At 47.7% G+C, this 71003-nt stretch overlaps 1 protein-coding gene across 4 annotated transcripts; it reads left to right on the plus strand.

Moving 5' to 3' along the window:
• The first annotated feature begins 22286 nt into the window (after nucleotides 1-22286).
• On the plus strand, nucleotides 22287-50390 carry ALOX5AP (arachidonate 5-lipoxygenase activating protein). 4 transcript variants are annotated; one of them, XM_047755842.1, is made up of 5 exons: nucleotides 22287-22435; nucleotides 29686-29785; nucleotides 37744-37814; nucleotides 41877-41958; nucleotides 49782-50363. In XM_047755842.1, the coding sequence occupies exons 1-5, from the start codon at nucleotides 22366-22368 to the stop codon at nucleotides 49957-49959; spliced, it is 501 nt and encodes a 166-aa protein (XP_047611798.1). In that variant the 5' UTR covers nucleotides 22287-22365; the 3' UTR covers nucleotides 49960-50363. The 4 variants fall into 4 exon arrangements, with proteins under 4 accessions (XP_047611798.1, XP_047611799.1, XP_047611801.1 ...); XM_047755843.1 differs by lacking the exon at nucleotides 49782-50363 and adding an exon at nucleotides 48645-49121; XM_047755845.1 differs by lacking the exon at nucleotides 49782-50363 and adding an exon at nucleotides 47593-48638.
• Nucleotides 50391-71003: the final 20613 nt, after the last annotated feature.

Below are 71003 nucleotides of genomic sequence, written 5' to 3' on the forward strand. Positions count from 1 at the left end.
CATTTCAGAGAAGAGCTTCCCTCTTCTGCTGGGCTTCTCCTCTCTGTGGACAGTCAGTGGCTTCTGTTTGTCCAGAGAGCCCGTCACAGGAGGATGCAGCTGAGCCCTGACACCGGCTGGGCCCCACCTCCTGATTGGACATCATTTTCCTGTGCGAAGGCTTCCTGCTGGTCCCAAGGTTCCCAAGACATTGCACATCTCCCTCCAAATCATTGTCATGGAGACCTTACGGGCTCATCGGCAAGCTTTCTGACCCTGCATGTTAGGAATCTCTGCTCTCATAACCTTTGCCAGGCTGCAGGGTGGCCTGGGCGTTAATTCTGAGGATGCTGTTGACTATTCCAGGAACTGAAGTGTTGGACCTTTTCCATGAAGGTGATTAGTGCAAGGAGGGGAATGGAGAGAACCAGGTTTCCTGAAATAAATCTTTATACTTAGTTATTGGAAGGGAACATCTTAAGGAAGAAATGTGGAGAAGCGTCTGGAACGCCTTGCTTAAATCTGGCATAGCTGCGCTGTATGGGAAGGGGTTTATTGACCTGCAGTGTGTTGTGTTCTGTGAGCCAATATCCAGAGGGGAGCGGGCCACGTTGCCAAAAGTCAGTTTCTCTTCCATTCACCCTGTGACTGTGGAAATCCTCTTGTTCTCTTGTCTTGGGGAAGGAAACATGATGCTCTCATCATTTGCAAAGAGGAAGGTGTTGGAACTGCTGTGGCAGAAGGGTGAAGTAATCAGAGAGCTTTGGCAATAATTTTCATGGGGTTTTCAAACTAGTAAACATTAATCTTACCTTTTTATGGGAAACAGGACATAATCACTAAGCAGTTGGACACGTCAATGGAGGGACCATGAAAGCAAAGGGAGAAAGTGTCACCGAGGTGTCTACCCTCCGCAAATCCCTCTCGGTCGGCCGCAGAGCCTGAAATGAGTGTTTCCTCTGTACACAGCCTCCTGCCCCTACTCCACTCCACCTCACTGATGAGGATTCAGCTGCTAATATATGTAAGGTGCTTACATAGTAAGTGCTCAGAAATATTAACTCTCATGATTACTAATAATCTGACATATATTTCTGGAGTGGAGTAGTGGGTGCATGGTGTTCATTTTATTAAACTTTAAACTGTGCAGCTATCTCATAAATCCTTTTTATGCGTACACTGCATTTCACATACATTAAAATGCATTGTTAAAAATAAATGAGCATTTATGAGATTTGCTTTAGCAAATCACATGTACGAGGTTCCAGTATGGCACGGAAGGAAAATATTCTACCTAATGGCTAGACACGCGTGCAAAACAGTGGGACTATCCAGGTGTTCTTATTCATGGATCCGAAAAATATGGGAATGATAAGAATAGTCCTGATTCCCTGGGAATTAAGATCTGAGCATGTTTTCATTTTTCCCTTCTTGGAAGATCAGCAGGTTCTAGAGGCCTTGGCGTTGCTCCTGTTGAATCACCAGTATGCCTGTATTCACCAGGCTGGCCACTGCCATCTAGAGGGATCGGCCAGCCCTGGGTGTTCTGATGTGGGGACTGGCCCGTTTCCCTTCCTGAGGGAAGGCGCATTGCCAAGGCAGTTTTTTACCTAGAGAACTTCAGTTCATCCCTGTTGCTTTTTCCTTTCTCGGCTCCCATTTCCCTGCATAGAAAGAGGGACAGTTTGGCAAGGATGTTTTGTTCTGAGGATTAGGGGATGGTGTCCAGATCTTGCTGAGCCAAAAAGACACAGGTTTTTATTTGTTTGTTTGTTTGTTTGTTTTTAATATCTGATGGAGTGTGCGGTGGTTCCTAGGTTCTCAGTGGCTTCTGTAGCAGAAGTCAGGGCCCAGCCCCTCACCCGCGGGCTGAGGACTGTCCCCTGAATCTCTGTTGGAATCTGCATCTGCCTTGCTACCAACTGCCTTACAGTCATTTGTGTGCTCTTTTGTCCCTGGATTACTCAGGGCTCCGAGGGAGAAACTATCTTGTTTATCTCTCAGTCCCCACAGTGATCTCCTCAATGTTTGTGGAGTACATGGAAGATGAGTGAGTGAAGGAGTGAATGAATGAATAGGAACCATCACAACAAAGCTGAGAAGAAAGTAGAAAGGCTGGCCCTTTTTTTTTTTTTTTTTTTTTTTTAGGGCTGCACTTGCAGCATATGGAGGTTCCCAGGCTAGGGGTAGAATAGCAGTGCAGGATCCGAGCTGCATCTATGACCTACACCACAGCTCACGGCAGTGCCGGATCCTTAACCCACTGAGCAAGGCCAGTGATCGAACCTGCGTCCTTATGGATGCTAATCAGATTCATTAACCGCTGAGCTACGATGGGAACTTCCTGGCTCATAAAACCTCTATAAAACCTTATTTTACAGTACTTTCAAGGATATTGTCATGTACTGAGTTGACAGAACAGAGATTTTTAAATGTAGTGTCACTTGTCTGGTCATTTGTGAGAATTTACCAGTGTTTTGCTAGGCTGAAAACTCTGTGGACGCAAGAACCATGTCTATCCCTGACAGCTAGCACATAGCAGGCACGTAGTGTGATGTTAAATGGAACATCCCAGTCTCGTCCCAGTCAGTAACCCCAACAGGAAGAAACCTTCCATTCAATTTAATACATTTTTTATAGACCATCTTCTCCAAGGACTTTGCCAAAGTCTGTGTGAACATTAAAGTCCTGGCTTCTCTCTTTTAGGAGTTTTCAGTCTTTTGGAGGGAGGTACATTTGCACCCAACTTTAAGATAAGACAGAGTGTAATAAGTAGCAGAAATAAAAGTGCTAAGCAAACCCAGAGTTTCTGAAAGCTTATGGGACGTGGGACACCTTCGTGGAAGAGTGAGCTCCAGCAGGATGGGAAGATTTGGGCAGTTGGGAGCGGGAGGAGGATCGGTTTGAGTGGCTCCCATGCAGGGCGCACAGGATGAGAGGGTGAGGGTCAGGATGGAAAGTGATGGCAGCCAGCACCCCAGATGGTGCCCAGGGATCCTCACCTCTGGGTATTCCTGCTCTTCCATAGCTCCCCCCCAACACGGTGTGAAGGTTGTTCTGTGTGACCAGTGGAACGTACTGGAAGTGGCGGTGTGTGGCTTCTAAGACTAGAAGATGCTGCCATTTCCTTTACTGGCTTTTGGATGGCCTTCTCTGGAGGCAGCCAGCCATCCTGTCATGGGATAGACCTGGTAGACATCCACAGCAGCCTAGGGAGAGACCCACTTGGGGAGGAACTAAGGTCTCCTGCCCACAGCCAGCACCAACTTCCTGTCTGCATGAGCAAGCCATCTTGGCCGTGGGTCTTCCAGCCCCAGGACAAGCTTTCAGATGACTTTAGCCCCTGGTGACATCTTGACTGAAACCCCATGGGAGACCCACAGCTAGAATTGCCCAGTTCGGACACACCTGAATTTCTCACCCACAAAGTGAAAGATAATAAATGTTTTCTTGTTGCTTTAAGCCACTAATTTGGGGGGTACTTTATTATGCAGCAATAGATTCAGAAATGAAGGCTGGTGAAACCATTTGGGAAAAGCCTTGATTTTCAGGAAGTTCCCACGGTATTGTAGCAATGGGGGCGATGTTTTGGTTTGGTTTTTTCAAACACAAAGAATGATAATTCTGGATTTCCCATTGTGGCTTAGCGGGTTAAGGATGTGACAGTCTCCGTGAGGATTCATGTTTGATCCCTGGCCTTGCCAGTGGGTTAAGGATCTGGCATTGTTGCAAGCTGTGGCGTAGGTTGCAGACACGGCTTGGATCCGGCGTCGCCATGGCTGTGGTGGAGGCCGGCAGCTGCAGCTCCGATTCCACCCCTAGCCTGGGAACTCCCATATGCCACAGGTGGAAAAAAATGATAATTCTGATGATGTGTGTGCTATCAGTTGTCAAAGGAGTGACTGGAGGCAGGAAGATAATTTCAGAGGCCGCTGCATTAGTCCAGACAAGAGTTAATGAGAAAATCTGAACGGAGACACTGTTGAGGGGACGGAAAGAGACACCTCAGGGGATGGTCCACAGGACACGCGATGTGGGGAGGGGTGAGAAGGAGCAGAGGAAGCTGACTCCTTAGCCAAGCTCTCATCTACCCCAAGAGGAAACAGAAGTGAGCACTGGTGTGGGGGCTGGCGGGGAGGAGTCAAGAAGTGTAGATGTCCAGCTTCCCTGGGGCGAGCTCACCAGGGTCATTCCCAGACCTGGCTGGTGGAGAAATCCTTCCTGGAAGTCCAGGGTGTTCCATGTCAGAGCACCCCTTCCTCACTGCCAGGTGTTCCCCGGTGACAGTGTCTGCTGTCAATGTTTTCGACATGTGACCTTTCCCAGCCTGAAGAGCAGCGTCCTCTTCCTGGTGCTTGTTCCCCAGCAGACAGCCAGTGACCCTCAGAGGAAGGGACTGCAGGGGCCTGACCAGTGAGATTCTGTTGCAGTGCAGGGTGTGGGGGCAGAGGAAGTCAGACCCCGAGTTCATCAGAAAGCCTCTGTCTCCCTCCCCTCAATGGTGCCAACTTCACTGCAGATCAGAGGCTAAAAAGTAGAAAGGCCTGTGCATAAATCCCAGATGGAAGGGATCTTCTGTAATTGCCTCCAATGACAGTGACATCAAGCCTGGAGATAATATCATTTTATTATAATAATATCATTTATTATAATGTCATTGGCCAGATAATGCTAGGAAACCACCAGGACATAAACATGGCTTTTATAGATCCTAGAACAGGTCTGAGCAAAAACCCTGTGGGATTCATAACATGCTTTCTTGCACCAAATAGAGTCTGAACTGGGACAAAACCAGAAAGCACTGAGGGAAACCTGAGAAAGAGTGAAGAGTGTGTAAACTGGGTCTCAGGCCCCTGGCCAAGGCTGAGAGTGGGAAAATACATATGGCCGTAGTCCCAGAGTCGTGAGAGTTCTCTGCAAGGGATCGTGTTTTAAAATCGTGTGTTTTCATGTTTATGATCATCTAAACAGATGGAGGGAAGCGTATTCTATGCTAGCTGATGATTCTTTCAGATAAAAGTCCTACTTTGCCTCTCTAGGACCCCTATCCATAAATGTGTTTATAAGAATTTTGATGCCAAGTGGCATTTTTAAAAGTGGTGGCAAATCAATGGAGAAGGTGAAAGATGGATTTCATATGAAACAAAGCATTTGTATCCAGTAAAGGATGAGAATTCTCAGTGCCCAGCATGAATGAAGGTGCGGCTGCAGCTCAAAACAAGGAGCCTGGGAAACTGCCCAACAGTCAGGGGTTTGACTCCAGGGTTTGATGGAATTAGGGTTCAGCAGAGCAGTGTCATCTGCCACCCTGAACTAACGTGATTCCTTGGAACTTTAGGATTTGGAGGCTTTTTGCATTTAATTTGCAGCTGGTCAAGTGGCAGAAAAAGTAAGTGAAATGCACTCAGAGGACAGTCCCCACAGGGCACTGAGCCCCAAAAGCCCAGTTCTTCTTCCCTGCTTTCCATTTGCTGAGTCAAGCCTTCTTCCAAAGGAAGAGTGCAGGAGAGAGCAGGAGAAAGAAGTCAGAAGTCTCCTTTGGGCATTTCTGCTGGAGAGTGGAGGTTTCTTTTGTCTGAAGGGAACCCAAGATAAGAATTATTCCTTAATCAGAGCTGTTGATTTCTGTCATAGAAGTATCATCACTGTTACTGCCGAGCTGGAGTCTGATGAGCACAATATCTTTTATTTTCTAAAGCAAAGTTTTCCTAGGAGATGCATGGCTCCGCTGAAGGAATAAGAAAGAACCACTGATGTGGGGGATATAATCATCAGAATCACCAACGTCACCACATCCCCATCATCACTGACAAAGCATTTTACTGGCGTCTGCCCTGGGAACTGCAGGAGGTATTAGCAACAGGATGTGTTGGTGCTGTTGTTCAGTGAGAACCGCATGGATGTTTGGGGATCAGAACACGAGGTTCTATTACTAATGCTCTGAAAGCCCCACAGAAGTCTCCCCTGGGTGGTGAGGGTGCAGATGCACCACTGCGGGATTCTCTTCCTGGAGTCTCAGCTGGGCTGGGCATACAAAGAGGAGTAGGGGAGGACATCTGTCCTGGAGCCAGAGGACAAGACTGTATGTGTTGGGTGGTAATAAATGGGCAAGGGAAGTGGGCTTCCCCCAGAGGATCCTAGACGGCTCAAAACTGCCTTGAGCTAAAATCACACCCTGGTGGTGCGTAACTGCTGGAAATGAGGACAAGGACAGAAACAGAACAGCACCTCAAATGGAGTCAAGGCACCAGGTATAACCTCCTCTGCTCCCCTTAACAGGTCCAAATCATATGTTAGTTTGGGCTCTTGGAGCTTCAAAGATTTAGATACATTTGTTTACACGCCCAGTTTCCTGGCTGAGCTTCTAAAGCTTGTCCCATGGTGCCTGGAATGCCTGAAAGTTTACCTTGTCTCTTGAATGTCTGTCAGGAGTAAGCACATGTGGTCTGTTTCTACCCCATACACAGAGCTCAAGTCTTCCCACCCACAAGCACAAGAAAATCCAATTAAACTATGGAATCAATGCAGTTAATTTTCTGTGCTTGTGAGGATTGAAGAACTTATGAAGGAAGGTCACACTGTTTACCACGCTGCCTTCTGTCCCTTCTTCATTTCACCTTTATTATTTTTCTCTTTTGCTCTAGTTCTTCCTTCCTGAATCCGTGAGGGATTGCATTTGGCAGCGTTAACAGAAACCTGACTATAGTGCTTAAGCAGAATAGGGTCATTTATTTTTTGGAGGTGTCATTTACATGATGTAAATTCCACACAATTTAAATGTACAGTTCAGTGACTTTTGAAAAGTGTTATGTAGCTACCTAAAACTGCCCCATCAAAATAGAAAACATTTATATCACTCTAGAAAACGACCTCATGTCCCTTTCTTGTCAATCCTGACCCCGCCCCCGCTCCAGGCAACCGCTGTTTGGATTTCTCTCACTGTAGTTAAGTTTTAGAACTTCATATGAATAGAGTAATACAGAATGTTTTCTTTCGTGCTGATTTCTTTTGTTCAAAATAATGTCCACGAGATTCGCCCATGTTGTTAAATGTATCAGTTTTTTCCTTTTTATTGCTGAGTAAAATTCTCTTCAGTAAATATACTAGTTTTTGTTTATCCACTTGCTTGACAAATATTTGGACTTTTTTTTCAAATTTTTGCTTATTACAGATAAGGTGGTTAAAAATATTCTTGTACAAGTCTTTTAGTTATATCTTTTTATTTTTCTGAAGTAAATAACCAGAAGTAAAATTGTTGGGTAACAAATACGTGTATATTTAATAAGAAACTGTCCACCAGTTTTTCTTTCTTTTTTTTTTTTTTTTTGCTATTTCTTTGGGCCGCTCCCACGGCATATGGAGGTTCCCAGGTTAGGAACTAATCGGAGCTGTACCCCCGGCCTACACCAGAGCCACAGCAACGCAGGATCCGAGCCGTGTCTGCAACCTACACCACAGCTCACGGCAACGCCGGATCCTTAACCCACTGAGGAAGGGCAGGGACCGAACCCGCAACCTCATGGTTCCTAGTCGGATTCGTTAACCACTGCACCATGACGGGAACTCCTCCACCAGTTTTTCAAAGTAGTCTCACTAATTTACACTCCCAGCGAATGTATCAGAGTTCCAGTTGCTCCATATACTCACTGACATTCAGTGTTTCCAGCGTAAAAAAAATGTTTAGTCATTCTGGTGGATGTGAAATCTCACTGGGGTTGTAATTATGCTTCTCTGATGAGTAAGGATGTTGAGCATCTTTTCATGTGCTTGTAGGCCATTTCTAGTGTGCATTAAAGTCATTTATTTGCCCATTCTTAAAAAATTGAGTTATCTTTTTCTTTATTTTCTTCCATTTTTTATTTATAGCACTGTGTATATTCTCTATACAAACCTTTTGTCAGATAAATGTGTTGTGAACATTTCATCTCCATTTGTGGTTTGCCTTTCCATGTTATTAATGGCTTTTGATGAGTGGAAATGTTAAATTTTGATGAAGTTCAGTAAATCAGATTTTAATTCTCTGGTCAGCGTGGATCTATTTCTGGGTTCTCTTCTTTGTTCTGTTGATCTATTTGTCCACTCTTATGCCAGTTTCTACCCTCTTGATTCAGACAGGGTTATTCTTTTGTTCCCAGAGATAGATGGACCAGAGCTGATGAGGCTGTTCAAGGGAGTCCGCTCTTCAGAGCAGCCTCCCTCCCACTTTCTGCTCTACCATTTGTAGCAAGTGGGTTTTATCTTCCAGGTAGCAAGATAGCTATTTCTTTGGCTTTACAGATTCTAGCTCCTGGTGGGAAGTAGGGGAGGGATAAACAGACTAAAGCCCAGCTGAATCTGTCTTTTTTTTTTTTTTTTTTAAATCAGAAAATGACAAAAAACCCAAACCATCCTAAAAACCCTTCCGGAGGGCCCATCTGTAATTCTGCTTGCATCTCAATGGCCAGAACTCATCATATGACCACTCCCTCGTGGGCCTCGGAGACTGGGGAGAGGCGTGTTTCCAGCTCAGTGCTGGGTGCGTTTGGGAACCAGGAGTGACGGGGGCAAGGGGGAGGAATTATATCTATTAGTTTGGGCAAATCAGAGCCAGCCTGGAGCTGGAGGTGAGTCGATCTCACATACAAGGTGAGGCTGCTACAGAGTGAAGAGGGCGAGACCGCCTTCATCACCCTTGCTGCTCACATTTGTCTTCTCGGGATACAACTGAGGAGTGAGGATGAAGAGAAATGTCCAGAACGTATATTTTGTTTTGTTTTACTTCTTCAATTAATTGTGTATCAGGGCTTCTCAACCTGGCAAGGAGTACAGAGAGGAGGACCTAAGACTCATGTGGGGAGGGGTTTTTTGGTTTGTTTTTTGTCTTTTGTCTTTTTAGGGCCGCACTCATGGCATATGGAAGTTCGCAGGCTAGGGGTCGAATCAGAGCTACAGCTGCTGGCTTACACCACAGCCACAGCAACCAGGATCCGAGCTGCGTCTGCGACCTACACCGCAGCTCAGCAATGCCACTGAGTGAGGCCAGGGGTTGAACCCGTGTCTTCATGGGTCCTATTCGGGTTCATTAACCACTGAGCCAGGAAGGGAACTCCATGAGGGGAGTTTTTTAAACACTATGACCTCCCATCCACAAAGCCACCCTTGTCTGCAATATAAACAGCCATCCTTTGTTCAGATCATTAATTGGATTAGGAAAATCTGAATCTTTGAATGATACCTGCCTCATTAACACCGTAAATCAATCAATGTCTTAGAAACTCAAAGCCAGGCCAATATTTGGGTCCCAGAGACGACCGTGAGCACAGCACACTTCTGTTCAGAACCTGTCCCGTGTTCACTTAGTGGCAGAGTGAGGGGCTTTTGCAGGGTGACTGTCTTACTCGGTCTGCTAGTGGATGTTGCTTACGTTTACAGTGTGGATATTACATGGTTTCTTGTCCGTAGTATCTGTAAATCCACACATACCCCCTGCCGTTGAGCCATTTCCTTAGTCTTTAGTTTTCCCATCCTGGTTCCTAGAATAGATTGAGTTGAGGGGCAGTAGCCAGGCAAGAGCAGAGTAAGCCTCAACCCAAACAGTTCTCCCCTCAGAGGGAGGAAACTGAGGCTGAGCCCCGCCTCTGTGATGGGAGATGGGGGATCTGGCAGAATCGGTTTTAGCGGGTCCCACCCACACTGACTGCTCTTTTAGTTAACTGGAGCTGCCACAACAAAGTACCATAAACTGGGAGGCTTTGCCCAGTAGAAATTTATGCTCTCACAGCTCCTAAGTCTCTAAGTCAGAAATCAAGGTGTCTGCAGAGCTGGGCTCTCTCTGAAGGCTCTGGCAGAGGGTCTGTTCATGTTTTTCTCTGAGATTCTGGTGTAGACATGTCACTCAAGTCTCTACCGCCATTATCACAGGGCTGTCTCCCCCCTTTTTCTGTCTCTGTGTCTCTTTTCCTCTCTCTCTAAGGACACCAGTCATGGAGGATAAAGGCTTACACTACTTCAGTACGACCTCGTCTTAACCTAAGGACCCTCTTTGGAATAAGATTACATTCTGAGCTGCCAGGGGTTAGGACACAGACCTAGCTTTTGGGGGGATACAATTTAACTGGTAACGGGAGCTCAGACAGGTCACCGAGTTTGTAAGGAGAACTAGGACCAAGAGGCCAGGATTGCTGTTTTGTAAGGACCAAAGCTGTGTTAACTGGAAGGATGTGTTTTCTTTATGTCAGACTGGACTGGGTTGCTTCCTAGATATGACGGAGGCATCTGTGGCAGCCCTCGCTGCTGGAGAGTCTGAACTGGAATAAAAGACTCCCCACCTCATTGCTCCTGCGCTAGAGCCCAGCTTCATTGGAGAGGAGGAAGCAGAGCCACAAAGACACAGAGTGAAGGCAGGGAGCATCCTGAGGATTTGGGCTCCTGGTCCTGGATGTGCCTAAGGCTGACCGGGGACCTGACCCCTCAGTCTTCATTTTGCTTTTCATCTTCACCAATCCTGCATCACAGTAGCTGGGCAGAGGAGAGGCTCCGTGTGTGCTTGATCAAAGCCTGCGGGGCTAGATTTCCAAAGACACAAAAAGCGACACGTTCGTTCTGGGGAAGGGGAATGGAGGATGTGGGTGCTAGTAGTGGAGGTAGGGTTCGCTTCCTACAGAGGGGAAAGGCCTGAGACACCAAGCTGCAGGGGTGTGGTGGAGACCCATGGAGTGACACAGAGGTTGGGAAAGAGGAAGTGTCCCCAGGGGACACTGTCCTTCTACAGACCTGAATCTCTGAGGCTTCCTCCCTGCAGGGTACACGGAAGTGAGTAAGTGAGGCCACATTGCAGCTTCTGGCCACCCGCACAGCACTGCCCCTGAGCCCCAGTTAGAAAAGCGTCCCTACCCCCATCCTTGTCTGGGGTGTGTTTGGTCTGGGGGAGGCCAGTGAGGCAAGAGACACACAGGAAAGGGACAGAAGTCACTTCCCATTATGAGGGAAAGTGGAGGTGATGGTGTCACAGCTCTGGCAGAGGTGGGGCTGCGGGACAGCTCTGTAGTTCCTGGACGTCCCACCGCTTCCCCTCCCTTGCCTTCCCCCCCAGCCCTGTGAAAACGGGGAGTTCTGACAGATGTGGACGATCCTGCCAGAACTAGGTAAAACTCACTTCAGAGCGAGCTGGCCATCGTACAGCTTTGGGAAATCAACAGAGACAAGAATGTTTGACTGGGTCACTTTGTTGTACAGCAGAAATTATCACAGCCTTGTAAATTAGCTATACTGCATTAGAAGTTAAAAAGAAATATTTTAAAAATGCTGGCACTTAACCACAGCTCTCAGGGTGTACAATGGAGAGTCTGAAAACTCCTGAATCTGGGAACTCTTTAGGTGCTGTGGGGAGCGTTGGAAATGTATAAAAAGTGTAAACCATTGGCTGTCTCTGAAGTGCCAGCATCCGCACGTCCCCTACCAGTCCGCCCCCCCACCAGCCAGTGGTTTTAAGAATTGACATGCCCAGAAGCAGTGCTGGGCAGCCAGAATGGTCCCCAGATCTCCCTCCAATCCAACCTACTTCGGAACCAAGCTCCTTCTTTTGTTCCATCAGTCTGGATCATGGAGTCACACTCCTGGCGCTCAGGGAGTCTGAGGGATTCTTACCTGCCTTGTTCTAAATAACTGTGATCCCCCTGAGAGGTAACTCCCAGCCCGGGCTCTTTATAAATGGATGCTGAGTAAGCATTAGGGTAAGGGATGGACTAACCTTAGAAGGAGAGACCTGAGCTGAGTGTTCAGAGATTCTCAGAGAGCTTACAACATCTCTCTGTTCCTCTGGAGGGAGAAACCAGGCAATCTTTTCTGCTGGAAATGAGGAAGGCATTTGAGTTCAGGGAGGAGCCAAATTCCCTCCTTGTGAGAAGTCTCTCCAGGTTCAAGGGCGAAGAGGGAGGGGCAAGGAGGGCGAGACTGGAGGACTAAGTGTGGGCCTCACCACGTGTGGAAACCAGGGGGATTGGCTCAGCATGAGTGGTCCATTTCCCAAGGCCTCATTCATTCTTTCCTGCCTGCCCTGCATCCCCTGGCTCTTGCTGAGAGAGGTGCTGGTGGGGGCGGGGGCGGGGGCTGTGGAAGGAGCCCTGCAGGCTGCCAGCTGCCCTGGGATGTTCTGCTGATAAGCTTGTGTGGGTTCTAACTTGTGAACATGATTCAGACACAGCCTGACGTGTGCACACTATTGTATATGGAATGGATGGTCAACGGGGACTTGCTGGATGGCGCAGGGACTTCTCAATATATGGGAAAAGAATCTGAAAAAGAATGGATGTGTGTATGTGTATATCTGAATCACTTTGCTGTACAGCAGAATTTAACACAACGCTGTAAATCAACTATACTTCAATAAAATTTAAAAAACAGTCTGAGAACAACAGGGAGTTAGGGTGTGTCTCAATGACACGAAATGCTTTGTGTCTCTTCTTTTCCAGGGTACTTAAAAGATATGTCTTTGCATTTGGAAAATTGATTGGCTTTTTTTCTAACATTTTAATGATATGGATTTTTTTCTAGCTTTATAACGTGACAGAGAAAGTCAGAAGCTGTGTGTTACTGAAACCCTCTGGCCACCTAAGATCTCTGAGTGGTTCTCAACACCCTTCATAGACAATGTAAATTGTAATATCTCTCAGGATATGTGAAAACATCTGTTTTTCTTCTAATGCAGTAAATATATAAGGGTCTCTTGGGATATCTTTTAAATAGACTTAATCCAACATTCAGGAATGATAAGCAAAATATAATCACAGTCATAAGGGAATAAGAGCATTTTGTATTAATAACATTGAAAGCTTATGTTTAATGCAGTGTTAAAAGTTGACAATTAAGCATGCAGGAGTCAGGAAATTCAATTAAAATTATCATAGTAATATGGATTTAGCCACATCCTGTATTAGTTATGAAATCCATTTAACACCACAAACAGCAATGTTTTCAGCAGTTTATTCAAAAGGAAAACAGGAACAAACCATGTTAATGTTCTATATCCTCTGTTACTGTGGTCGGGCTAATTTTGCCAGAGGAAGAAACTTTAACTTTGGAATCTTTGAATGCCCCGTCATTTAATCCGAGTTCTAGTTCCTTGCTTCTTGCGTAATTTCTGTCAGTAAAGACAGAACAGCAGAGGAGTTCTCTCTTCGGCCTGCTCCTCCCTAAGAGAGTGGGTGTCTGCACCCTGAGGGTGTCCTCCATTCTAATCTCCCTCCCCTCTTTGTCGGTGGACAGGCTCTATGGTTATAGGGGTTATACTTCAGTGTGGGTGCTGCACCTCTAATTCAGAGCTAGGAACCCCCTGTGGCCTTGCATCTACGGGTGAACAAAGCTTGTAATCCAGCTGTCCAGTCACCACACAGAATTCATGGCCCCTTGGTTGAGGCTATGGCACATGCCTTCCTTCTGCTAGTTCTCCCTCTGCTCTTTCTCCTCTCAGGGGACCATGGGAGATGGGCATTCTTTTTTTTTTTTTCCCAATAAATTTTATTGGAATATAGTTGACTTAGAAAGTTGTGTTAGTTTTAGGTGTACAGCAAAGTGATTCAGTTATACATATACATATATCCGTTCGTTTTCAGATTCTTTTCCCCCATAGGTTATTACACCGTATTGAGTAGATTACCCTATGCTATACAGTAGGTCCTTGCTACCTGTTTTATATGTAGCGGTGTAATTATGTTAATCCCAACCCCCTAATTTACCCCCCCAAAATTTATCATTTGGTGACCATGAATTTGGTTTCAAAATCTTTGAGTCTGTTTTTTTTTTTTTTTTTTGTAAGTACTTTAGTATAATTTTTTGAGTTAGACTCCACGTATTAGTGATCTCATATGATATTTGTCTTTGTCGGACTTACTTCACTTAGTATGATAATGTCTAGGTCCATCCATATTGCTGCAGATGGCATTATTTTGTTCTTTTTTTGTGGCTGAGTCATATTCCATTGTACTTATGTACCACATCTTCTTTATCCAATCCTCTGTCAGTGGACATTTAAGTTGCTTCCATGTCTTGGCTATTGTAAATAGAGCTGCAGTGAACATTGGGGTGCATGTATCTTTTGAGCTTACGGTTTTCTCTGGGTGTAGGGCATTCATTTTTAGTACATACACATCTGCATCAAGTGTAATTTTGCTACGTCTCAGCAGTACTGCCAAGTGGACGATTTGGGAACTATGGTGCTTATGAAAGTTCCCTCAAGAATGGCCAAAGTCCAGTAAGCACTGGGGACTTCAGCTGTGCACCCAAATGATTCCTGGCGGGGAACTGTAAGAGTGCTGGTGGCGACAGGGTCTCAAGAGGACTTTCCCAAGGAATCGCACCAACACTTATGCAGAACGTCAGAAATCCAAGAATCATTCTTGTCTTCTCTTCCTTATTCCCCATCCCCCACTAAACCTTGTAGTTACTAGTTAACAAATAGCCCTAAAATCTACCAACTTCTGCCCCATGTCTTCCTTTAATTTCAAGGTGCCTTTTTATTTCTGTTCACCTTCCTTCTTCTGAGATTGAGCAGGTAATCCAATTTCATATTAAGTGGCTTCTGGCTGAAGATAGAAGATGATCCAAGATCAGTAGCAATTTACAACTATTTCGTTGGTTATTATCTATAGAAGTAAAATCTTTGTTTAATGTTTAGGGCAGTCCAGGACGTCTGGTCACCTTATCTTCGAATCTCAGACAGGTGATCCTACCACCTAACTGCTTCATATAGAGGCCAAAATAAATAGTGGGCCAAAGGATATATAATAAGATATTAGTGTACCTGGCTTGGCCCTTCAGGCAGCATTGCCTTTGTGTAGGAAGAGTGGGTGATGGAGCTTTCTGCTCCCTGTGTTTCTAAACTATTTGAAATACAAAGCCAGGAGATCCTCTAATCCATACATTTCATAGCTTTAGTTAATATAAATTCTTTTGTTGAAACTTCATCAACAGAATGATTTCTATTTTAATGTAATTTACTTTAACCTCTAAGTTAAAATACTACTGAGCTATTAGAAATCAAAAATATTTTTAATGTTTTTTTGGTATAAATTTATTGTGGTATATTTATAGAGAATAAAATTTTCCCATTTTAAGTGTATAGTTTGACAAGTTTTGGCAAATGTGTGTATCCTTGTAGCCATCACCAAAAGCAAGATACAGAACATTTACACCAGCCCCAAAAGCTATCCCTCACACTCCTTGCCTGTCAACATCCAGGCCAGCCTCAGATCCAGGCAGCACTGATGTGCCTTCTGTCACTGTAGCTCCTGTTGATCTCTTCTGGAGTTTCCTATGGTGGAATCACACACTCTTTGTCTTCTTTTGCTCAGCATGATGGCTTTGAGATTCATTTCTTTATGTGTATTAGTAGTTTGTTCCTTTTTATTATGGAATCATTCCATCATAAGAATGTACCAAAATTTGTTTAATCCATTCACCTGCTGATGGACATTTGGGTCATTTCCAGTTTTTTTTTTTTTTTTTTGCTCTCTCTCTTCTTTTGTCTTTTTACCTTGTCTAGGGCTGCTCCTGTGGCATATGGACGTTCCCAGGCTAGGGGTCTAATCGGAGCTCTAGCCATCAGCCTATGCCAGAGCCACAACAACATGGGATCCGAGCCATGTCTGCGACTTACACCACAGCTCATGTCAACATCTGATCCTTAACCCACTGAGCAAGGCCAGGGATTGAACCTGCAACCTCATGGCTCCTAGTCGGATTTGTTAACCACTGCGCCACAACAGGAACTCCATTTTTTGGCTCTTTTGAATAAAGCTGCTACAAATATTATAAGATAGGTCTTTGTGTGCACACGCAGTTGATTTATATTCCACACAAATTCTGGGCCTGCCCCTGCTGTGAAATTTCTCAGGAGTCCAGCAGTCTGAGCCTGATGGATTAGTCCATGGAAAATCATCCTTTCCAAGGATACAAGTTCTTATATCTGGCCCCTCCTCCCATTAAAAGAGTCATGATGCTGGGTAGACCTATTTGGACATTTGGGTCATTTCCAGTTTTTTTGGATCTTGCAGGATCTCATTAGGGCATATTTAGTCCAACCCATTTACTGAATAACCTAGAAAGCTGTCGCTTTTGAATGAGACCCAGAGTGAGAGAAGGCCCTGCATGCAAATTCAGGCTGCTCTGAAAGCTTGTCTGTCACTTTAGCTTTAAGATTCTGCTGATACAATGGTGCCTTAAGGACCAGTGGTAGGTGGCTTGTCAAGACTGGTAGGGAGATGCTGTTTGGAGCTTTTGGCCAGCCTCTAAGGTGAATCCCAGCAAAGCTCCTTAGGATGTTGGAACAAAGCTGTGTTATGCTCAGAAGATAACTATTCTCCCTTAACAAACACCTGACTTACTATTGGTAATAAATACTGACTCCATCATGGGCCATCATAGTATCTTGTGAACTGAGCATCATCTGACCCAAGCCGGAAAGTTGGGTTCATGAAGCCACATTCCATCATCAAATGGAAGGAGAATAGATGTAAGAGACTGGGCTCCAGCGGGGCCTGAAGGCACAGGTAATTGGCATGAACAACAAGGTTTCAGAGGCAGCATGGCCCTGCCAACATCTTGATTTGGGACTTACACTCTCTAAAACTGTGAGACAATAAAATTCTGTTGTTTTAAGGCACCGAGTTGTGGTATTTTGCTACAGCAATTCTAGAAACAAATACATACATGCACATAGACTGTTTGATGGCATCAACAGTGTTAGGTCAAACCCTATCCAGATAGATATTGTCTTCTAGTGGTTCTGCTTCTCTGATTGAACCCTGACTGATAAAGGACATATGTTTTTAACTTCTTTTGGAAACATACCTAAGGATTTCTAGGTAAGAGCAAGTGTGTATCTAGCTTTTTTTTTAAATCTTTTTAGGGCCTCACCAGAGGCATATGGAGGTTCCCAGGCTAGGGGTCTAATTGGAACTGTAGCTGCTGGCCTACACCACAGCCACAGCAATGCAGGATCCGAGCCACCTCTTTGACCTACACTGCAGCTCATGGCAACGCCAGATCCTTAACCCACTGAGCGACGCCAGGGATCAGACCCACAATCTCATGGTTCCTAGTCGGATTTGTTTCCGCCACTCCATGACGGGAACTCTGTATTTAGCTTTTTAAGAAACTGCCAAACTTTTTGCAACTTTTAAAATTTTTATCTTGCCATTTTTACGTTTGTCATTTTGTACACTCATTGTCCACAGATTAGAATTCTGTTTGCTCCCCATCCTTGCTAACCATTCTAAGAGTTTATAGTGGGATCTCATTGTGGTTTTAATTTGCATTTCTCTGATGACTACTGTTGTTGAGCATCTTTTCATGCACTTATTAGCCATTTGTCTATCTTCTTTTGTGAAATAGCTGCTCACGTCTTTCATCCATTTTTGAGATAAGTTGTTTATGTTCTTATCAGTGACTGAAAATGAGTTCTTTGTATATTCTGGATCTAAGTCCTTCATCGGATTTAAGTATTACAAATATTTTCTTCCTGTCTGTGGCTTGCCTTTTTCTTTTCCTTTTTTTTTTTTTTTTTTTTTGTCTTCTGCCTTTTCTAGGGCTGCTTCTGCAGCATATGGAGGTTCCCAGGCTAGGGGTCTAATCAGAGATTAGCCACTGGCCTACGCCCGAGCCACAGCAACACGGGATCCGAGCCGTGTCTGCAATCTACACCACAGCTCACGGCAACGCTGGATCTTTAACCCACTGAGCGAGGCCAGGGATTGAACCTGCAACCTCATGGTTCCTAGTCAGATTCGTTAGCCATTGAGCCACAACAGGAAGTCTAACCTTTTTATTTTCTTGATGGTATCTTTTGAAGTACAGAAGTTTTCAATTTTGATGCAGTGTAATTTATTGATTTTTTTCCCCTTACATAGTTATTTTTTTGTATCTTATCTAAAAAATTCTTTGCCTTCTTCATAGTCACAGAGACTTTCTCCTGTGTTTTCTTCTAGGAGGTTTATAGCTCTAGTTTTTGTTTGTGTTTTTTTTTGCTTATTTGTTTTTTGTTTTTCTTTTTTTGGGCACCCCACAGCATATGGAGTTCCCGAGCCAGGAATCAGACCCAAGCTGCAGTTGAGACCTACACTGAGACAACACCAGATCCTTTAACCCACTGCAGGGCCAGGGATCAAACCTGCATCCTGGCCCTGCAAAGATATGCCACAACAGGAACTCCTATAGTTCTAGTTTTTATGTTTTGGTTTAAGAGTCATTTCTACTTATACTTGTGTGATTTGGGGGGTAGGGTCAAGGTTCATTTTTTTCCCCAATATGAATATCCAGTTGTTCTGGTACCTTTCCATTCCTCATTGAATTACTTCGTTAAAAGTCAGCTGAGCATACATCAGCATTATAATTTTTAATCCTATTATAACTGAGTTTTCTCAAGTCAGGTCATGGCCATTTTTGATCCTTTTCCTTAGGACAGATGAAGCTGATATTTGGGTGAAGGAACCTGTGTCTAGCCTGTTTCTGTGCACAGAAAACAACATGATGTTTTCTGCACCTATGGGTTACTTGCTTAATTTTCCTACAAACTCCTAACAAGGCACTGTAGTGTATGTTTGTGACAGGAGAGGGAAGAGGCTTTTCACATATACTTTCTCAGTTTCTTGCAGTCTGTGAAAGTCTGTGGACTTCTGCTTCTGTTGGTTTCCTTTCACTGATATGATCAGCCTATAACTTGAAGTTCTAGAGAACAGAACATCTGTACATGTCATTTTGGTTTGTGAAGCATCTGGCTCAGGCCCTGAGCCTGTGTGGACTTTCATTCGTAGCAGTGGGGTTGCAGCAGATTCACCATCCCTTGGTTTCCTCATCTGTCTAAGACCTGAGGGCTCCTTTCTGTCTAGCTCACTTCAATTCAGAACTATGGGCTGTTCACGAAAAGAAAGGCCATCTGACTGTAGCCAGGGGAAGGAGACCTGATACTTTAACCAGGCTGATTGTTTCTCTTGGCAACTCTTGAGGTTTGACATCTGGAACAGACTATGGCCTGATCTTTGTTCCTGTCACTTATTGTTCAGATCACTGTTGGTCTGAATATTCTTTAGAGTAACTGAAATAAAAAGGGACTGCTTTGTCACCACCTTCAGTATGTGCCTGCCCACCTGAGATACATCTCTATGCCCCATCTGGAGCTGGCCCCCAGCCCAGCAGAATTCTGTGCCCTCCCTCACTTCCAGCATTTATGTCAAAGAAATCCTCGTCCCACTGAATGCTGAGGGCAACCTTGGCCAGAAAGTGAAGAGAAGAGACTTCACGAAACGGCAACACACGACGGAGGTGAGATGAAGGATGCCTGAATGTGTTGCCATGGTGACGGAGGCGCATCGCCTCTAAGTGGATGAGCAGCTCCCATGGATTTTAATAGCAGCTGGTCAGTGCCACTGCCTCCCCTGAATTGCTGTCCCCCTGAGTCGCTCCTTGGCCCCAGCTGTCCTGATCGCTGTTGACAAATGGTTGTCCTTCACAGTCAAAGTACTAACAGTACTCTAATTAATGAACGTGCTAATTATTCTTCCTTACTCCCAGCACATTTGTCTAAGTAACCTGTCACACATGGAGAAGTGCAGCGTCTGCATAAGCGCTGAGGGCACTGGGAGCAGGAGCCAGGGAGGAGAGGGGGTGGGCTTACCGCCTGGGAGCTGTGGGCTAGTTCTTGTTAAATTACCTTTACTAACAGTCAGGTGTCTGGGGAATATGTCATTTCCTGCAAAATGTATATGTTTTCCTTTCTTTTTATGAAGAAAAATCTCTTTAGGGGCTGAGTGCCCATGGTCACTTTGTAGCCTGAAGGAAATGCCAACTAGGAGTGCAGAAGGACTGGAAGCCCCAAGCTCTGAAAATGATTCCAGAAGCAGCATTCAGGCTGGTTAAAAACCCAGACCCTGGAGCTAGACAGGCCTGGGTTTGAACCCTAGGTCTGCTCCTTACTTCCTGTGTGTCCTTGGACATGTGGTTTAACCCCTCTGAACCTCAGTCTCATCTTCTGGGCAATAAGAGGGATAACTTGCCCCCAGAGGGGTATGTTGAGGAGCAAATGCACAAGCTAGGTCCCCAGGACACAGCCACTCAGTGCCTTCAGTCCTGGGCTCAGTCTGGCCTGCTTTGGGCCAGTCCACGACCAGCTGCAGGCCTGGGGACTAGCGGGTCAGGAATCCATAATCCAGCACGGCTGCTGCGCGCCCCTCCCCAGCGCCCTTGGCGTCCCTCTCTTTTTGTTCTGTCTCAGCAGCTCTCTATTGAGATGAATGGCATTTCCAGAGGCTTCACCTCTGATAAGTGTTCGTCTGCAGCCGCAGCCAGAATCTTAATGTACCCAGTGTAATTTAATGGCCATCTCAGCTGACTATTAAAAGGCTCTCTTCCCCGAGTGAAGTGGACTTGCTCCACAGCACATGCGCCCTGCCCTGGGACGGGGCTCCTGAGCTTGGGAAAGTAGGAGATACTGCTCCTTACTGGTTTCCTGTTCCTGGGAGCCGTCAGGATTTCCAGAGGCGTCCTGGGCTGTGTAGGATTCTCTTGATGCTGTTTGCTGTGTGCCTGCAGATCCTGGCACACACTCATACCACAAACATAAACATGCAAGCAGGGAGGAGGTTCAGATGAGCCTTAGAGACATCAGCCTGTTGGCTAGAGAAACTTCTTTAAATCTGGGCACTTGTAATCTGTCAGTGTCAGTGATGGACAGTCACAGCAGGGCTGTGGACACACCCGGCACTCCCCACCCCACCCCAGTCTTTTAGGGAACAGTCTCCCTCAGCCACATGACAGCTGTTGAAACCAACAGGTTCCCTGCCATCGAGTTGTGCTCAGAATGGATCCCTGACCAGCCTGGGCCAGTGAGACTCTCCTAGTAATTCGTTGAGAAATGTCAGTGCTTTATAGGGGACAGAGCTGGAGGTGGACCTTTTCCCCATGGTGTGGAGAAAACTGGTCTGCAGAGCGAACAAGGCTGGGGAGCTGTGAGAAAGTCGAGAGAGAAGAGAGAGGCTAAGACAAAAAAGTCCATCTGAGAGACCCAACCTCATCTCTTCAGTGTTCGGGTTGTTCACTTCCTGGGAGTCTTTGAATCAGTAAATTGCCCTTTTTGCCCAAGCTTGTTTGAGCTTAGTTTCTACTGTTTGTAACGAGAGTACTTTTCAAGGGGACTGGCCTTCACTTCTGATGCACTGTCGCTAAGACTTGAGGAACATGAGAAGGAGTAACTCTTTATGGGGACCAGACCCCTTGTCTCCTGGGACCCAGTGGTCCCTGAACTGACAAATGAGATCTCGTCGCGGTGAATACGTACGTCTTTCTACTGCTGAGCTCTCAACCAATCTTGTCCTGGCTCCACACTTTGCAAAGTGCCCTGGGCGCTCAGTTCTCCAGAGCATGGTGACCAGCCAGAGCCGCCCTTGCAAGTGGCCTCTGTGTATCCAAGCTCCGCAAGCCATCTCCATGGACCTGCATGGACCTCTTTCACTCTGGCTGGTTGCAGCTGCCAGGGGTGCCATCTCTTCCCCAGGCTGGCCTCTCCCATGCTGAGAGGCACCTCCCACTGCCCTGAGTACAGTGGCCAACGTTCTCTTTCAAAGTGAGATTTAGATAAAAGCTCTTCTTCACCCCAGCAAATGGTCGTTGAATCTGCAAGGCTGCAGGAACCTTGCGTTTTCTGTGTAACTTCCGAGGGATTGCCATTTACACAGAGAAAACTCTCCTGTAAATGCCACCACCTGCCTCAGCCAGCATGGCCACGCTCACGCCTTCTCTCCACATTTATTATTATGTTGGGAAGATTCCAGGGAAGTGTCTCAGTAATTACCTCAGAGAAGCCAGGTGTGGTGTTTCGCCATCCTTCCTGGGTGGAAGCTTTTCCTTAGGGGTCACCTGTGACCTCTTTCTGCTCCTTATCTAAGTTCCTTGGTTTCGTTTTAAGTCTCTTGTTGCTTGTTTCCTGTAGAAACAAGACTACAGCCCTCCGTCTCATCATCATTCATTCGTTTGCTCATTCATCCAGACCTTATTATTTGGCTGGTACTCTGGACCCTGCCATGTGTTAAGTATTTATATTTGTCCTAGGAATTCAAGGAAAGAAAGACAGACAGGTCTCTGGACACAGATCTTTTTGGTGCCCTATAAATAAAAAACAAGTTTCTCTTTTTCTTCCCTTCCTGCTCCTCTCCAGAGCCTGGCTTCTTCTGGCAGGACGCTCAGAGCCAGGGCACCCTGGTGGCTATAGTTAAAGAGGAAGAAGAAGGCCTGTCATCTGCTGGGCCCTTTGGAAATGCTAATGATGACAGGCAGAGTTGAGCCCTCACTTCCCTTTCCTGCACAGTGCGGACCTGGGGTGCCACGGAGCTGAGCAGTCCTTGCTGGGAGCCTGAATCAAACATGGATCAGGAAGCCATGGGCAACATTGTCCTGCTGGCCATCGTCACCCTCATCAGCGTGGTCCAGAACGGTAGGGAAGCCCCTCCCTCGGGGGAGATTGTGTTTCTAGTTGTTTGAAAGGCAGGCTTACACAACTGTGTGTGTGTGTGTGAGTGTACACTTCTGTCTCATCTATATTTGTATCTTTCCTGGAATGTAGAGGGGGAGTGCACATTTCTGCCTGAATTTGGGGTTTTCCTTCTCCTGGTCTTTCCTTCCCTTTATGGGGATGATTAGTCTGTAGAGCCAGGTCGAGAGGCTGGAGGCTGATCAGAAACCTTCACTGAAGTGCCTGCAATCAGCATTTTAACTACTGTGGCCAGAGAGGGGTTGGAGGGAAGGCAGCCTAGAAGGGGGAAGTTAGATATATGTTCACCCTGGGTTTTACTAAGTGCAGCTCAGCTGACTGCAGTGCAACAGGAGTTACCTGTAGGCTAAAAAAAAAAAAAAAAAAAAAAAAGAGGATTTGCAGGGCATGGAGGGATTTCACCTTCTCATTATTTTACCTCTGTATTGCCTTTTTCTTTTGAAGAAACATGTTCCTTGTCATACTTTGTTTGGAAGCAATTTTTGTAGGCATTATGTACTTACATAAAAGGAGAGAGAGAGTAGGAGGATTTTTTGGTTTGGGGTTCGCATTCCCATTACCCCTACTATCCCTCAAACCAAGCCAGTTACCCAGAGCTGGAAAAGCAACACTGGGTAGAACTTTCTCCTTCAAGTTCTGAGTCAGGGCTGCCTCAGACCCCGTCCTGTCAGTTATCGCCTGTCTTTGGGATTTGCAGGAGAGGCATTACCAGGGGCAGCTCTCTAACTTAATGACAGTCACTGAACGCTCGTACACTTTGGAAATTTGGGAATTGGATCACTTTGGGATATTCTGATATTTTCCTCCACTTGGGTGTGGACAGAGGATGGTGATGAGCTTTCTGGGCACATGCCCCCCACAACACACACACACACCCCCAGAGAGCCCCAACTTTGCATACTGCCAGTGTGTTTCCTACATGGAGCACCCTTGGCAGCTTTCTGATCCAAACATTTTTCATAGTAAATCTCACACAATAGAGTTGTAGCTCAGCTGGGAACAAGTGGACGGTTGAGGCTGCCATTTCCTTAGGCCATTGCTGTTTCCTGCCTGGGGCTCCCTGGCTCTTACAAATCACCAAGGGATTCACTCATTCATCTATGCGCCACAGGGACCCTGCTCTGTCCAGGAAGGGTCCACCATCCATGGAGACAAACAAGACATGGCAGCAAACAAGACAGGGCGGTTCCTGCCTCCCAGGAAAGGCAAGGGTAGCAGGAAAAGGTGGGCAGACAAGTAGGCAGGAAGCCCACATTGCTGCCCAGTCCCCATGGGGGGCGGGCGCCACTGCTTGCTGGGCTCCGTAGGCTCTGCCCCCTGCCCCTGCCCTCCTCCTGCCATCAGTCTCGCTGACCAGTGTCAGCGGTCGGGAGCCAGTGTCCCCTCAGCTGCCTGTGCAGATGGGGCCAAGAAGAGGTTCGAGTTCACCCTGAGGTGAGTGGGGGAAGGTGCAGTGTCTCCCCCTGTGGGAACAGAGTCTCTTCAGCCTTCCTGAGATGTTCCAGGTCCTGGCCTTGGTCTGTCCAGTGGGTCCTGGGCTTTTCTACAGAAGCACAACAAACTCAGAGCAGACTTGGGCAGACGATGATATTTGTAACTATTTTTGGCAGAAGGGAGATTATAGAGGTTCACACATCTGAGTTTTAACCGCAGCCTTTCGGAGGCCATTTCAGATAACGACAGAACACGATGGCATCAGTAACAGTCCCATGAACTGATGAGGCTTCCTGTGGGGGAGAGACCAGTGCAGACCAGCCTCTGCTTTGGGCTGGAGGCTTTTCACTCCGGGCAGGCAGTTGATTGGGGTGTGTGTGTGGTGGTGTCGAGAGCACGGCCCCCGTGTCATGGCCTCTCTCCCTCTCCCGCCCCCTGTGAGCAGCCGGGGCAACATGAGGGCAAAGTGACTTTCAACAGAGAAGTCTCCTTTCATGCTGTCCATTTGAAGGCACCAAAGGAGCCCTTGTCTCCCCCTCGGAGACTCAGGATGAGCCCCGCTCACCTCTGAGGCTGAGAGCAGGGCTCCCATGTGCTACTGAGGTTGCCCTGTGAGGCCTTTCTGTCTCTAACTGTTGAATGTGCCCATGAAGGGGAACAAGAAAAATTCAAATGACTTGGGAGATAACACCTCTGCCTGTTTTAACTGTGACTTTTTAGGCAAACATAAAGGTCCAAATGTAGTTCCAGGACCTCTCTTTGCAATTCTAATTAACCTCAATGTTGCAAAAGGTAGATCTACATTTTGAGTTCAGAAAATATGCAAAAACTGTGCTTTTTCTTCCCCTGCAACTCCTCCACCTCAATTCCATTACAAACCCATCCTGTTAGTTCTAAGAACTATCTATGCGTTGTTGCCAGACGCGGCACACTCTGTGTTGTCCCCAGGCAAGGAGGCCCAGTGACTGTGCTGCTGTGGGGGCTGTGCCCTCTCAGTGCCTGGTGTGAGCCGGATTCCCCAGGAGAGGTGGCGCCCACCCGCCTGGTAACTTCCTCCTCTGCCTCCCAAATACTCTTTAGTCATCAAAATCTTTCAACTCCTGGCCCTGTGCCAACTTGATCCAGCAGAGTGCCGATCTGGAAATGCAGAACAAGTCTGAAGTAGATCCAAGAGCCCTGGACCAGAACTCCCAAAGCCTGGTTTCTGAGAGAGTGTAAGATGAGTTTCCTATGAGGAGCATAAGGAGAGCATCCAGCTGCCCCAGCCAAGGTGCCAGCAGCTTCGATGTGGAGCAAACTCGAGAAACACAGATTCGGAGAAAGTGATTTCCACAGGGAGCCAAGCTAATTAGGTTGGGGACGGTGAGCTGTGGGGTGGGACCCTGAGCCCAGCCCCCAGAAAGCAGGATGGTGATAGAAATCTTCTTGATGCCACCATCATCATCCCCTACCCAAACACTCCCGTGATGAAGCACTCCCAGCCCACTGGGCTGGCCCTTCCCGTTGTGAAGTGTTTTGAGAGTTTTCTTTGTGTCGAGTATTGTGCTTTGCGCTGGACATAGCATTATCGCATTTAATCCTTGCAGCCTATGAAATAGATACTTTTATTCTTATTTCACAGAGAAGCAAAGTGGGGTTTAGAGAGGTCAGACTATTGGTTGGAGGTTCCGGACCCAATAGTGCTGAAACTGGGATTCAGACCTAATCCAAAGACTAGATGTTTCCCCTCCATATATTGTCTTCTGTTCATTCATCTGAGCACGCAGTCTTTGGGAAGTTCTCTCTCTTTTGTTTTTCACTTTTTTAAAAAATTGAAGTTTAGCTGATTTATAATGTTTTGTTAATTTCTGCTATATAGCAGTTATTCAGAGGTATATATACATATATGTATATATGTTTATATTCTTTTCCATTATGGTTTATCACAGGCTACTGAATAAATTTCCCTGTGTTATACAACGGGACCTTGTTGTTTATCTGTTCTCTGAATAATGGTTTGCATCTGCTAACCCCAAATGCCCAGTCCATCCATCCCCCACGCCCGAGGAAGTCCTCTCTTATGCTGAACTGAAATGTGTTGTCCTGTATTTTCTATCCACGTGTCTGTGTCTGTTCTTTGGAAAAGCTTAGACTGTGTCTGCTGCCTCTGTGTTTACAAAATCAGCTGTAACACTCGTCCTTCCACATGTCATCTCTCGTATGACTTGGTTTCCAGAGTTCCTTGTCACTGGGTTCCCCCCCTCCGACCAGCTTGCCATGTTCTTTCTAAGATGCAGATCGGCGTTTCCATGCAGGAAATTTCCTGGGATCCAGACACCAATTCTGTCAAAGTACTCAATGTGCGAGCTATTTTTTTCTATCACACCGCTGGCTCATACTAATTTTGTGGTTAAGGAAAATCTCAAGACCTTTATATGTGGTCTTGAGAAAGTTATTTATCTTCTCTGACCCTCAGTTTCCTCAGTGGACAAGTGGAGTTTCTAATACCTTCCACAAGTGGTGGTTGCAGGTCTTGCCTGAGATAATAACATAGAGCAGCGAGCAGAGCCCAGCGTGTGGCAGGTTCTTGGTAAGGATTCAGAGCCTTCTCTCTCTGTGTGTCTGTCTCTCTGGTTTGGCCTGATGGTAGCCGCCAGCCATGAGAAGTGTGTGGATGGTCTTTGCATGAAGTGTCTGTAACATGGTTGAGGCTAATAGGAGTTGGTGTCAGTCTTTGGAGACAAAGGTGACCCAACTCTTCCAAGTTTAGCTTAGAAGGAAGAAGAGGTAGATGCTTATGGGATAGTGGACTGAGGCATGCTTGTTTTTGTTTTGTTTTGTTTTTTGCTTTTTTAATATTTTTTTATTTTTAAAAATTTTTATTGGGAGTTCTCATCATGGCTCAGCGGAAATGAACCCAACTCGTAACCATGAGGACGTGGGTTTGATCCTTGGACCCACTCATGGGTTAAGGATCCATTGTTGCCATGAGCTGTGGTATAGATCAAAGAGTTGGCTTGGGATCTGGTGTTCTTGTGGCTGTGGCATAGGTGGGCAGCTGTAGCTCCAATTCGACCCCTAGCCTGGGAACTTCCATATACTGCACCTATGGTCCTAAAATAAATAAATAAATAAATTTTGGAGTATAGCTGACATACAAAGTTCTATAAATTTCAAGCTTACAGCAAAGGCAATCAGCTATGCATATCCATATATGCTTCCCTTTTCAGATGCTTTTCCCTTATAGGTCATTGCAGACTATCAGGTAGATTTGCCTGTGCTGCAGAGTAGGTCCTGTTACTTACCCATTTCATAGAAACTTGTGTATACATGTTCACCCAAACCTCTTAACTCATCCTTGCCCCCAGCGTTTCCCCTTGGGTAACCATAAGTTTGGTTCTGATAGGGAGAAGAGGATGGGGTGCCTTTGATCTTTTTCAGCTCCCCGAAGTCCTCTTCTCCGAATAGAGTCAGCCTGTGTAGGGCTCACCCATGGGACTTCGGTGAACTGTAAATATGCCTTTCAAGGCTCTAACCCCAAAGACAGTCCCTTGGGCTGTTTGGGCTCCAACAGATGAATGTTTGTTTTGTTTTGAGGGTAGGAAATAGCTGAGTGTGTTTCTAGGGTAAAGAGAAGGACAAAAACAGGGACAGAGGTTCAGGAAACCCAACAAACACTGATGTACACAGATCCGAGAGAGTGGCGGAAAGGGGGTCAAGGTTGTAGGTGAGGCTAAGGCTTGGAGAAGAGGAAGGGGTTTGTTCTCTGGGCAAGGGGAGGAAGAAGAGGCAGATTTGGAGAAGCACAGTCACACTGTGCAGCTGGTTGCGGAAATAACCTTGGACTTTCTTCATACCGGCTCTGTTGACATGCTCAGAGGCTGGGGGTGTCACCTGGTGTTCCAGAAAGACGATGACCAGAATGTCCACTGTTTTCCATGGTAAGAAGTGGCCCATTGGGCTCTCAGATCCTGTGTAGCTAGTGGAGCCCCTGTGTGAGCTTCGGGGCCACAGGAGAGGATAAACATGGCCTGGGATACCCAGCTGGGTTTGAATCCCAGCTTTCCCGCTCCCCCATGGAGTGGTTCTCAGAAAGTTCTTTAACCTCCCTGAGCTCTTGTCTACAAAGTGGGGACAGTGCTCCTCCATTCCCAGAGCAGGTGCCAAGCCCAGCAAAGGATGTGTATCAAGCGCCTGACAGGGGGCCTTCATGCACGCCAGCCCTGCAGCTCTGCCTCCTTACGGGCACAGAGCTAGGGCAGGAATGTATTTTTGCCAAAAAGGAAAAGGGCTTTTATTCATGGACACAATTGATGAGGCATCCTTTTCACGTCTTTGTGAGACAGCCAATATGAAGGTGATGAAAAAGAATCCTGTGAGCGGATGCTGACAATCACACTTTTCCCTTTTTCACTCTTGAAATGGGAGAAGGGAATAAAAGAGGAGGGGTACGGGGAGAGAGATCTTCATCCCCCACCCCCATCACCCTGTCTATAGACGGAGTCTGTCTCTTTGGCATCCTTTGTTTGTTTGCTTTGCTGCACCCATGGCGTGCAGAAGTTTCTGGGCCAGGGATCGAACCTGACTCACAGCAGTGACAACACTGAATCCTTAACTGCTAGGCCACCAGGGAACTCCTTGGCATCTGTTAATGCCTCCAGCATCATCCTCACCAGCTTCTTGCTGTCTTTTCCCCTGCCCTGGGTCTCACCCTCTAAACACTCACCCCGATGGAAACAGTGGCTTTCTGACGATACCATTCCTAGGATTACACCTGCCTGTAACCCCCTGTTGCTCTGGAAATGGTAGTAAATTCAGGTTCTTAACGTGGCTCTCATCAAGGTCATGATCATGCTGCTCAGTCCCCTGGGCACTTCCCAACCATCACCTTCATCCTTGTCTCACTCACTGCTTTCTCCTTCACTCTCCCTCGCAACTCCCCCAGCCACCCTGTCCAGCGTTCCCACTGGCCCCTGCCCTGCTCTGCCTTCTCTTTTGAGCATAGCTCGACACACTGTATCATTTAATTTTTGCCTTTTGTTTACTGTTTGTGGTCTGTCTCCTCTTCCTGTATACCCTCCAGAACACAAGCTCCTCAGGCCAAGGCTCTTGGTGTGTTTTGTTCTCAGATGCAAGCTGAGTATATGGCACATGGCAGGTGAGAAATGTCATGGAAAGGCCGATTCACCACCTACCTTTTCGGCCTCGTTTGTAATTCTCCCAGGGCCCACTCCCCACCCCCGCCCCGTCTCCCTGTAATCTGGATGTACTGAAGGTCAGGTTCTTGCCTCTGGACCTTGGCATGTTCCATTCCATAGGATGGGGCAACCTCCTCTCTGTCCCCTACCCCCTCCAGCTGTGTGCCTACTTCTTACTTGTTCTTCAGATTTTACCTATGTGCCACTTCCTCTGCGAACCCTTCTCAGATCCCAACCCTGAATTAAGTTGTCCCCTTTTACCCTTGACTCCTTGTCCTTACTCAAGTTCATCTTAACATGAGTCACTCTGTAGTGTAAGTTCTTCACTTGGTTGCTTACTTCTTCCAACTGTGGGATCCTTGAAAGTGGGGACTGTGTCCTGCTCAGCATTGCATCAGCCACACCACACACAGTGATGAGTAGCTGCTGAATAAAACTTTGCCCAGTGACATTTGATGGAGGATGTTTGGGGCTGTTTAGAGATCAAGTTAAGGAACCATTTAACATTCTAGTAAAATCATGGGATATCAGGCTGGTGAATGTGTCAATTATAACCCAAATCCAAACCTTTTCCTCTGGCAGCGTTCTTTGCCCACAAGGTGGAGCACGAAAGCAAGACCCATAATGGGCGGAGCTTCCAGAGGACGGGGACACCTGCCTTTGAGCGGGTCTACACTGCCAAGTGAGTCCAAACCCTGGGCCGCCTGTGTTTCTGGGCCAGCCAACCTTCCGAAGACCGGGGAGGGGGAGCTCACGGGGAAGGTTGAACTTCACCTTGGGGGCTTTGTGGACGCTCTTCATCAGCATAGCAAGTGCTGGTGTTTAAAGGGAGAAAGTGGGAATGTTGGAATGGGGAGTGGATCTTCGCAGCTCCCCTGCTCAGGATACCTGTCAGCCAGTCATTCAGTCTCAGTCTTGACCAATTTCCTGGAGGGGTCAGTCCAGAACTAGTTTTGCCATTACCCACTGGCAGGCATCAGAAACAACAAGCAGGACCACCTGCAGGTCACCGTTCCTTGGGTCCTCTGGCGGAGGGTGGTGGGGTTCCTGATGCTGGAACAACCAGAACAAGGGCAGAAAAACCAGGGGGATTATACAACGGCTTCCTCACCTCCCATTCTTTATTTCTGAATACAAAGACTGTTTGAAAACACCTGAACAACTCAGTGAAGGAGGTGGGTGCCTATTTGGGATGCAAATCCGAAGGATGCTATTCAAACACTCATTTTCCTCTCTGCTGAATGTGTTTAAACAGAAGGTTCAGTCAGTGGCATGTCACCTGCCACTCATGCTTGTGGCTGGAGGCTGGTCAGAAAGGAAGGCTGCAGCTCAGAGTTGGCCGAGGAGCTGGCCTCAGTCTCAGCTTGGAGGTGACTTTCATGTCCCCAGAGCTCCTTCCAAAGGAGGAGTCATGGCCACACAAGGAAAGTTCTAGAATGGCTAGAATAGCGGGAGCAAATGCAGCCCCTCAGGGCCCCCCGTCTCCTGCCTGCCCCACCCCACACCCCAGCGCTCCTGTGGAGTCTGATCTCAGGAAATCCTTTCCCCACTACTTTAGGGAGATTTCTATCTTAAGATTTGGGCCTTCCGTGTATTAATCCTCAGAATCAATTGAAGAAGTTTCAAGATGTGGTTTAACCCATCTTAGATATTCATGTTTACAGGAGGCAGGGAAAGTGTGTAGGGTGCCTTCAGCCCCTCTGCTGTTTGCAAAGATGGGAGAGGTTCCCTCGGACACATCTGGTGAAGAGGGGCAGAGACAATGTTCTCGATGGGGGGCGACGCCAAAACCTCCCTGAAAACAGAATCCAAGGAAACGCTGATACTATTCTGTCCGTTTGGAAAGAGACGCATCTTTCCTCCCACATCACTACCCTCTCAGCAGCTCCATCGTGTTCTTCGGAGCAGCGCTGGTCCAGTTGGGAGAAGTGGGGCAGGGCTGCAGCAGTGGAACTCCTCTGTACTCCATGAGAAGCTCGGTTTCCATTTTGCCAGTAAAGTAGGAGCAGGCCAGGCCGCCTGGTTCTGCCATTTCCCCCAGGAGTGCCCAGCTCTGCTTCAAAGAAGCTGTGGTACTAACACCTGGTCCCACTGGGGCCTCCAGATTGCAGAAGTGCCTTCGGGAGGCAGAGGAGAAAACCTGGGAGACAGAAAGGTTTAAAAAAGGGAGGTGGGCAGTGTCTGAGAATTTCTCCTGCTACTCTGGCTTCTCTCAGGCAGGCTAAGCTTCTGGGACTTACAAGAACCTTTGATAAACACAGCGCTGTCATTTGGAAGGGTTTTTCGGAAGTCCTGCCATGGTTTGGGGTTCTTGGGGTCAGAAGGCACTAGAGAAAGGTGGTGGGAGATTGGTGCTCCCCACAGTGTGGGTGCATCCCCACCGTGTGGGTACTGCAGCCCAGCTCCCCAGACTCTCATGCCTTTCCCACTTACCCTCCAGCAGAGGGGAGGGAGACGGAGGGGAGGAGGGAGACAGAGGAGAGGTGGGAACTAAGGGGATAAGGGGAGAATTTTCTGTAAGATAAAGGTTGCCCAGACACTGCTGTAGTTCGGTTACAAAGACCACTTGTTCTCTGACCCAGTCCTGGCTGTGTCTGCAGTGGGCCATGAAGGGGGCAGTGCAGGGGCTGCTGCCCTCTGGCAAAGCCAGGGGCCCCCAGTCTGCTTGCCTCTGGCCAGGAAGCTACTGGGAAGGCCTTGCGTGTTAGCCCAGTAGAAAGTCACCCCCCAGTGATGGCTTCTGCAGGGGCCTCTGGAGGCACCAAAGGGGCGCGTGATGAGCCATGGGGGCGCAGGAAGAAAAGAACACATATTTAATATTGCTATTTTTTTTTCTTTGTCTTTTTTTTTGCCTTTTCTAGGGCCACTCCCGTGGCACATGGAGGTTCCCAGGCTAGGGGTTTAACCGGAGCTGTAGCCACTGGCCTACGCCAGAGCCACGCAACACAGAATCTGAGCCGCATCTGCGACCTACACCACAGCCACGGCAACGCTGGATCCTTAATCCACTGAGCAAGGCCAGGGATTGAACCCACAACCTCATGGTTCCTAGTCGGATTCATTAACCACTGTGCCATGATGGGAACTCCTAATCTTGCTATTTAAAAAATAGGAAACTAAACTTTACTCAGTTTTAATATGCCGATTGAGAGTAGTGTGTGTGTATAGTTTGTACATAAATCTACCTGTCCTAGGGTTGCACCATCAAAACTCTTGGCTGAGGGTGTGGGATCATAAATGTGTAGAGACTGTATAAAGAAAAGGTGGCATAAAGAATAAATGCTGTTGGGTTGGAAAGCCTGATGCATATTTTCTAGCATAAAATATGACTGCTGACTGATACAGATAGTTCAGGGTGTGGGGGCAGTTCCCCAGCCAGGTGGGACCCCCAGCCCAGACTTGGTCTTGGCTAATGGGCTGCTCCACCACCCACCTCCCACGAGGGCAGAGCTGAGTCAGGGTTTGAGAGATGAAAGGATCTTGAACTTGACTCTCTCTTCCTGTGCCTAAAACCTAGATCAAAGCCCTTTGCCACCTGATGAGTACAGCCAGAGCAGTTGGTTTGATTTTGTGAGAACGATTTCAGAACCGACCTCAGATCCTTCCCCGTGGATGCAGGGGAGGACAGGTGGCAGAGAGAAGATGGGTCTCTGGAGATATGTCATTTTCTAAAATGGGTCCCATAGATTACAAATCCGTGAGCTGTTGATAGGGAAGGAGAGGTTCTATACGCAAGACTTTCAAGAACCTTTGTAAGAAATTATGAGACACTGTAATTCTTAGTCCTCCAAGAAAGGGAGGGCTTATTTAACTACAGACCCCTCCTCTTTTTTTTTTTTTTTTTCCTAGAGGGAATCAGAGGTTTAGTATTTCACAAAATGTGCTTTGGTGGGTGCCATCCTAAGGTTCCTCCTCCCCTGCACCTCTCAGAATCTGCTCTAGACTCACTTCCAAGTAGTGTGGACTTGCTGAATTATGTGAAGGTGATACATCTCCATCTCTGTCTCCCAGGCCAGGGATTGAATCCCAGCTGCAGCTGGGACCGATACCACAGCTGCTGCAATGCCAGATCCTTAACCCACTGCGCCAGGTCGGGGATCAAACCCGAGCTGCTTCAGAGACAATGCCGCATCTTTAACCTATTGCACCACGGCGGAAGCTCCTACATTGATTCTTTTGATTAGTATTGATACTATTATTAGTGCTATTTACTTTTAGTGCTTTTACTTTTAGTGCTATTTTAATTTTTATTGAAATATGGTTGATTTACAACGTTGTGTTAGTTTCAGGTGTACAGTAAAGTGATTCAGTTATACATATACATATCTATCTATCCATTTGTACTATTTTTCAGATTCTTTTCCCATATAGGTTATTAAAAGATATTGAGTAGAGTTCCCTGTGCCATACAGAAGGTCCTTGTTGGTTATTTGTTTTTATATATAGCGTATATTTTTTCTTTTTTTGGCTGCACCCATGGCATATGTAAGTTCCCAGGCCAGGGATCAAATCCAAGCTGCAGCTGTGACCTACACCACACGTGCTGGAACCTTAACCCACTGTGCTACAGTAGAAACTCCTATAGTAGTGTGTATATTTTAATCCAAAACTCCTAATTTATCCCTCCTATATTTACTTATTTTAAATGAACCCCAATTAACTAGCAAAACATGAAGTGTTTCTATATCTCATTCCCAAAGGTGGAGAAAAGTGAATGGGAAAACCCTGAATGAGTCCTTTTCTCCATAAAAGCACGGACTGTGCAGTGCATCCAACTTAACACAGCACAGTGAATTGTTGGGGGATCTGCTGAGTAGCTCATAGTTAGGCCTCAAGAAATGATGGACAAAATGGGTTTGTCAGTTTTGTCTTGCAGAAAAAAATGGCAAGAAGAATATTTGGGATAATAATGATTTGTTAGTAGGAAAGGTATTTCCATTGGGGATTCTGAGAAGGAAGAGGTTAGAGGAATAATAGCCACTGTTTATTGAATGGTTACTACAAGCCAGGCACTGCTTGGCTTGTTTTATTCTCACAACAGCCCAGGGCGTAATTACCACGTCTCCATTCACCTCTACTAGATGAAGAAATTGAGACTCTAAGGCCAGGAAGTGTACCCACAACCACACAGTCGGAAAGTGGCAGACGCCACGTTGGACCCAGGCTCTTTGACCACATGAGCATCCTCTAGGCCCCAAGAGGCAGCTGCATCACCGGCCACAGCTCCTGGAGTTCAGCCCAGCAGCAGCCCTCTGTCAAGGAGGGGCATGTGTGCATGGAGCTTTGGGTGGAGGCCCTGGCTAAGGAGAGGGGCTAGCTTGAGCCAGAGTGAGGGTTAGGACTCTGGGCATATTCTGGAAATGGAGAGATGAGCCTATTTTCTTAGAGTCAGGGGAGTTTCACTCAATTCCAGGCAAACCATCTTTTACCGGGGACCGTGGTGACTTGAGATAATAAGCAGGAATTATTGACTGACCGATCCAGTGTCAAATCACCAGACAGTTCTCTCTCTGAGCACAACCCTGGGACCATAAAGAATTTTTAAAAATTTTGCATAGCCCAGACAAAATCACTACATCAAAACAAACAAAAGCAGAAGTGTGGGAATGAGAGGAAGCAGGGGAGAGCTTTGGTATTAATAGATTTTCAAACTGTTACAGCATCAGGCGTTAGGGCCATCAGATATGGAACATTATTCAACTTAATAAAAAGGAATTTTTCTCTCTGCTTTTCTTGAACTGGGAAATGGATCGTGTTCTCAAAGTCCTGAGGCTGTAGTTTTGAGTCTCTAATGATTTATAAGAATAGGTGTGATGCTCCTGCTTAGTGGCTACAACAGTTTTCGTTTTGGAACCTGTTTATTCACTGAGTGCTCCAGCCCAGATGGTGGACTGGTTCGAAGCTCCTGTCCTTTGGAGTTCTTACTGTGCCCATAGACGTGGAGCTCCTGGGCCCCCAGAGCACCGAGCCAGGCCAGCAGCTCTGCTGTCTCTCCTGTGTCTACCCAGGACAGGATATGCTGGGTTCTTACCTTTTACATTCATTGACTCTCTGATAAAAGGACCAAGGGCTGATCATCCCAGGGTTCTCAGTGGTACCAGCTGAATTGTGAGACCCTCTCTGCTTGAACCAGATCAAGAAGGATCCAAGCAAGGAATTTGGATAAAAGGCCAAATATGTTTCAAAATTTGCGTCTTTGTTTTTCCCTCTATAGTTTGAATTGCCTTAGACCAGAGCAGGCTAATTGCCAAAACTTGAGCAGGCATCAGAATCAGCTGGAGGGCTTATTAAAACACTGGTTTCCCCTACCCCCAGTTTTACATCCTGTAGGTCCCCATTGTTAACAAGTTTCCAGGGACCACACCTTGAGAACCAGTACATTAGACCATCTACTCTCAGAGCTTAAGTGAATCTCAGAGTTATGAATTTTTAGTCTCTTAGTGTTACAGGTAAGGAAACTAGTCCAGAGAGGTTGCGTTGCCAGTGACAAACTGCTGGTTAATGTCCGGCGGGGGCCAGATCCTTGTTACGTGCCCTGTCCACTCTTTTGCCTTGCCCCTCCCCCTTATATCTCATTGTGTGGTGTTTCCATGGATGTGGATGTTGATTCACCCAATCCAGGCTGTAAACGTCTCAAGAGGACTCTCACAGGCAGTTTGAGTATAGGCAAACCTTGTTTTATTATGCTTTGCAGATACTGAGTTTTTTACAAATCAAAGGTTTCTGGCCGCTCTGCACTGTCAGATGATGGTTAGCATTTTTTAGCCATATAATATTTTAAAATTAAGATGTGTACTTTGTTTTTTAGACACAATAACCTCACCCACTTATTGGATTATGGTATACCATAAACATCCACTTCTTTTTTTTCTTTTTTGGCTGTCCCACGGCATGTGGAAGTTCCCCCGCCAGGCGTCAGGTCCAAGCCACAGTTGCGACCTACACTGCAGCTGCAGCAATGCTGGATCCTTTAACTCGCCCTTCCAGGCCAGGGATTGAACCTGCATCCTGGTTCTGCAGAGATGCTGTCGATCCTGCTGCACCACAGGGGGATCTCTATCAACATCCACTTTTATACGCACTAGGAAAGCAAGACGTTCATGTGACTTGCCTTACTGTGGTATTTGTTTTATGGCAGTGGTCTGGAATTGAACCCACGATATTTCTGAGTCATGTGGAATCAAAGAGATTACAGACCTGTTTTTGGAGTTGAACTGACCAGGGTGTGAATCTTGACTTGGCTACTTTGTAGCCAGGTGACCCTGGGCAGGTGATTCAACTTCTTGAAGATTCAGTTTCTCATCTGCAACATGAGACTAATTGTCTAGGCAGAATAACACCCCCAAAGATGTTCATTCTAATCCTGGGAACAGGTGGATAGGCTTGGTTACATTGTGGGGGAGGGTGGTGCTCGAGGTTCTAACTAGTCAACCTAAAGATAAAGACTATCCTGGTCTATCTGGCTGCAATCACAAGGGTCATTCAGATGTGGAAGAAGGAAGCAGAAGAGCTGGTGTCCCAAAGACGTGATCGGCCCCTGCTGGCTCTGAGGTTGGAGGGGGCCACTGTCCAGGGTGATCTCTGGAAGCTGGAGCAGGCAAGGAAACAGAAGCAGTGCATCTCCAGAAGGAATGCAGCCAGGCTGACACCTTCGTGTCTTCCTTCATTTCTTCCTTTTGGCCCAAGGAGAGTGATCTTGGACTTCTGACCTCCAAATAATAAATTTTTCTTGGGTTATGGCTCCTTCCCCGCCCCCGAAGCCATGGGAAACTCGTGCAGTTTAAAGGAGATGGAGGGTGTGAGACCCCAGCATGGTGCCTGGTGGAGAGTGGAAGACCTCCACGGGGGTGGAGACTGGGCCCTGCACAAGGCCATCGCTCCAGCAGCAAGATTTCTGAGCACCAGCTTTTCTGAATCAACCCAGGTGCCTGAATGCTTGAAACTCTCCCTTCCTTCCTCAGCCTGGCCCGATGATCTGAGCTGACTTGTGTGTCTGACTTGAAGGTTTCCCGAGTCAGGTCCCTCTTCCCTGACACCCCCACCCTGACCACCATTCCGCCCTGCCAGCTACATTGCTCACTTTTCAATTCCAAGAAGTGCATTGGCATAGCCTGGAGCAATAACCCTGCCATGGTGAATCCATCAGGAAACCGTGTCTCTGATCTACTTCACTGAGGAAGGGAGTAAACAGGTGTTCACTTTATACCACTCTCTGTTTCTGACGTGCTCGCTGCCCCATCTTTTCAGTAGATGCCAGTGGAATTATAAATAGGGTTTGAGCCCATGCGCAATGGTGATTATTATCATTATTATTATTTTTAGGGCCGCTGGCATATGGAAGTTCCCAGGCTAAGCGAATCTGAGCTGCACCTGCCGGCCTACGCCACAGCCACAGCAACGCCAGATCTGAGCCGCATCTACTACCTGTACTGCAGCTCATGGCAATGCCAGATCCCTGACCCACCGAGCAAGGCCAGGGATTGAACCCTAATCCTCATGGATACTAGTCGGGTTCGTTATCGCTGAGCCACAATATGAACTCCACGACTGTGATTTTTAATTAAGGGTTTCAGGTAATTTTCAGATTGCACTGCAGTAGCACATCTCCTGATTTCTCCCGTTGTTTATTTATTTCCACAGCCAGAACTGTGTCGATGCATACCCCACCTTCCTCGTGGTGCTCTGGAGTGCAGGTCTCTTCTGTAGCCAAGGTAACCCAGGCTCCTCCTTTGTGTGTTTTTTCTCTGAAACGTGCCTTGCGAGGAAGTTCAAGTACAGGTTCTTGTTGAAAAGACTTTGCCTGATCTCCAGCTCCAATCCGTGAAGCCCTGGAGGGGCGAGATCCCTCCGGAGATTGTGTTTCTACCTGCGCTGCTCCCTCGCAGAGCGGGCGGTAATGCGTCGCTAATGCCGACTCCCCGGTGACTGGTGGAGAGTGGCGGCGCTGACAAGGGTGGTTTAAGGCTGAATGTGACTCAGAATCCTTAAGCAGTGTTAGCTCAGATGCAAGGGCATTATAAATGAGAGCGCCCAAGGGGTCTGTTCGGGGACGGCTGTCATTGGCTGTCCTGCTAATAGGCTTCAGCGTGGCGGTCCTCTGTGGGCCTGGATTATCAGTAACCCACAGTCTTGACTGCAGCAAGTTGATTCCCAGAGTTAATTTAAAACCAGGAGTTGGCATTGTGGTTCAGCGGGTTAAGAACCAAACATATTGTCCATGAGGATTTGGGTTCTATCCCTGGCCTTCCTCAGTGGGTTAAGGATCTGGCCTTACCAAAAGCTACAGTGTAGGTCGAAGATGCAGCTTGGATCCAGCATTGTAGCTGTGGTATAGACCGGCAGCTGCAGCTCCAATTTGACTCCTAGCCTGGGAACTTCCATGTGCTGCAGCTGCAGCCTTTAAAAAAAAAAATTAAATGGAACCCCAAGACATAATTTTGGTCCCCTTTGGAGATTGGCACTGTCTCCGGTGAAGGTTTGGCATGACCTGGCCAGCTCCCAGGCCCATCAGTGCATGAGAAAGGCCCACTGGTGTTCTCTGATAAATGATTTCATCTTCATTGTCTTCATCCATTTTATAAAGTAGATAAAGTGGATATTATTTCACTCTGTTACCTTTTTTTTAGCCATGCGAGGCACACAGATGTTCCCTAAGCCAGGGATCAAACCCACTCCACAGCAGTGACAACCCCAAATCATTCACCACTAGGCCACCAGGACACTTTGATTCAGGGAGATAAAGTAACCTGCTCAGGGTTGCTCACCTGGTGAATAATAGAGCCAGGATGGGAGCCCAGGTCTTTCAGGCTAAATCCTGGGTTTTTCACAAGTATCCTCTTACTTTTTTCATTTCCACAAAAATATACATTGAACACCTACTGCGTACCCTGTCCTGGGATCCACAGTGATGAGTAAAACAGAGATGGTGGTTGAAGCACACAGCACTTGGCGAGATGGATCATAGGAAATAAGTGAATGGACCAATTATTGCTAAGGGTGAGACGAGCCTCGAAGGAAGAGGGTAAGGTGCAGTGATGGAGAAGAGGAGGGGGTGGTAGCAAAAACCAGTTCAAAGCACAGGGAACCGCTGTCAGTAAGCTCACCGTTTTCCACTTTCTGTCCTCAGCTGAATAAGAAACATGTCTGACATCGCTTGAAAAATCAAGTCGAAGTACACGTATAGTTGGAGTTGTGATTCCTTTTTTTGTCTTAGACAATACTTGCTATGGATGAATCTGGAGTTGTTTTAGTTAGATAACTACAAAGGGGAGGTTGAGAGGTTTTAGGGCCTGGAGATAGGCATTTCCCACCAAAACAAATGTTGGCTTTGTCAGGAGACAAACGTGTCGATTTGATAGTCAGCATTTCTTATGAATATGGTAGATTGTAGAGTTTTTTCAGTGAAAGGAACCCCAGAGATCATTCCTGCCCAAACCCATCATTTAACAGAGCAGGAGCACAGACTCCAAGGGAACTTGCTCAAAACCTGAGAATTTTAGAGCCTGGGTTTGAACCCACGGCACCTCTCCTGGAGGTCCAGGCAGCCCAGGGCACACAGAGGCAGCCACCAATTCCGCAGAAGGGCAGTGAGTTCAGCCACTTTGCACTGTGATTTTTACTAGCCCATGTTCGATTCCGCTCCCATGAAAGAAGATGGGCCGGTAAGTTAGAGCAGAGCCACCGGGAAGGGACCAACCACAAACATCTTGGTCCAAGGCAAATCGTGAATTGTGACCATTTTGTGATTTTCACAGAGGAAGACAAACCTTACAAGCAGTTTCTTTGTGTTTCTGTTTTCTTCTCAGCCTTGGAACAATAGCCTTTGGGAGGCAAGGAGCTGTGAGATGAACATGGTCTTGGTGCTCACAGGCTGGAGGATTCTTGCAAGGACACTCACGCTGGGGCTGTGACCCTGGGATGCCACTCAGCTTTCCTAAGCCTGTGTCCACATTTGTTAAACAGGAATTATCGTGTTCCCAGGATGTTCAAGTGACATAATGATAAGGCCTAACATAGCGCTTGACCTGTACAAAACTGCCTGTATCTAACAGTGCTGGGCCCACAAAATGCCATGTTCATACAGTTTAATCTAGTAATATTTTATTATTATTATTTTTTATCTTTTTAGGGCTGCACCCATGGCATGTAGAGGTTCCCAGGCTAGGAGTCAAATAGGAGCTGCAGCTGCCGGCCTATACCACAGCCACAGCAACACAGGATCCCCGCCGTGTCTGCAACCTACATCACAGCTCCTGGCAATACTGGATCCTTAACCCACTGAGTGGGGCCAAGGATTGAACCTGCGTCCTCATGGATACCACTGAGCCACCACAGGAACTCCTAACCTAATAATAGAAACTCAATAAATGCTACTACAGATGGTGCTGATAAAGTTCTGAAATCAGACAGACCTAGAATCCTTTTTTTTTTAATTATTCAATGAATTTATCACATCTGTAGTTGTATAATGATCATCACAATGAGACCTAGAATCCTTGTATCTCTTCTTCTTGGCCCACGCAACTGACCTTCATTCATTCATTTGACACATAGGTTTGTTTTCTCAGGCAACAGACAGATACCTTTTCTGTTTCTTTCTTTCTTTTTTTTTGGTTGTGGGGGCTGCATCTATAGCATGTGGAAGTTCCTGGGCCAGGGATCCAACCCTTGCCACAGCAGCAGCCTGAGCCGATGCAGTGACAAAACTGGATCCTTAACCCACTGCACCACGGGGAATTACTTGACACGTATGTTTTGAAAGCCAGTACTCTACAGTCACCATGCCAGGCACAGAGACCATGGCCAGCAAAAGATGTCTTTTGATCTGGGGAATGACTCTGGGGGAAACAGACATCCTTGAGCCCAGATTTCCTTGTCTGTCAAATGACAGTGACGTCCTCTTTACCAGGCATCTGGGAGGGTGGGAGACCCAAGTTCCCAGTGTCCCTGGAGCAGAGCCTGACACATAAAAAGAGCTTGGTTGGTGCACTTAATTTGGTATTTGAATAACACTCGGGGGTTTTCAAAGAGCTTTTACACCCATACTTCTTGTTCACCCTCATAATAATTGCTGCTAGTTAGGACAGTGCAGTCAGCCCTTTGTCCAGATGTAGAATGAGATAAGCTTTAGCTCCAGACCCTCACGTCCTGGTGGGGCTGGTTTCCTAACTCTCAGTTGCAAGCATTCAGGACTCTAGAGGGTTGTTTGGCTCCTGGATATTCCTCCCAGGGCTGGAAGGCAAAGGGTGTTTCTTTCCCTAGAGATCTTTCCTGAACTGTAGCAATTGTGAAAAGGTTGAGCATTGCAGTTCCTGGTGGCTGACAGGTGCAGGGTGTACTTTGAAGAGAACCAGCCTCAGCCTCAGAGTGGGGCTTAGGGTTCAAGTCCAGCTCCTCCCCCCAACACACACACTTTCCAGCTGACAGTCTTACACAAGCCCCTTGGCCCCTGGAGCCCAGGTTTCCACATCTGGAAATAGAAAAGATGATACTGGTTATGTGAAAGGGATTCAAATTAGGTAATGGGTATGAAAATACTTTGTAAACTATACCAAGATGCCAACACAAGGTAACATATGACTAAAAGATCTCAGCTGTCTTCTAGCCCCGGCCTCTTTGCTGAATTTCACATCAGCTCCGACTCTCGGCTCCTGAGGCCTTTGCTAGGTTTTGTGACCAACATTAGTTGCATAGTGACTGTATCAATATTGGGTTAATTTAGTGTGTTTTGGCATTGATGACACTAACACAGGGGCGTTCCTTTCTCCTTTTAGTTCCTGCCGCCTTTGCTGGACTGATGTACCTGTTTGTGAGACAGAAGTACTTTGTCGGCTATCTGGGAGAGAGGACCCAGAGGTAGGCCCCTGGATTGTTTAAGAGCCACAGAGGAGGAATTCCTGCTGTGGCGCAGTGGGTTAAGTATCTGGCATTGTCTCTGTGGTGATGAGGGTTCGATCCCTGGCCTGGTGCAGTGGGTTGAGGAGCCAGCGTTGCCGCATTGGTGGCATAAGTTGAAGCTGAGGCTCAGATTCGATCCCTGGCTCAGGAACTTCCATATACCATGGGTGTAGCCATTAAAAACAAAACAAAACAAAACAAAAAACACCTTGGAGGGAGTCACGCTTTTCAAGCAGGAAAAGTGATCATTCGTGATAGTCTGCCTACCGCTTAAGACCCTGCCGGACCACTTGGGGTGCGAGGGCAGAGGCCGGGTGGCTCCCTCATCCTTCCTTCCTACTTGAACTTTGCTGGTTCCGAAATATAGCTGGGGCTTGTGACTAGTTTTCCCATTAAAAAATTCCTTCCTCATAGTGGTGGGATCACAAAGGATGCTTTAAGGCATTGCTTGCAACCCCATACCCTCCCTCCCACCCTGCAGTGTCCATGGCTTGAATGACATTCTATGTCTGGCTTCTCAAGGCCCCAGTGAGTGAAACATTTCATTGTTTGCCTGGAGAAGTGAGAACTAAGGCTTGCACCTTGTGATAGGTTGTCTTGAGCAACAGATCATCCGGGGGCCGGCAGAAAGAGTTGAAAAAGTAAGATGCAGTAGTAGGCCATGAACACAGAAAGCAGGTGGAGTCATACTGCATCGCTTACAGATGTCGTCCAAAGCGATGATTGTACTTTCGCCGGACCTGGGTTGGGAAGTCTGGATTCTAGTAAGATAAATGCTAGCACTTTACAGAAGAAATGTTCACCTCATCGTCTGCCACCCATTCCCTAGCAATCAGGATTCCTGATGTCCCAGCTGGGCTTTGGGGGCAGGAAGATATTCTGGGAGGTAGTTGCCCATCCACTGACCCCAGCCTCCCCCTCCATTTCTCTCCCACGTCTGGCTTCACCTCCATCTCCGTCTCTCACAATAGTGCTTTCTCTGGTAGATAATGGGCTCTCTGTTTAGAGAGCATCCTTCAGAGGTGACAAAGATAGTGACGTCCCGGGAGGGTGGCAGGTGAAAGCGCTATGTCAGCGGAACCCGGGAGCCTGCAATGCTGAGTGCTTTGGGGTGGTGGGCTTCGGGCAGAGGAGAGTGACTGTCCCCCAGCACTCCCCCAGACTCTTCTCCCCCTCCCCGATTCCTCTCTAGTGGTGTTTTAATTGATCCTCTAAATCTACAATGCTGTGACCTCTTATCTTTATAATGCTGTCCTTAATGATATTCTTTATTCTCTGTTACCTGGAAACCCTCTATTCGGCCTTCCCCCCAAGGGTTACTGTTGTTAAGTGTTGAAGGGGGCAGAGTGTCCTTCAAGGAAATGAGGGCTCTGCTCTCCCGGGCTGGCTTCCGCCCCCAAAGTTCCAGGAATTCTGCCCCGTCACTGGTTTCCTTCTGATCTGTCACCATTTGCATGAGATATTTATGTTGCTTTAATCGCAAGACAACTTGCGGGGCATGACGAATACAGCTGTTACCCATAGGCTCTTCTCATTTCAAAGGTCCCCAGTACCAGGGAACGAACAAGGGGTGTCAAAAATAAGCAACAGGATAGAGACGGTGAACTGCTACGTGTCCCTGGACCTCAATGACGTGTAAATGGCCCAAGCTCTTAAGTCCTCCCCACCTGTCTCCTCCCTTAGGTGGTGGGAAGAAAATCCCACTGCCCCTGAGCCCACTGTCCGTGGGCTGGACCCTTCTCACCACTCCTGCATTCATTACTAATCTATCCTGGGCTCTTGCCTGCTGAGACCAAGCATGGCCTCACAGTATTTCGGGACAGTTGTCATCAATAGAAACGATGTATCCTAGGTGAAGTGTCTGATCCTAATCTAGACCAAAATATAGCCTGAGGGCCTCTTTGGTCAGTCCAAGGGCATGTTCAGTTCTGCCTTCTAGAACCTACTGCTTTCCAATCCCTCCTCTGTTGTGGATGCTTCTTTCTCAGGCCCTCATCCTCCACCCTGACCCCTTCTCCCTGTACTGATTAGGTCATGGCAGCATCTTTAACGACACCATAGTGTAGTATGAATCTTAGTATCTCCCTTTTTCATTCTGAGCTACTCTCTGGGCCCAAGGTCAGTTGCAGTCGCGTGATGTTACTAGACCCTTGGCCTTTTGTCACCTCCCTAGCATCTAGGATGCTCTGTCTTCCTGTCCCTCAGTGCCCTGTCCCTTGTTGGACCTCCCACTAAATTCCTCTTTGCAATTGCGAGTTCTCAGCTCAGTGCTGGACAGGCAGAGATTGGCAGCTCGAGGTCCATGAAATCAGGTCACCCAAGCCCCCCTTCTCATTGCCCATGCCCCCCTTGTTCACTCAGCGGCCGTTCAGGACGTTTTACTGCCCACCTGCTCTGAGCAGGCAGGTGTTGGTGAAGGGATAACAGTAAGCATGGCTGAGCTTTACTCTCAAGGAGACCCAGGGCTCTCCTAGGATCAGGAGGCCCTGTGCAAAACCCAAATATTGAGCTTACAGAAACAATAATGGACACAATTTTCACTTTTTTTTATTTTTTGCTTTTTTAGGGCCATACCCATGGCACATGGAGGTTCCCAGGCTAGGGGTAGAATCAGAGTTATGGCTGCTGGCCTACACCACAGCCATAGCGATGCTAGATCCAAGCCGCGTCTGCAACCTACACCACAGCTCATGGCAACGCTGGATCTTTAACCCACCGAGTGAGGCCAGGGATGGAACCTGCAACCTCATGGTTCCTAGTTGGGCTTGTTAACCACTGAACTATGACGGGAACTCTGTGGACACAATTTTCAAGAGAACTGACCCCTCACAGTCATTTCTCCCTTTAGCATCAATTTGCTAGATCTCTGGACCCCCCAAACATGTTGCTTCATCAGAGATAGAGGACAACTTGTGCCCTTTGGACCCCCTGGCGGGGTGACTATATGGCTGTCAAGGCTGGTGTTTCTAAGCTGAAATCCACCAACCAACTGTACCAGAATCACCTGGGGCACGTACTAAAAACACAGATTTCCAGGGCCCAGAAATCTGAATTATAATGATGTATTTTTTATTTTTATATTTTTAGGGCAGCACCCATGGCATATGGAGGTTCCCAGGCTAGGGATCCAGTTGGAGCTGAAGCCACCAGCCTACACCACAGCCACAGCAACTTGGAATCCGAGCCACATCTGCGACCTACACCACAGCTTACGGCAACACTGGATCCTTAACCTGCTGGGCAAGGCCAGGGATCAAACTCCAGTCCTCATGGATAGTAGTTGGCTTTGTTAACCACTGAGCCATGACGGGAACTCCTTAATGATGTCTTAAGTGACTTACATGCGCGGAGTTTGGAAGTCACTGCTCATGCTTCTCTTCTGAGAATGATTCATTCATTTGATAAAAATGTATGGGGAACGTGATTTATTGGAGACAACGCTGGTAAAGGAAGGAGCTGCTAGCTGCTCTCACGGATCTCACTCTTTTTATTCCCTTTAGAGGTTACTGGATTTAAAGTGACATTTCTTTATTGAAAAGAACAGAATTTCAAAGCCACAGGGACTGTAAAGTTTTCTTTTCTCCCCATGTTTCTGTTTGAGGTGGGGGAGTGAGAGGCTTGGCCAGGGCTGCGTAACAGTGAGTGGGGCCAGAAGTCAAGTCTCCGGGTGCCCGGGATCCCCGTTCCCAAACCACAGAAATGCTTCCTAGAACCACGGAAGCTCCTAGGAGTTTTAGGCACATCCAAGATAGGAATTGTTTGGCATAACTCACCTTCCATGCTCTTGTGTGAGTTTTCTGCCATGTGTGGAGGGGCATGTGGTTTCAAAACTAATAACCAGTCCCTGTCTCCAGACTCTGAAGGAGCCCCAGGAAGTGGGCGTGGCAGGAAGGGCTGGCATGAGTCCCCATGTGCCTCTTCCTGGCTGTGTGACCTCAGGCAAATCACTCAACCTGTCTGCTCTCAGTTTCTCCATCTGGAAAACAGGTTAATAATAATACCTCACAGAGGGGAGTTCCTGTCATGGCTCAGTGGTAACGAACCCAACTAGTATCCATAAAGATGTGGGTTGGATCCCTGACCTTGTTCAGTGGGTTAAGGATCCGACGTTGCTGTGAGCTGTGGTGTAGGTCGCAGACGCAGCTCGGATCCTGCATTGCTGTGGCTGTGGTGTGGGCCGGCAGCTACAGCTCCAATTCAACCCCTAGCCTGGGAACTTCCATATGCCGCTTATGAGGCCCTAAAAATCAAAAAAAGAAAAACAAACAAATAAACCTCACAGTGGGCTTCTGAGAATTAAATGAAGTTACAGCTATAAAACCCCTGGCCCTTTCAGATGCTTAATAATTTAACTCTGACCTTCCTTGCCCCATGTAGAGAGAAGTCTGTATCAACTTTTAGAAACAATAAAGAGAGGTCTGGATTATTTGAAGACTAGTTATGCCGCCTGTGCACTGAGGCTGCCTGCTGTTCCTCTGCGCTCAGCCACATGGCAGGTCTTCTGAAACTTTACCTGGGTCTGGGGCGGGGTCTTCACTTCCTCACATTGTGCCCGCATCCCAGGGCTGCAGCCCATCTCTGAGCTCGAGAGACTTAAAGTACAGTGAATGCAGGGCCAGAGCTGGGGACCCCTGCCTGGATGGGTGTGTACTGAGCTCTTGCCCCAGAAGAGTTAATGCTCCATCGTTAAAGCTCCTTGGGAGCAATGTGTCTTGAGTCCTTAGAAACATCCCGCCCAAATCCAGAACTCTGCTGTTTCCTCGGGAGGCACTCCTGTTCCATCCTTCGCCAGAGATTTATCTTGAGCAGGGTCTGAAATAGCTTCACAAATCACTTTTTCTTGTTTCTGTAATGAGCATATGGTGGCCTCATTCGTGTGATAAATCTGAGCCACTCCAGTATTTGACTTTTAACAATGTAATTTCTCTGAAGCCTCTATTCTCTGGCTAAAAAATAGACTTCTTTTCACTTCCTTACCAGCACTAGCAGGTAATTCTCTGTATTTGTGAGGGCCACCCTCACAAAGTGCCACAGAAATGTATTTTCTCACCGTTCTGGAGGCTGAAAGTCCAAGATCAAGGTGCTGGCAGGGTTGCTTTCTTTGGAGGCCTCTCTCCCTGGCTTGTGGATGGCTGCCTTCCCCATGTCCTCAGCGTGGCCTTCCCTTGTGTGTGTCTGTGTCCACATCTCTTCTTATAAGAACACCAGTTATACTGAGTAAGGGTCCACCCTGGTGACCTCATGTTACCTTACTCGCCCCTTTGAAGATGATATTTCCCCATACAGTCCCATTCTGAGGTCCTGGAGTTCAGGGATTCAGCACCTAAATGGGAGACACAATTCAGCCCCTAACGCTGTCTTTTGGGACCACACTTTCCATCCCCCAATGAAGAGATAGGATGTCTCACTTGATGAGCATAACCGTGAACAGGACACCAGGCAGAGAGGAACACAGTGGGCCGAAGAGCAGGATGCTGTCAGCTGCCATGACTCTCAATGTTTCCTGTGCCCGGGGGTCACACAGGGAGCTTGTTGAAATGCAGATCCTGATCCAGTAGATCTGGGGAAGGAACTGGGTTTCTGCATTTCCAGTAGGTTCCTGTGCTGCTGGTCCATGCAACCCTGTGAGGAGCAAGGAGCTTGGTATTCAGCTGCGGAATGATTTTGACACGGAAAATTAGGAGTTGCATCATGAACCTTTGGCGTCCCTTTCAACAAGATAAAATCTCTAACACTGAACCGATGGATGCCACATTCTGCTCTCTGATTATAGCAAGAAAGGGCTGAGCAGCATGAATGCACCTGTTTAGCTGAGCTAGCCGATCTTCTGATTGCCGAAGGGCCCCCTTGCCATCGTCTTCACTAACAGCCTTAGTGACCCGCTTGGCTGGACTTTCCAAACCTGCTAGAGCTGCACAGATGGACCAGCAGCAGCTTTCACAGAAGGATGCTGCAGAGGAGGAAGGAAGCCAGGGCAGCCGCTGTGCACATAGGTGGTCGCCTGTCACCGGGGAGATGCCTCCTGACCCCCTCTGTTGCTCTGTCTCGGCAGCTTAGGATTTAGAGCCTCTGAGAGAAGGAGACAAAAGGACTGAAAGTCTCCCTCCCCCGACTCACTTAAAATGAAAGGACCTGCCTTTATTGCTGGGGCCAACCCTCATTAGTGTGAACATCAGTCCCGGGCGGCCTCAGGAGACTGGACCAAGCCCTCAGATGCCAAAGCACCTCTTAGTTGCCACCAGCCTTCTTGGCTCACGTACACCATCCCTTCTCACAGAGAGACACCTGAAGCCCCCGTGATACACAGTTGCCAGCACGGCACTACAGGCGTTCCTGGAAGGGGTCTTAGTTCTGATGACCCGCAGAGCCCACCACCTTCACGCCGTCAAGCAGCGGGTGTTTGAGAAGCTGGAGAGCAGAGCCCTAAGCGTGATGGGTTTTGAGGCTCTTTTAGCTTGGCTTTGACATAGATTCAATGACTAATAGGAGCTAAGACACTTCCATCCTTCATATGAAGTAAATGGAGCATTCTTGAGTAAAAGGAGCTATAATTTAAACCCCATGTATCTCAAAGTGACAACATTTTTTGTTAAATGGGCGTCATTTGTGCTGCTTCTACAGTTTTGTCTCACCTTCTTTTCCAGCACGCCGGGCTACATATTTGGGAAACGCATCATCCTGTTCCTGTTCCTCATGTCCCTTGCTGGGATATTCAACTATTTCCTCATCCTCTTTTTCGGAAGTGACTTTGAAAACTACATCAAGACGATCACCACCACCGTCTCCCCTCTCCTTCTCATCCCCTAACTGGCTGCTGAATTCCGGGTGGGTGGGCTCCGCTGATCAATATCCAGAAGCCGTCATAACTCAGCCCGTTCAAAGATGCAGCTCCTCTTTAGTCAGCTGTAAATCCAGTGACCCTCTGGGCTCTGCAGCTTGAGTTAACCTTTCTTTTCCTGGAAGAGAATATCTGCATGTCAGCTCTGCCCCTTGCACATGCAGTGGCTCTGGCTTTGCTATTCAGATCCTTTCCGTGTGTTTCTTGACTTATCCTGCTTTCTGAAGATGTTTTGTGACCAGATGTATGTTTTCCTAAAATAAAATGCACAGACATGTTCTAGGCTGGTGGTTGAGTTTTTGTGGGTATATTGCTACAGTTGAATAACTAGTTTGTTTTCCTCAGACTTAATGATAAAAATATGTTATCCATGGAGTTCCCGTCGTGGCTCAGTGGTTAACGAATCCGACTGGGAACCGTGAGGTTGCGGGTTTGATCCCTGGCCTCGATCAGTGGGTTAAGGATCCGGTGTTGCCATGAGCTGTGTGGCTCAAATCTGGCATTGCTGTGGTTTCTTCGTAGGCCGGCCGCTACAGTTCCAATTAGACCCCTAGCCTGGGAACCTCCATATGCCGCAGGTGCAGCCCTAGAAAAGACAAAAAAAAAAAAAGTATCCTTATGCATGCATGCATGCACACACACACATGCACACGCCTGGAAAGGTCATCAGTGGTCAATTGTGATTATCTCTGAGTGAAGAGATTTTGGGTACATTTTACTCTCTCCTTTATATTTCTTTGAATGATTTGATTTTTAAAAAATTTTTATTATAGTTGATTTATAATGTTCTATCAATTTCTGCTGTACAACAAAGTGACCCAGTTATATACATATGTATATATTTATTCTTTTTCTCATATTATCTTCCATTGTGTTCCATCACAAGTGATTGGATATAGATAGAGCAGGACCTCATTGCTAAGCACTTTTATTCTTTTTTTAGGGCCACACCTGCAGCATGCGGAAGTTATGCTGGCCTACACCACAGCCTTGGCAATGACAAATCCGAGCTTTGGCCACGCAGGATCCTCAGCCAACTGAGTGAGGCCAGGGATCGAAGTCACATCCTCATGGATACTAGTCGTGTTCTTAACCTGCTGAGCCACAACGGGAATGCCTGAAATTTTTGAATGAGCAAATAAATACCATTAAACAAAGAGAAAGGCCACAACGGAAGATTGCCTTTTCTAGGAAGCCCTTCCTGACTCCAGCATTTCTAGCATTGCCCCCAACATCCCATGGCATCCTAAACACATCTCAACCACAGCAAATCCATATGACAATGTCAAGATGTTTATGAGTATGTCACCCTTCCTTCCCCACTGAGTCATCAGCTCTTGAATGTCCCCAGTGTCCTATTTATTTTGTTTTTCCTGTGCCAAGCTTCTAGACTGGCACATAGCAGGCACCCAATGACTCAAACTATTTGAGAACTCTGAAAATATCCTGTACAGTGATATATGGTAGGAGACAGAAGGCATGAGTTATGAGATAAGATTGTTTTTCTAACGGTTTTAATAAATTGTGGGGAAATGCACAAACAAAAACAAATAGCTATCCTTTGTATGGACAAATAGACTTCCTTAAGAATGTTTTGTTTCCAGAGTTCCCGTCATGGCGCAGCAGAAACGAATCCAACTAGGAACCATGAGATTGCAGGTTCGATCCCTGGCTTTGCTCAGTGGGTTGAGGATCTGGCCTTGCTGTAAGCTGTGATGTCGGTTGCAGACAGGGCTCAGATCTGGCATTGCTGTGGCTGTGGTGTAGGCCTCAGCTATAGCTCCGATTCAACCCCTAGCCTGGGAACCCCCACATGCTGCAGGTGCAGTACTAGAAAGAAAAAAAAGAAAGTTTTTGTTTCCTTAAGAATATTTTGCTGATTCTGCATCCCCCCTACCCATACCCCACAAGAATTAGGTTGGTATCTTCATGTGCTGGCATCCTGCCCACCTCATCACATCGTTCAGTTTAAAATGTACTGTAACTCAGTGTCAGAGCCTCAGATGATGCCAGGCCCATCCTAGAGGCCCCCAGATATTAGTTGTACAAATGAGTAAGTGAGTGCATGCGTTCTTGACTCACTGGCAGTATTGAATGGAAGTCTGCGTTGAGCCATTCCCCATATTGTGAACAGATCTGAAGTGGTCCAGCCCGTCACACCTGCTTTGGCCCAATGAGCAGATTTGGAAGACAGCTGGGTGTAGTCAGGTCACCTGACAGGCCAAACAGGCCAAGGTGCCTCTAGCAGAAGAGGAAGTGATGAAATGGCCCCTCCGAGGCCCTGCTGGCCGTGGCTGGGCGGGCAGTGCCGGGCCGAGGGCATTGGGGGTAAGACTCGAGGTAGAGAAGCCCTTATCACCCTAAAGAAGAGGGTCTCAGGTGCAGAACTGCTGCCTGAGGGGACCCCTCCCCTGACTGGAGGCAGCACTATGAGTGACCAGGCTCTCTGCAGAGTCCGCCCCTGAGCTGAACCCCCTGCGCTGTCCTGTCCTTTCTTCCTGTAACATCTCCCTAAGCCTCGGTTTCTGCATGTGTTCAGTTGGGGTAATAACAGGGCCAGACTTATGGGGTGTTGTGAGAAATAATGAGATAAAGCAATTGAATACAATTAGCACCTAATAAATGCTGAATACTATTACCTATTATTGCTATATTTATTATTGTTAGCTTATTGCATTAGTTTTCTGTTGCTATTACAGATACTCCGTGGCTTTAAACTACATGCATTTACCATCTCAGCCTGCTGCTGGCTCTGACCCAGCACTTTCCTCCCAGAGTGTGTGCTGGTTCCCTCCCTCCCTTTATCCAGTGTCAGCCAGTGGTCCCCTCCTCCCAGAGCTCCCAAGACCATCCTTCCTCCGCCCCACCTACCTTCCTCTACCCACCTCTCCTGCCTTCCCTGCTTCTTCTCCCTGTGCTTATCACTGCTTGAAATCAGACACCTGTTTACTGTCTGTCTAGGGGAGAACCTAGAGTGTGAGCTTCAAAAGGGCAAGGGCTTCTGCCTCTAGTGTTTATTGCTCTGCTCTCAGAGCCCAGAACAGTGCTCAGGACACGCTTATGAGCTGATGACAGAATAGGCTGGTTGTGGGGAGTTCCTGTTGTGGCTCAGCAGGTTACGAACCAGACTAGTATCCATGAGGATGTGGGTTCAATCCCTGGCCTTGCTCAGTGGGTTGGAGGCTCCGGCCTAGCTGTAAGCTGCAGTTTAGGTTGAAGACATGCCTTGCATCTGGCATTGCTGTGGCTCTGGCATAGACTGGCAGCTGCAGGTCTGATTCATCCCCTAGCCTGGGAAATTCCATATGCTGCAGGTGTGGCCCTAAAAACCAAAAAAAAAAAAAGAAGAAGAAGAAGAAGAAGAAAAAGAATGGGCTGGTTGTAGAGATGTTGTGTCTCCCAGCTTTTGTGACTGTGCGCTGGTGGGGATTGGAGGACTATGAGCATATTTGCGACCAGGAGCCTAACAGATATTCTCAGGTATTGGTAAAGGAAGCTCTAGAAATGGAATGTTAAAAAATGCCAAGTCCTCGGTTAAAACATGCCACCTCCAGAGACATGATGTGATAGATCAGGAACAGGCCCCGGAGTTCATCTTCTTAGTAAGATTCTTGGGCTTTCCTGATGCAAGTGGTCACTACCTCTTGAGTAGTGTTTTGTTCTGGAGTTGCACCACCCAGCACCGTGGCCACATGTGGCTGCAGAGCCCTTGAATGTGGTGAGTCTGAATGGAAATGAGCTATAATGGAGAACGCATACCAGATTTTGAAGACATAGTATTTGAAAAAGTGTAAGAAAAAAAAAAAAGAAAGAAAGAAAACGAGTTCCCGTTGTGGCTCAGTGGTTAACGAATCCGACTAGGAACCATAAGGTTGCAGGTTCGATCCCTGGCCTTGCTCAGTGGGTTAAGGATCCGGCGTTGCCATGAGCTGTGGTGTAGATCGCAGACGTGGCTTCGATCCCACATTGCTGTGTCTGTGGTGTAGATTGGCGGCTACAGCTCCCATTAGACACCTAGCCTGGGAACCTCCATATGCTGAGGGTGTGGCCCTAGAAAAGACAAAAAAGACAAAAATAAAATAAAAAATAAAAAAGTGTGAAATATCCCACTAATCGTATTTTCATATTGATTAAAACTCAAACGTTTGGATATGTTGTGTTAAATAAAATGTAGTCTTAGAATTCATTTCACCTGTTCCTTCCTTCCTTCCTTCCTTCCTTCCTTCCTTCCTTTCTTTCTTTCTTTTTTAAGGGCTGCACCCTCAGCTTATGGAAGTTCTTAGGCTAGGGGCAGAACTGGAACTGGAGCTGCCGGCTTATGCCACAGCCACAGCAATGCAGGATCCGAGCCACATCAACAAACTGCACCAAACTGCATCCAGCTTGCAGCAATGCTGGATCCTTAACCCACTGAGCAAGGCCAAGGATCAAACCCGTATCCTCATAAATACTATATCAGGTTTTTAACCCACTGAGCCACAACAGGAACTCATCTTTCTCTTTCCTTAATGTGACCACTAGAAAATTTTATATTACATCTGCAGCTCACATTGTGTTTCTCTTGGATGGCACTGACCCAGAAGTTCTGTGGGAGCCAGCAGGGTCTCCCAGCTGAAAAAAATGCTGGACCTCATGCCAAGCACGTGTCTTTAGGTAACGATTCCTTGCAGACGGTGTTGAAAAATGTGCCGATGCAAATTACCACAAGGAGCGAATGGATCCTGTCTAAACCTGGGAGAGAGTTCTTTGAAGCTTGTTACCCTGTGATCACGAGAGTGTTTCCTGAAGTATTTCTGATCACAGATGTGGCGCATTATTAAAATATTATTTTTACAGTCACCCTGGAGGCCAGGGTTATCTGACTATGGAGTGAGAAACAGCTTGTGGAGCTGTTGTATAAATGAAATTACTAGAAAGCAGTGCATGCAATGGCGTATTGGCTCAGGGGCTTACTCTTATTAAAATGTTTAGATAGCAGTTTCTGTTCATTTCTGCAGAATTGCACTCCAAATTAAAAATTTGGCTCAGCACACCAATAGCCCAAGTCCCTGGAGAAGTTTATCCTGTTTTTCTTCCTTGTTATCCTGGCCTAAGCACTTCGTTGCAGCGCTGATTCGCAGTACAGATGGACTGTATGGAGCGTAGGCATTAAAATGTTCAGCAGCCCAGCACCTTGTCACACTCCTGCTTGCCTGAAAGAAGTCAGCACAGGCTTCATGAAAATCAGAAGTTCTGTCTATCAAAAAGCAAAACTCTGTTTCTCTTTTGGCAATTTTTGAGAATAGTTTTTATGGAAACTGGCCTTAATGGTTGAAGAAGTTGCTGCAAAAACAGACATGCTATTAATAGACTGGAAACCGCTGCATACACATAATGAAACATAAGCCTTCTCAGGGTTCCAACTAATAAATAACTGTGCAGCCAATCAACAAGAGGGCAGAGGAATGAACATTTGGGGTGTGATGACTTGCTTTTGTGTGTGTGTTTGTGTGTGTGTGTGTGTGCGCGCGCGCTTGTAGTCTCTGGTCCTTATTGCCAGTGCTGTGGCAATCTGACTGTGGCCAAAACACTGTCTGGAAAGGTTGATTCTTACCTGGAGCCAGGAGGCCACGCCCACCAGTCAAAAAGCCTCCCTCCCCCCAGTTATATTTGCAGTGATCGGTGACAGATGAAAAGAGTGCAGGCTGGTGGGACTGAGGCCATGAGACTGAGCGGTGCTTGTTATTTCCAGCCCTCTGAGGGGGAGGGCTCAAAGGGAAGGGTGTGTGTGGGGGGGGAAGGGGGTTGGTGCCCACTGAGAGGAAGAAAACCACAGTAGCGTTTCGTGATTCAGCTGATACACCCTTTCTATCGCCTTCTCACTCACCTGGGTTAATGGGGACCACAGAAAGCAGAGCTAAAGACTGAACCCCATCTCATTTTACCCCTCTGTTTCAAAGCCCTTCCTTTCAGAAGTCCCCTGCCTTCATTCTTCCCGTGTGGTGGGCTGTTATTGAGGCATGAAATGGGACAGGCCAGGCAGAGGGAGAAAGTGGGTCTCCAGGAAGCTGAGAGTTGCTTTTCTGGAATGTTCCACCTGACTTCAGTGAGGGATTCTCAACTGTGTGTTTTCAAGAAACAAGTCAAATACATGTCCGAGCACACACAGGGCCTGACTTTGATAAAATGCTAAAAGTAAACAAACAAGTAAATAAGTCATTATCTGTTACTCTTACCACTCTTTTTTATTGTTCTGTTGAAGCATTTTAAAGCACAGAATCAGAAAAACGCCAAGGCAAGCAGGTTGTGGGGTTGTGACGGTGGGGGGCTGGTGCTCTGTGGTGAGGTAGAACTTCCACCAAATATAGGCTTCCCTGTGCACATTTTCCTGGACCCTGGAAACAGGGCTCATGCAATTTTACAAAGCAGCTATGTTTTAAAATATTCAGACAAACGTGGGTGGATGTATTATGCGCTAGAAAAGCAAAAGTCATATGAGTTCTTAGTATAGAGCATGAGGCTTGAAAGCAATTCCTCCCCCCGTGTACCTGAGTCACCCTCCTCTGCAATTTAGGGAGCCTTTGCTGGAGATGTTTGAGAGACAACCATCTGTGAACACGGGGGTCAGCAGAGATCATGAGTAAAACCTTGTGACTGGAGCGAAGGGTTTCCTGAAAACGAGGTCCACGGATTGGGCTGTGGAGCCTTCAGTGGTCAGCCAGCCTACGGGATCTAACTGTTCCCAGCTGAGAGCTGTTGAAGGTATTTCTGTTGTTGTTTTGTTTTAGTTTTTTAAGAGAATGACGACCTGCGAAGAGTTTAATAGACAAATCTGGCTGCTTTGTAGAAGACAGTTTGAATAGGGAACTAGCTAGACATGGGAGGGGAAACAAGCTGGAGATAATCGGTAAAAATGTCACCAGTCTGAGGGCAAGATGGTGCCTGGACCGAGACGCTGGCTGAGGAGATGGAAGATGTAACATTATGAATCAGTACAAATGGGAAGCATGTTGGTGGAATGAGCGCAGGGGAAGGAGAGGGAGAATCAAAACGCCTGGTTCTGAGCTTGGGTAAGAGGAGCTGTTCCATACAGTTAAGTCCCTATCGTCCCTCAACCACGTTCCAGGCCCAGGTCCAGTCACTGAGCATCAGCAGTGACGATGAGAGACAAGATCCCTGCCCTCAAGGAATGTTCATCCCAATGGGGACCTTGAAGACGCCAAGAGGCAGAAGAAATACCAGAGCAAAGTCGGTCACAAAAGCTCGAGCGTGGCCAGTTTCAACGTACAGTTCTGGGTAAAACATCATGGGAGTTCCCATCGTGGCTCAGTGATAACAAACCCAGCTAGTAACCGTGAGGACACAGGTTTGATCCCTGGCCTCGCTCGGCGGCTTAAGGGTCTGGCGCTGCCACAAGCTGTGGTGTAGGTCGCAGAGCGCTCAGATCCTTTATTGCTGTGGCTGTGGCGTAGTCCGGCAGCTGCAGCTACGATTTGACCCCTAGCCTGAGAACTTCCATTTGCCTGCTGTGCGGCCCTAAAAACAAAACAAACAAACAAAAAAAAACAAAAGAAATCATGAAAACTAACATCAAAAGACATTGGAAAGCCACTTGTAATAAGGAGAGATGAGGGCCCCTAAACACTTGACCGTAACCATGATGGTACCTTATATACTGTCTGTGTGCCAGGCACTGCACATGTGCTCTATCTTATGTAGTCCTTCAGTTCCCCTCAGGTGAGGACATCTGGCCAAGATCAAAGGGCTAGGAAACAGCACATCCCAGATTTAAATTCAAGTCCATCTTATCTTAAAGCTGTTGGCAACTGACTTTATCCAATACGGCTGAGCACAGCCCTCGGGTAATTTGGGTGTATGGGGTCGCCGAGGGGGGTGGGGTGAGAGTTAACTCTGCTCTCAGATCTCATTATCACGTTATTAAGAAAGCAGTTCTCAGACCACGTTGGACCATAAATACAGACCTTTTGTTAAATAGACGTTCCTTAGAAAGCAGGCCCAGGACAGTTCATACAACTGTGAGCTTGATGAAGTCTCTCTTGATGAAGCAGTTCCCCTGAGGCCCAGTCACTGATATTCCAGTGGTAGGGCCCTAGAGGTGGCATGAGGCAACCAGAAATTTTAACCACTGGCTGCTCACAGGACTGTCTGTGGATGGGTCTTCAGTGCTCTGGACATGACCCCAGGCTGCACTAGATACCTACATTCTGATCATGCATGGTTGGGGATCAACTGTTCAGTATTTCACTCAGTCTTCCAAACTTGAGTACCTTTAATTTTACCATTGAGAGCCTCTTGTCTTAAATTCATCCTGTAGACTAAGAAACCTCTCATTTTCCCAATCAAAATTCATCTCTGACACTCGCTATCTTCGATTAAAAAGTCTCAGGTGATGCTTGAGATTTGAATAGCTGACATTTTCTGCTGTATTGGCAGCTGACCACCCCAGAGGCTGAATTTTCTAATACAGCAACTCAGTGTCCTGAGAGTTAAGGCTTCAAAGCATACAAACTCATGTTTCCATTCTCAATGTCCAGCTATTCTCAAGTAAATCATGGACATTGTAAATGCACGCTCTCAGCAGTTACTCTGTAAAACCTGCAGTTTCAGTTTTTAAAAATTGATACAGATAAAGTACCTCTATTATTCTTCTTGACCAGCTTAGAAGCCTAGATTCGTGGCCCAGGCATGGGAATAACCAGCTTCATTTGGGCAAGGCATTGTGCCCAGTGCCTCAAATCCATCGGCTCATTCCATCTTCAGAATCAACAGATAAGCAAGGTATCATTATTCCATGCCTGCTTTACAAAGGAGAGTGAGCCTTAGAGAGAGCAAGTTAAGTGACCCAGATCGCAGAACTGATGGATGTGGTTTCCGGGTCTGGACCTCTGGGGTGGGGAGGCTTGAAAATCCTGAAATTATCCTCAGGATGTGCTTGTGTGGGCATCTTGTTGTTGGTGTTGTTTCTGGGGATGGGGCGCAGTGGGGGGGGGGGGACTTTGTGAGGGACTGTGACTTTCACTGGGCCCGGGAAGGCTCTCAGCACCGGGGTCTAACTCGGCTGGGCCAGAATCCAGACGCCGTGTCTGACAGCTGCCTGCTGTAAGTCATCTTCCTAATGGAGGTACAGGCAGATGCTCTCTTTCCTCTTCCGCGGACACACATATTGAACTGGGTCTTTTAATCTAAAAACCCAGCCTCATCACCCTAATTTATGGAAAATATGTCAAGTAAGAAGAATCACATTCCTAAGAAATCAATTGATCCTTTGTATTTGCCAATTTAGGATGAGGCTCAAAGAAAAGGATGACTCCACACGCTGAAGAATAAAAATACAGATCTTTTTCTTACTATTTGTTAAAGAAATGTGAATTGAAAGAATTTTCCTGATAATGGCCTTACAAGCCTTCCAGACTTTCTAGGCGATTGCTAACTCTATGGTCCTTGGCTGTTTGAAAAAATAATTTACTCTCGGATTTATTTGCACCAAGGCAAAATGATCGTGTTTCCCTCAGCTTTGCTGAGGTGTTGACAGAACAGATAATTGAAATACGTTACTGTTGCTAAAGCAAATTCACTTGAAAAAGGAAAAGATGAGGTGAAAGAGAGGAAGTAGCCATTTTTTTGGAAATACTTTATTCTTCTATCTTCCTTCTGAGGTATCTGAAGTCTTCATGGAACAGTGTTTTAAAAATTAGTACAGAAAGAAAGTGTATGGGGGTTCCTATTGTGACTCAGTGAACCCACAGTTAAGAACCTGACTAGTATCCTTGAGGATGTGGGTTCTATTCATAACCTTGCTCAGTGGGTTAAGAACTCGGCATTGCTGTGAGCTGTGGTGTAGGTCGCAGAGGTGGCTCAGATCCTGCCTTGCTGCCTTGCTGTGGCTGTGGTGTAGGCCAGCAGCTGTGGCTCTGATTCGACCCCTAGCCTGGGAACTTCCATATGCTGCAGGTGCAGCCAGAAAAAGAAAAAGAAAAAGAAAAAAAAAGTATACGGTTTCTTTGATCCCTTCTCAAGTCATACATATTTATCTTAAAAATTACCTGAGATTTTTTTAGAAAAAGGTATATAAATTTTGCAAAAACTTGAAGCATGTTCAACTTACACATGCCCAGAAATCTGCCTTTTTAAGTGCTGCCTGGCTTATGCTCTAGAAATTAAGCTAAAGCAAGTAAATGCCTGATTGTCCTTTGAGGCTCACCCTCCCCTTATACCAAGAGTTTCTGTGAGCACTGAAGCTTTGCTCCGTATAATATGAGGATTTGGTTTTATTAATGCAGAAATTCATGACTTTCCCACTCTAATGCTTGGGTATGCAGAATTGAGAACTACTCCGGGTCAGTCTATCAGACCTGAGAGAGAAATTGGTGTGGAAATTGATTTTTCCAAAGCCTCAACATTTCAAATGCAAAACCTCTTTTATCTGGTGACTTGGGGGGAAATAACAGCTGGGAGCTAATGAATGGAAGAGACACCCAGATTTTCCCAGCTCCATGTGGACCTTAATTTCCATGGCCACCATCGATCCTAGTGGAGGCCAGGGTCTGAACTCCTAGGAAAAGTCTTCCCCTGTGGTCAGCCTGTGACCGGTGGACACTGGGGTCTCTTTCTCAGGCTGTCACGGTCTTGCTGATTCTTTCACTCCTCTTGCCTGACCCCCACCTTCCTTGGGACCCCCCCTCCCCCTCTCACATGAAGCCCAGCAGCAGGGTGCCCGTAGGCGGGCCTTCTAATACGAATGGCTTCCTCCTTCTCCAGACACCCAGAGCGTCCCCACCCCCATACGTCTCCTCTGTTCCATGTGTTTACACACCAGTCTCCACCGCCAGACCGTAAATTCCATGAGATGAAAGCCTTTGTCTTGGGTTTCTCTGGTGTGTTTTCGCCCACAAGCAGGGTGCTGTGAATACAGCAGACACCGGTGATGTACTGACGGTTTTATTCCTTCTCTTTGTGTGGCAGACGCTTTTGCGGCTGCTCTGTTTCCTTTAGAAGATGGACAGCTTTGTGAGGACAGGAACGGTGTAGCCATCATTTTTGCCTCTCGTGCAACATTCCAGTTTAATTCTTGATCAGAGCAAATGGTGAGACTGAAAGAGAGAAGGCGGTGATGAGGGGACCTTGGTTTGCGATGCTTCTCCAGAACAATTTGTGGTGCTGGAAAATGGGGAAGGGTTGGTGTGTAGCTTTTCTTCCTGGCATGAGAGCACTGACCTGGCATCGTGTGATCACTCCCGTCTCTGGGGACATTTCATTCATTGGGCTTCCACAAGGCCTCATCGGCCTGCTTTCCTTCCATTCCATCCTGTTCCTCCCCACCCTCCTCAGGGTCAGAGGTCAGGGGGCTCCGGGAGGAGGAGAACTCAGCTGGGCAGGAGGACCTCTCGGACGTATTCTGATCTCTGTGCAGAATCCCTCAGTGCTCTTCTCTACACTTGCCAATTTCTAAAATTGTGTTTCCTACAAAAAGCGATCTCTCTTTTTTAAAACCTAAAATGTTCAGTGTTCCTCATCTCCATTTAATATGTCCACATCAAAGCCCCGGCTTCCCCCAACCCCCAAGTCACTTTATTCACCCCCTACCGGGTCCTCATCTCAGTAAATGGCAACTCTGTACTCCTTGCTCAGGACAAAGCCTGGGGGGCAACCTCGGCCCCTTCCTCTCTCTCATTCTGCACATCCTATGCTGAGAAAATCCCGTCCGTTTTATCTTCAAAAGATAGAAAAACCTGGCCATTTCGCCACTCTGCCACCTCCACCCCATTCTAAGTGTCCACCGTCACTACAGCATAAACTCTGTGAAGGCACGACCTGCTCTGTTTTGTTCATTGCTGTTATCTCCAGTTCCTGGAACATCGCCTGGCACATAGTAGGTGCCCAGTCTCCATTTCATGGGTAACTCTCTTGCCTAGATCATTGCAGGTAAAGCCCTACCTGGATTTCTCAGCCCTGGCCCTACTGACATTTGAGGCTGGACAGTTCTCCATTGTGGGGGCTTCGTGTCATTGTAGGATGGTGGCAGCCTCCTGGCTGATACGAACCAGACACCAGTACACACTCCCCCCCTCCCCAAGTTGGCACAACCACAAAGGTCTCCAGACACTGTTGGATGTCCACTAGGAGGCAGAACCACAGCCATGCTCCCTTTCATGCTTATGCCCTGAGGTCTCTGAGCAGCCACAGTGATTCTCCAAACATGTAAGTCAAACCATGGCTTCCTGTCGACTCAGAGAAAAGTCCAAATACCTTCCAGCACCTAGACGTCCCCTCCCTTCCCTGACCCATTCCTGCCCACTGCGCCCCATCTCAGACCCACTTGCTGGTCTTCTGGACACACCAGGCACGTTCCTGTTCAGCGTCACCATGTGCTGTCCACTCTCTGGGGCACCCTGCCTCCAGGCTCCCACATGACATCTTTAAAGCAGGGTCCCTCCCCGCCCCTGGCACCCCATCCCCACCACACTCTGTGCCTCTATCATCCTCAGCACCTCTGGATCGGCAAGGGTGACCAGGATGGTGCCTGGAGGTAGTGAGGGGCTGGATGGCCGGCCAGCGGCCAGGGGGGTGGACCGGAAGACAGTGGCTGTTGTAGGTCCTTCTTCCTCCTTCACCTTCTATCTTTGGCTCCTAAGTCTTGCCAAATCAAGCTGGTTCTTTTTCCTCCTAACACTGAACATATGACCAGAACTTGACAAATGGTATAAACCAACAGAGGCAACCAAAAGCCTCAAGGGCTTCCGGCTCCTCCACATCCCAGGATTTGGGCTCTCTTTGGGGTTAGCAGCATAGCTTGGAGATGGTGCTCGAGCTGGGGTTGGGTTGCCTGGGTACACCCAGCATCCCCTGACGCTTGCATGGTCATAGGCAAGGACCTTTCCTACCTGTGCCCCAGGCCCTTACCTGTGACATGGGATAATAAATGAGAGAATGCCCAGGGCTGCCCTGAATATTAAGAGAATTACTTACACACAGAAAGTGCTTGGGCCAGTTGTGGGCTCTGCTTCAATATTTGCTAGTGTCATTAGTCATGTATATGCTGGCTTCTGGAGGATTGGGTGCCTGATGATAAGATGAGCCTTTGAAAGTTTTTGCAAGACATTCACTGATTCAGCCCACACATACTGACAGCCTACTATGTGCTATACTCTTCTAGGTTCTGGGAATATGGATCGAATAGGACAAACAGGGTCCCTGTCTTCCTGGAGTTTACATTCTATTTTGAGAAAATGGCCAAAAAGCAAATAAGCAAACAAAGAAAAAAAGGTCAGATAGGGGTATGTGCTATGGTAAAAATAAAACAAGGTGGAACTCCCTGGCACTTTAGCGGGTTAAGGATTCAGCGTTGTCACTGCTGTGGCTGCGTTACGTCCCTGGCCTGGGAACTTCCCCACACTGTGGGCTTGGCCAAAATAATAATAGTAATAATAAAATAAAACAAAGTAATGAGATGGGAAAGGATGGGAGAAGGGGGGTGTTGCTTTAAGTTTCAGGATCTGGATAAGTTGCTTTGAAATTCAGCTTTTATGCTGTTGTCTGAATGACAACAAGGCAGCAGCCAGGCAAACACCCAGGGTGAGACTTTTTCAAGCACAGTAACCAGGTCATGCGGAGCCCTGAATGGGGCTGGAACCAGGGGTGTCTGAGTTGCAGAAGAAGGCGGGTGGGGCGGAGTGAGAGTGAGGGGAGAGTGAGCCAGGATGAGGTCAGAGGGGTTGAGTCTCAGGGGGGAGCTGGGGACCACAGTAAAGGGTTTGGTTATTTTGTTCAGGGACTGGGGACTTGCTGGAGTTTAAAAAGGGGGAGTGGCATTTCTCAAAGTCCCCTCTGACTGCTGGTGGGGGACAGACTGCAGAGAGGCCCGCGTGAAAATCGGGACCAGATGGCACGTGACCAGCAGGGGTGATGATGGCGGGGATTCTGTGGCTGTGTGATGCTCAGATGCAGCTCTCAGTCCTTTTGTTGACAAGAGGCAGCAGCGCCCAGCAAGGGTGTGGTCCAGGTACCAGACCTGCCCTCACGCCCCAGTAAGGAGGCTTGTTTAACCCTTCAGGCCTCCTGCATTTTTTCTCTCCAAGGAAATTTTAATGTAAACTAGTAACGTGATCAGTATGGGGTGGGGGCTGGGGAGGGAGAGGCTAGACTCCCTTTACTTCTAGAACTTTCTCCCATGGCTCCTAGGAATATTAAGAAAATAAGCTGAAATAATGTTTGAATCTGAAAGGAGAAAAGCAGAGCCTTTACAAACGCTGGTGGAGAATTCTGTGCTGACAATGGATTTACCTATTAAATATCAAGATTTCGACAGTGACAGTTACAACATGTGGAAAATGTTTGTTTTAAGAACCTTGAAAAAAACACTCAGAGACTTCTTCCAAAGGTTAAAAGCAGAAAGGCTCCTTGTTCTCCCCGTTCTATAAATTTTATTCTGAAGGAGGCCGTATGTTTCACACTTAATAAACAGTAATTGGGTTGGAAGGATTTATTTTCTGGATCCAGTAGACTGAAGGCCAAAGGAGGATTTTTTTTGTTTGTTTGTTTGTTTTGTTTGGGTTTTTTTTGTTGGTTTGGTTGGTTTTCTGAGTGGTTTTTGTTTTTTGGGCTTTTTTCTGTTCTAATTTACACCACTATTTATAGACCTGCCATTTTCCATACTTAGAGCACTTTCCAAAATGCAGGAAGAGGCCCAGTGAAGTGTCAGAGGTCTTCTGCCTCCTGGCTTCTCAAGAAAAGCCAACCATTGGTGACAGTAGAACCCAAGTCCCTGAAGCAGTGGTCTTTGATCAGCCCCTGTCAGCTGTCTCCCCCACTTGTCCATGCAAGATCGCTCACTAGGCAGCCTGGTTTAGGGTTTTGCCAGGTCAGATGCAGAACACCCAGTTACATTTGAATTTCAGATTTTAAAATGTGAATGGTATTTTGGTGTTAAGTATGTCCCAAGTATCACAAAGGCAGGTAATAGTGGTTTATTTGAAATTTGAATTTAACCAGGTACCCTGTCTGTGTTTTTATTGGATAAAGTGGCATCCTTGAGCCCAGGCTGGGGATGGGTGGGAATTCCCAGCCTCCGGATCCACGCACACCCCACATCTGCTGCCTCCTTGAACTGTCCATCTCTGGTTACCTGCTCTCCTCTACCCAGCTGGCCTTGTCAACATACAGCAAGAGGGCATTGTCACTGGAGTGAGCAGCTCTCTCTCTTTACCTTCTTTCTTGTGTTTCAATTAGATCTCAATGTCTATACTTACACATTCCCTCCATCCCTTGCCCTGTAGTAGAGGCCATTGTCCATCCGTCCGTCCGTCCATCCATCCATCCATCCATCCATCCACCCATCCATTCAGTAAGTATTTATAGAACACCTTTCAAGCATCAGACACCATGCAGAAAAGGCATCATCTCTCTGGAAACATGTTAGGTGAACAATTAATGTTCTGTCTTGGAGCGCTTCTTGGAAATCCTCCAGAGCACAGGAAGCAGCTGTTGTGATGAACAGAACAGCTTTGACCCCAGCATCTCTGGACCCTTCCAGTTGAGTCTATTAGACCTCAGATACCTTCAGTTGCCCTGGAACTAGTCCTTTGGAATGCAGTACAGAGAAGCTAAAAGCTAGATGGAACTGTCCCATTGTATCAGTCAGGAAAGGCTATTTGTTGTAACAAACAGACCTCGACATGTGTAGTCACACGAGACATTTATTACCATTCAGGTGATATTCCAGGGCATCGGCAGAGGTTGGTGGGTGACCCACTTCGGCATGGTTAGGGACTTTGATTGCCAGAGGCTCTGCCCTCTTCACCAAGTCACGGGTCATGTGTAAATTCGCCCAGAACCTCGTCATCCCAGCCAGCCAGGAGAGAGTGGAGGCAGGCATGGGGACTTTTAAGACCAAGCCCAGAAGTGGACCACATCGCTTCTGCTCAGATCCTTTGATTAACCACATGGCCACTGTTGGTTGCGGGAGAGGCCAGGCAATGTGTGCCCAGGACGACAATAAGAACACAGGTTTGGTTAACTTCTCTGAGCCTCAGCTTCCTCATCTGTGAAATACTCCACTGATGCTTCTCAAAGCCACTTGGTGATAAATCTCTGCTAGGACCCACCACCGGCCAATCTCAACTTTCCCGGGTGCCCCTTTCCCAGCCTCAGACCTCCCCACACCCCAAAAAGCAATTCTGTGGGTAAAGGAGAATGATCCCTCTTTCTCTTTCCCATCCTGCCTGCTTCCTGGTTCCAGCCCTTCTCAACTAGCTGCCAAGAGTGAAGCCACTTCATCTCACAGGCTGTGCTCCAGCAGTGCATTTACTGGCTGGTTGCTTTGAATTCTGAATGCATTTTTCCATAAAAGCAGCTGTAGGTGGAGTAGTTCTATCTCCACCAAAACCCAGCCCCACCTTCTGGCCCAAGGCAACTCTAAGGGGTGAGCTAGAGGGAGGTGCTGGTACCTGGGCAGTTCCCATGGCAGCAGGGAGTGGGTGCGGAGTTCAGGGTCCCTGCCAAGGCTTAGTGATTGGCTGGTTCCCATGGCAACCACGGGATGGCCTTCACAACCTCCAGGAGCCAGTAACCCCACCCCCCCCAGAAGCTGAGAGTAAGTTCCGAGCTTGTGCTTGGTAGTAAGCCTGGCGCTGCCTGTGACTGCAACCCGGAGCACAGCGCCTTTCAAGCTGGCCTAGTCTCATTGCCAGCAAGCCCCCCAGTAGCTCTGTTTCCATCTCACTGAAACAAACCTTTGTTGAGCAGACTATGCCAAACTGCAGTGGATGCTGGGAACCTGAGAAGAAGGCAGTCACTGGCCCTTGCCTGGCAGGGCTCCCAGCCTAGAGGGGAGACAAACACACATCCACAGAGGGAACAGTGCCTGTGTGACCCAGCAGGAAGGAAGGGCTCGAAGACTCTGGGAGGAGGAGAGGCCAGACGCTGAATGGGGTATCAGAAGGAAGGGGGAAGAGTTGGTCTCAACAGCACCCACAGAAGCTCAGATGGAAGTTGCAGAAGCTATGACGAGGCCACGTGCAGGGTGAGTGTGTGGCGCAGGGCTCTTGGGGGCCTGTGGGGGCCTCAGAGCAGGAGCAGCCAAGGGCTTTGGATCAAGTTGAGGGAAGATGTGGGCCCTGGAGCCTGCTCAGAGATGAGCATTTGAAGACAATGGGTCCAAAGGAGCAAGGAATACCTTTAAAAATTTAACGCGTTTTAGATTTCTTGGATTAATTTTTAAAAAGATAAACTCAGGAACATTTCTCTAATGTTTGGCAAATCTTGCCCCAAGATATGTCCTGTCTACACCCTCCAAATGATCATGATTATTTTCTGGCCTGAAGACCAGCTGGAATTTTCTGAAACGTTGGATAACTTCACATTGCAGTCCCATCATCTTTGTGCACAGTGATCTTTCCCCTTGCTCCATGCAGCCCAGCATCTACACCTGAGCCCAACCCTGCGCCTTCACAGCCAGGCATCCAAAGTCCCCTGGGGGGTGATCAGCCATCCCAGATCCAGCACCTGGTGTCCTGCATCCCAGGAAACCCCTCAGTCCCAGGGCAAAACTCCAGGACTGAAAGACTCAACCCAGACCTCAGGCTGCTGAGACATGGCCCGCAAGCGGGTCATAGAGAGAAGGCAGGTTTCGCAGCCAGGCCTGCCCACTGGCCGCTGGTTCACTCCGCTTAGCTGTGTGACCTTAGAGAAGCCACTCCACCTTTTTGATCCTGCGTTGTCTCTTCTGTTAGAGGGAAAAAAGGATACCTGTCTTATGGGTTTAGAAATAACCTGTGATAGATCCTTATGCATAGGAAGTGCTCAGTAAATGCTAGTTAGCATTTTCCAGGGGACGGCCTGGCAACTGTCGCCGTGTAATGTAGTGCCAGTGGCGCTGAGATTGTCTGTGGAATATTGAGCCCATAAAGGACATCTACAACTTACAGTTCCTTCCAACTGCTGAGGCGACTCGCAGGCAAAAAAAACAAAACAAAACAAAACAAAAATGAAGCCAGCTTCCTCCAAGAAGGTAGCCAGGCCTAAACTGTACTGTGACTTCTTTCCCTGAGAGCTTGAAGAACAGGAACTGTGGAAAAGCAGTACTTTGCTCCCATGCCCTCCATAGTTGGACAGCTCCTCTTAAAGGTCATCTTTTGTGCTGAAGCTGCGGAGAAGGCACTTTTCTTTTTTTGAACAGGGACCAGAGCTCCTTTAAGAATGTCATCTATAATGACATGAAGCAAAGTTAGTGATGAGCAGGTGTCCAACCTCCCAAGAATGCTTTGTGTATCACTGCCTCCAATATGGTGATGAGCAGGCTGGATCTGGCGGCTTTGCCTCACCTGTCACCTCAAATGGCAGAGATTTAATCACCAGTCACATTTCCCTTCCGGAGCTGTGTGAAGCAGCAGCTTATTAGCATGGTCAGGGCTGTGTCTGCTGTCCTGTGGGGAACGGTGTTTTGCCTTGACTTCTCCATTGAGCCATCTTGCCACCCCTCACCTGTGCACCTCTGATGGCTAAACCTCATCCCCAAGGCCATGTGCATCGCCTTCAACTGCTGATCTTCCACCTGGGGGACCACTGACTGGAGACAATGGTCCTGGGCATTTCAAATCTGGGCTCCTTCATGTGGAAACGTCCTTGACGGCAGTATCTCAGCTGAGCAGCCCACACAGCAGGTGGAGTGTCGTTCTGCCTGTTTACATTTTTCTGTGCATGCTTTGGGTTCTTAATAAATATAGCGAATTCCTAAGCAAGGTCTGCAAAATTCAGTCTCATAAAACATGAGCTAGTGCTACAATGCGGTTATCAGAATGACCAGGTGAGCTTGCGGCAGAGGGCACGAATCTGTCCCCCCTCTATTTATTTATCTATCTATTTATTTATATTGTTACTTTTTTCTTTTTCAGTCTCACCCATGGCATATGGAAGTTCCCCAGGCTAGGTATCGAATCTGAGCTGCCACTGCAACCTATGCCACAGCTGCAGCAAAGCCCGATCCTAAACCCACTGCCCCACAGTAAACCCCTCGCTTTATATCCGTCTGATCTTAGGTTATTGTGTGTGCATCATCTTGGGATTTCATCATGTATGGCCGGAAGACATTATTTCCACCAAGTGCAAGGGGAGCAAACTTGACCTGCATTTTGCAGACACCTTTAGTGTGGTGATGAGAGATTCAGACACAGGTAGGTCATGCTTTGAGCTGGGGGGTGGTCCTGGGGAAAGCTCTGTCTGTTCAGATGCTCTGACCTCAGGATCACACCCCATCCTGTCACCTAGCCAGGCATCAACACGTTGGAGCCGTTTGCTCTGGTACACACCTGCAGGGCCCTGGGGTCAGGCAGTGGGGCTGTCCAGCCCCCAAGACAGGAGCCCCTCAGAACAGCACCTCAGGCCCCTCCCCCAAGTGCCCACTGACGAGCCAGGCAGGGCCTCTGGATCTCATTAGGTCACAGCTGCCCCACAGCCTGGCCTCCGTGAGCAGAGCTGGGGCCTGGTTTCTATCACTCGAGTGCTGATTCGGCTTGTAATCATCATCAGAAGCCACATTCCAGGTGTGTGGTTTAAGAGGCAAGCACAATTTCGTCTACAATCAAGGAGCCATTCCTCTCGGAGCATTTAATGCTTCTCCAAGGCTCAGCACCACTCTTCCTCCTGTCTGGATCTGACCCTCCAGCTTTGATTTCAGAGGCAGGCAGGCAGGATGCTTGGAAGGGCAATGGGGGCCCTGGTCTGGATCTGCCTAAGAGCTTCAGTGTGCAGCTGTGGCCAGATGAACATGCGCTGTGTTACCGCAGGGACTCCCCGGGGAGCGCTGGGCTCTGCATCTTTCTTGGAAACACCCAATAAACCATTGGCCTCCAGGCTCTGTTGTTTTAGTGCAGGGCTTAAATGCAGCCCCCTTCAGGCTGCCAAAATACCTTTGACCACTCTGCTGCTTGTAATCCACAGCAAATGTGTCTGCCTGAAGCCCCGGCCTGCCCAGCAGAGCCAGCTGGGCCCAGAGGAGGCTCTAGTTTGCCCTTTGCGTGCAGAACGAGTGCTCAGAGCAGTAACCCACTCTGCTGTGTGCACCAGATGACACTGGGGCCACCTGTCATCAGGAACGGGGAGGTAGACAAGCTGTGCCCAGCCAGGCACCCACTCACCCATGGGGGAGTTCGAAGGGCAGCTGCCTGAGGCGCAGGCCGCAACCTGGGGTGAAGGGATAGAGTTGATCTGAGTGCAGTGAACCCACCCCCTACGTCTCTAGGTTATAACCAGCCCAGGCGGTAATAGCCAGCTACCCCCTGATCAAGGGCTGACAGGATTTCTATTGGCCAGATAGCTAGAAAATTAGGGCCTGTGTGTTAAATAGCCTCACATAATAGAAAAATGTGTTTTAGTTATACGGTGGTTCTTTTGTCGCCAAGGCCTGGAGAAGGCAGGCCTGCTGGCCGAGGGCTCGGCTGACTCCCGGTGGGAGGGCGGTCTTCGAAGCCGAGCTCAGCAGACGCGGCGATGGACGCGGGCGCAGAGGGCCCTCTGGGCTGGGGGGCCAGCGGTGCACAAGTCAGGACAGGCCCCTGGTGCTCAGGAATCTGGGGTCAATTAGGGATCAATGGTGCCAGAGGATTTAAACCAAGTGCTAACAGCAGGGCAGGCGCTGGTGGTAACAACAGTGGCATGCAGGGTGCACAGACGCGCTTGTGCTATCCCTAAAGTCAGTCAGTATTCTGCCCCCTGCCCCCACCCCTCAAGGCCTTTGCTCAACAAGTGGGGCTGTCTCTGGCCAATTTTTAACCACCAGTCATTGTGATGACCAACGACTCGATGGGCCCCTTGCCCTTTGCAGTGGGTGCTGGATTCAGTCGCTTAGTGGAGGTGTCTGCAAGCTTGGGAAGTACCATGGGCACCTTATCTGATGTCACTCGCGCCTTCGCATCTGTAAGCTACAGGTTTCTGTGATTCCCTGACTGAGCACAAGGTGTGGTTTTTATTTGTCCCTGTTGTTGTTTCTCATTGCTGTGCTCACCTGACAGTGTCACGCAGTGGAGGGTTGTATTTCTGACTGCCGGCATCAGGGGCTTCAAAGCCCCAGGGTAGAAGGGGGAGCTCAGACCGACTCATGGAGGTAGAGGGGTAAGCGCAGCAGAAATCAGAGGCAACTGCACAGGACCTGGACACCCTGGCAGTGACACTGAGAGATGACAGACCACTTCCAGGCCTTGTTTCCCCACAAGCTGCTGGGCACACACTGAAGTTTGCGTCCTGGATCAGAGTAACTCCTTCCGGCTCTTGCCGCCCAACTGCCCTCTTTGATGGAACTGCCTTTGGTCCCCAGACTCCAGCCCTGCAACCATGTCTCTGGCCACAGCCCCCTGCAGGAGGGGACGTCTGAGCCAGTCCCTCCCTGAGCTGTTGGAACGACAGCTCAGGGGAAGAGGTGCTCCTTTTCGGGAGAGGGAGAAGAGCCTAGGAGCTTCTGGTGGTCGTGGCCCCCACCTCCTGGAGAAAAGCGTCCACCACCTTTTGGTGACAACAAAGCCAAAGTGCAGAGAGCAGCATATGGCGAGAGCAGCCAGCAGGTTCTGTCTGAACTTGAATCCCTGCTCCACTGGTGCCCCCACCATCACTTGGCTCTGCGAACCCCTGTACTCCTTTTTTCCAAGTTCAAGTTGCGTTTCTTGCTATTATACTTGCTAACAATTTCTCAGGGCTCTGCATCACATTGTCGCTGTTATTTCTGGTTCACGATTTGGGGCACGTTTGGCAGCTGAGCAACCATCCGGTTCAGCCGCTCCCAACACATGGGGTGGCCTTGGCCAGCGATCGTCCCAAGGAAGCTCAGAAGCAGGCAGGACTCTGCTTCTTCCCATCAGAATCTGGCACTGAACTCACACTGCGAGCTCCTATTTTATAGCAGAGTCAGTCCTCAGCTACACTCAGTTAAAAATAGCTGATCCTCGGTATAAATAGTATTATTTCAGTTTGCACTTAGTAAAACACTTAGTATTTACCAGGTAAGGTGAAAGCCAACAACAACAAAAAGATAAACCTGAGATGTCTCTAAAACCTCCTTGAAGACTAGGGTTTGCCATCTTCATGGAGGGTGGCAAACCCTTAGCTTCCCCCTGATAGGGGAGGGAGCACAGTGAGCCTGTGGGATTTAGATCAGATGTCAGAGACCTTGTTCTCTCCATCT

The sequence above is a fragment of the Phacochoerus africanus genome, chromosome 13, assembly GCF_016906955.1.
Source record: "Phacochoerus africanus isolate WHEZ1 chromosome 13, ROS_Pafr_v1, whole genome shotgun sequence".
Lineage (NCBI taxonomy): Eukaryota > Metazoa > Chordata > Mammalia > Artiodactyla > Suidae > Phacochoerus > Phacochoerus africanus.

Excerpts from the sequence above, each read along its gene's own strand:
- ALOX5AP (XM_047755842.1), top strand. The coding sequence starts at position 22,366 with ATGGATCAGGAAGCCATGGGCAACATTGTCCTGCTGGCCATCGTCACC. Across the intron at positions 29,786-37,743 it reads GAGCGGGTCTACACTGCCAA|CCAGAACTGTGTCGATGCAT; the intron begins GTGAGTCCAAAC and ends TTATTTCCACAG. Across the intron at positions 37,815-41,876 it reads AGGTCTCTTCTGTAGCCAAG|TTCCTGCCGCCTTTGCTGGA; the intron begins GTAACCCAGGCT and ends TTCTCCTTTTAG.